Consider the following 72,089-nt stretch of genomic DNA (forward strand, 5'->3'; position numbering starts at 1 on the left):
CAACCTATTCTCCCCATACAAGTACACATTTGCAAATAAAAATTTATTCAATTTTAGAGAGAAGCTCACTTCAAGTGAGGAAGTTGTCATTCCATAGTTATAGCAAATATCATCAAGTTGAGATCGGTTGCATAAAGATTATTAGGAAATAATCTAGTTGTTTGGCATGACGCCTAGACTCGTGGGAGCTTGATACGGATCCTACTACTTTAGGATTTTTGCACTCATGAAAAGATTGGAACAAGAAGCTTGTTTATCAAGCATCTATTCAATGCTTCAGATAAGTGAGAGGGGGGGTGAATCAGTTATCTGTATATTGATAAAATTCATCATAATTTAGAATTAAAGGGAAATCACGAATCCCTATCTAATTAAAGAATCCTAACAAATATTTATGAAATAGATGCATAATTGAATCTAGTGATCATGAATTTATAGATTTTTGGAGAAGATTTATTAAGAGATGGAATAGAATGATTAAGAAGTGGAACTCAGGTGAGCTCACATATTGATTGATAGTTGAACTATTGATTTGGAGATGGAACATAATAGATTGAATAGATAAATGAGTTAATTGATTGAGAAAAAAACTAATTGAAAGATGAAAAAGAATTATTGGAGGAGAATTAAAGGATGATGTAATTAATCAATTAATTGAATTGAAGATTGAAATAGATTGAATAGTTAACTGAAGAGGACTGATTGAAAGCTTTTTGGAAAAAAAAAACAAAGTGGAAGATAGAGATAGAGATTGAAAAGATAATTGATTTAATTAACCAATTAATTGAATTGATAAATTTAGCATGTGCTTGAGCTTTGATTTTGATTTTCAATTTAATCTTTGCATGAGAATTGATTCAAATATTGCATTTTATTTTAAATTCAATTTGTTATTTGAATATATTTAGAATTTGACTTTGGAATTCGATTTGATTTTTGAAATCATGCACATGTATTTGAAATTAGACGAAATTAGAAGAAAATGAATTTTAATTTTAATTTAGAGAAATATTGAAATTAGAAGAAATTAGAATATAGGGATTTGGAATTAGAATTAGAAGAATTAATTAGCTAATTAAATAATTTTAAGAAACTATTTAATTATTTAGAAACTGAATTGAATTAAATAATAAAGATTATTTAAATTAAAGGATTAAAATCACAATTAATTAAATAATAAATATTTAATTAATATTAAGAAAAGGTTTAATGATTAATTGACTAGAAATAGAAATAGAATAATTACTAAGATGATGAAGAAATATGAATTTAGAAGAATAAGATTAATTAACTTAATTAAATAATAAAATAATTATTTAACTAATTGAAGGAATAATTAGTACATGATCAATGAGACATTTTTAGTTATCTACATTTGCCCCTCTTTAAGACAATGTCAGAACGACGTTGTTTCAAAGAAAACAAAAAAAAATTATGCCCCAGTGACGCTTAGGGTGTAAATATGCCCCCTCAGAAAATTGGTCAAAAAATTATGAAACTGAGACCGATTTTAATGATACCATGTTAGTGAGTAATAGAAGAAATGTTAGTAAGAATTGAAAAATTAGAGAGAATGAATGAAAGAACATGATAGATAATTGATAGAATTGATTTGAAAAGAGGTGTTTTATGAGAGAATGATCTTGAGACAAAATCAGCATGATGAGATAAGAAAATGAAATGAAAATATTGATGATGGATACACGAACTTGTGTGCTTTATGTATAGTGCAATCTATATTCATCATTGAGCCTTATTATGTAACAATGGAGCTTTGCATATCAAGGTATAAGGAACCAAGATGTAAAGATATCTCATTGAAGAAACAAACATGTAGCAAACAAGGAGTGAACCCTCCATTTTGGGAATAATGCTAGGAGTTGAGGTATGTGTGGTGTTTCAAAATAAGAAAGCTCTTATCACATAGACCCATAACACCTATCCCAAAACTTTTTTTGGTTCACACCACAAACAGCAAACAAAGAAAAAGATAATGCCCATCATGACTCCTCTAGTCACTTGTGGACATCCTTGAGTAGCATAGGAACATAATCTGTCGCCAAATGATAAAAGATAGAGACTAACTAGGACTAGATTCAGTAGCTATATTGATATGTGCCTTTGTTCTCAATTGCTTGATGTGATAGTTGATAATGTTTGTTCTCAAAAATTTTGGACCCCGTTTAAGACTGACCTGTTTGATTTCGAGTGTATCCATCTTTGTTTAAGACAAGATAATGATCACTTTATATGGATATTGTTACGATTGATAAGATAGTTTGATCAATTGATTGCAGATGTTTGATTAGATAGTCGTATCCTTTGTTAACTTCATGCAAAGCATTTGTTGGATATCTGCTAGGGTGCTTGATTCTTGCGAGACATTTTATTGCAAGTTTTGTATTGATTTTTTTAGTTATTTTCCAAGATCTTTTTCAATGTTTTTTGGATTTTGTGGATTGATATTTGAATGTTTTTGATTGATTTTTTGAGGACGTTATATGATTTTTTAGGGTTTTTTTTCAATTGTTTTTGGATTTTTTTAGGACTTTATATGATTTTTAGGGTTTTCATGTTTTTCAATGTTTTTGGATTTTTTGAGCTATGCCCCCAACATGTAGACCTGTCATGATATGATGATCAACAGAATGCATGTGGAGACATTGAATTTTGACATGACCTATGTTGATGAATATGCATGATGAAGATGCATTTTCTATTTGAATAAGGATGATTGTGTTTGTTTTGCATTTTGTAGTACACCAATTGAATTGGAGGTGAGAAAAATTTCATAGATAAGCGGTCAATCAATCCTCAAGATCCCTTGGAACATAGAAATTAACATACTTAGTGACTAGGATTTACAAATCGAGACAGAAAAATTTCCCATTGATTCTTGAAACTTTGATCTTCTTTTGCCCATGTGTGTGCAAATGAGTTAATTCTCGCTCTTGTGTTCACTAAAGATCCTTGGCATCCTATATGACTAGCTATGTGGATTATTCTAACTTCAAAAGCATCCTGGATAGAGCCTCACTACCAGCAAGATTTTAGAGCTCCAATAAGGTTATACACTGTAATCTCTTAAATATTGCCTGATTTCCAACATGCGTCCATAGCCCTGATGGAGTTATTTGCATGTTCCCATAGTCAAGCTTTTTGTCACACTTGTATGCATGATATTTCAGTTATATATCATTGCTCTTTTGCCTTGAGATGGATATTGGCATAGCACTTTTTCTTTTTATTTTCTTGCCTTGACTTATAAGTAATGAAACCCACTTGGGTATGATAATTACAGTGGTGCTGAAGTAGAATATTAGATTTTTCACTAGTCATATGATCAACTAGGTGTCTAGAATGAATTAGAGATTTTGTTAATGTGTGAGATATAGAAATTGATAGATTCAAGGTTAACAAATCTCAAATAGTGAAATCTCTACCCAACCAAAGGTAAATCATTGTCACGGGGTGATGTTGAAAATGAATGACCTTAGGATCTCAAAGACTTCATATCTGAATATCTAAGAAGGAGATGACCCTTGTTTCTCTTGAATGAAAATGGATGATAAATTTGGATAGTTGCCTTGTTTTATTGATGTTGCTATATGTCAATATAGAAACTTTATAAATGCAATGCATTTGAAAAATAACTATATGCAATGCAGTGATTTTAAAAATATGATATGCAATGTAGAAAGTAAAACCTAAACTAACCTATCCCTTAGATGTAGTATCACTTAAGGTGCATGTTGTTCATAGGGTCAAGAAGTGGATCTCCCTCCATAGTAGCCAAGTTATATGCTTTGTTTCCTATGACCCTTGTTATGAAGAAAGGACCTAGCCAGTTATGTTCAAACTTTCCTGGCTTTTCACACTCTGCTACATTTCTTTGGTTCTCCTACTTCAAAATTCCTTGGTCTTACTCATTTATTGTAACTCCTTAATCTATTCTAGTAGACTTGCAAGTGATTTAATGTAGTTTGTCAATTTTCATCAAGCATTTGAATCTCTTGCAATCTTGCAACTCGATATTCTTCCTCTGATATGATGTGTTTTAAGGACACTCTTAAAGAAGGTAGTTTTATTTCAATAGGTAAAATTGCATCTGTACCATAGACCAATGAATAAGGTGTTTCTCTTGTAGGTGTGCGTACCCCTATTTTGTAAGCCCAAACAATGGGATTTAACTAGAGATGTCAGTCTCGTCCTACGTCAGTGACAACTTTCTCCAGGATCTTCAATATTGTTTTGTTTGTTGCCTCTGCTTGTCCATTACTTTGCAGATAATATGGTGTTTTAAATCTCCGTTGTATATGAAATTATTCACACAATTCTCTCATTTCTTGATTCTTAAACAGACGTCCATTGTCGGTCACTATACACATTGGAATCCCATACCGGTAAATGATGTAGTTAAGCATGAATTTTGCTATCTTCTTACCAGTGGTGTATGTTAGAGGGATTGCCTCGACCCATTTGGTAAAATATTCAATAGTCGTTAAGATGAATTTGTGCCCATTGGATGAAGTAGGATTGACTTTACCAACAAGATCTAACCCCCACTGTGAAAATGGCCATGGTAATGTGATAGGTTGGAGATCCTGCGTTGGTGCATGAATGAGGTCCCCATGCCCTTGACATTGTCTACATTTTTGTACATATCTGTAGGAACCCTTTTCCATAGTAGGCCAATAGTATCTAGTTCTTAGTAACTTCTTTGCTAGTGCAAGGCTACTTGAATGTGCATCACAAATTTCATCGTGTACCTATTTTAAGGCAAGTTGCACTTCTTCAAAATTAAGACGTTGAAGAAGTGTCCCATCAAGGTTCTTTCTATACAATATGTCGACAATAATGGTATGTTTGGATGCTTGATAAATGAGAGTCTTCTTTTGATTTCTGGTTAGATCAGGAGGCATATATTGATTAAGTATGTGTATATCTCGTTATACCATGGGGATTCAAGACCCACAATTACACACACATTCTAAGGAGGGAATCTCATATGCCGGTACCATTAATTGTTCTACAATGAACTCAAACTGAGTTTCATTATTAGGCATGTCTAGGAGAGATCCTACTATAGCCATGGCATCTGTTGCCTTGTTATGTATTCTTGGAATTTACTCAAAAGTGATGTTGCCAAAATGTTGTTTGCAATATTCTAACATTTGCTTATAAGGCATCAGTTTATCAACTTTTCTGAAATAGTCATCATTTACTTGATTGACAATCAGTTGTGAGTCACCATACACTTGTAGCTCTTTTATCCTCCATTGTATAGCGGTACGAATTCCTATGATGAGAGCTTCATATTTAGCTATATTGTTTGTACTAGGGAAAATTGATTTTGAATGACTCTGGGATAGAATCACCTTGAGGGGTGACGAAAATAATCATGGCTCCTGCTCCATGGTTTGTGTAAAAACTATCAAAGTACAATTTCCAAGTGGTGGATGTTGTCAATGTAAATACAGATTCATTAGGAAAATCCACTAGTGGTGGGTGACTGTCTTGCAAGGGAGCTTCTGCTAATTGATCTGCTATAATATGCCCTCTGATTGCCTTTCTATTCATGTATTCTATGTCAAACTCACTTAAAATCATGATGCACTTGGCCAATCTTCCAATTAATGTTACTAAGCTCAACAGATACTTGAGAGGATCAAAGCATGCTATGAGTTGAACTATGTGACTCATCATATAGTGTATAATCTTTTGAGATGTGAAGACACTGCTAGACATGTTCATTCTATGGGAGTATAATTAAGCTCGTATCCAATACAGGTTTTACTTATATAGTAGATTGCTCTTTCCTTTCCTTGATCATCATGTTGTGCCAAAAGAGCTCCCAAAGATGACTTTGTTGCTGATATATATAGTAATAAATACTTGCTAGGAGTGGGTGGAACTAATATTGGAGTAGTCAGAAGATAATCCTTTAAAGCTTGAAAAGCTTCTTGGCACTGCTCTATCCATTTGAAGGTGACTCCTTTCCTAAGTAAATGCTGAAATGGGTGACATTTATCTACTAGCTATGCTATGATCCTTCTTATAGACTACAATATTCCTTGTAATCCCCTTAACTGCTTGAGTGTTGATGGTGGTTGCATATCAATGAATGCTTTTAGCTTTACTGGATCTACCTCAATTCTTTTATTATAAACAATAACACCTAGAATTTTGTCGACTGTGACACCAAACATGCACTTCTTTGGATTTAATATGACATAGTATTGTTCTAATTGATCAAATACTTAGCCAAGACTTCCAGGTGACCTTCTCTTGTTTTTGATTTAGCTAGTAGATCATCAACATAATCTTCTATGATATTATAGATCATATCATGGAATAATGTTGTCATAGACCTTTGATATGTTGCTCCAGCATTCTTAAGACTAAACGGCATGATGTTCCAGTAGTATGTTCCCCATGGACAAGTAAATGCAGTCTTGTGTTGATCTTCTAATGCAATCTTGATCTAGTTGTATCTTGAGAAACCATCCATTAGTGAAGGCATTTCATTCCCAATAGTTAGATCAACTATCATGTCTATTTTAGGTAATGGGATATCATCCTTAGGACATGCCTTGTTTAAATCTCAGAAATTTTTGCAGATTCTTATGCCCCCAGTGGGTTTAGTCACAGGTACTAAATTGGATATCTACTCTACATAGTCAATAGGTCTAATGAAGTCCAGATCCAGAAGTTTTTGTAGTTCCATGTTTTCTAGTAATGTGATCTGTGGATGCATCTTTCTAATTTTTTTCTTGTATGATTTGATTCCTGGTAACAACATTAAGTGATGCAATACCAACTCTGGGTCTAGACCTGGCATATATGCATATGACCAAGCAAAATTGATCAGACGTTGTTTTAAGAACTGTATGAACTTGTTCTTTTCCTCATGATTTAATGATTCAGTTAAGTGGATATTGTGTATAACCTCTCCTTCTTCTATATTGATTTCTTCAATCTTTTCCACAAGCAATGCATAATTTTCCTGTTCAATAGGGAGATTGTCTAACTTGCTTTTACCATTGTTATCACTTTCATCTGCATATTTTGACATAGTGTAACTTGCCTCCCCAAAGTATGATGTTCTATCCAAGTCTATAGTAAACCCTACCTTATGATCACCATAGGGGAGCCCTTCTCTGACACCAAGGAATTCTGCAATAGCTTCATCATTTTTCAAACCAGTCCATATTTGGTGACTCTTCTTGCCCCCAGTCAATTAAATGTGAATGTATAAGGGGTAAATATTTGCTTTCCTCTGCTAGAGAAGTTTCTGACACCATGCACATGTGGTTATTCTGAACATATTTTATTGATATTGGGTGAATTAGTATATCCTTGTAGGCAATGCCATCATCAATGAGTGGTTGGTTGTCATATGTCGTGTCTATTGTTCGTGGGCTATTGTTGTGAATAGATAGAAATTCATAGTCGTGAGAATCTGTCATACTTTCTATATGTGTTCTACTGTCTGTTTCGGTGTCACTTATCTCATCTTGATCCTCAATGGGTGGTAGGGAAACTTCAGTTATAGTAATACATAATGGGATTTGTTCATGTCTTGTGGATCCTCTTTGTGTGGTGGAGACTTCTCTCAATCCTGGTATAAGACGTTCCAGTCTTTCTTCATCTGACTCATTTGGTAGAGCTAGGTTTGTTTCTCTTGGTAGAATTATGGTATCCCTTGGTAGAATCCAAGCTTTAGACTCATTTGCAGGTGCTAATCCAGTTTCTATTATCACATTTGTAGATGCTAACCCAATCTTTGTTACCACATTTGCTTGTGAATATCTTTCAAGTACCATACTTTTGGATGATGCCACATTAGTTTCTTGTAAAAGGTGCTTGATATCTTCACCATCTGATTCCATACTAGGGTATGTTGCTTCTTTTTTGCTTCTATGAGATGAAGGAGGAAATACCCGCATTTATAACTGATTCTAAGGTATATACTTTGATGCTAGTCTAGGCTTATTCAATATGTCAAGTGTTTGTTGTCTTTCCTTTGTTACCTTTGTGACATGTTTATATCCTAACCATTGACTCTTTGGGATCTCTTAAGGTAAAATAGGTTCTATTCTTCCTTGTTTTTGTGGTCCCAAGCCTATGGTACCATCATACCCATGTTTCTGTAGCATTTTGAAACCATTGCCATACTGATCTAAAGGTAACTTGGTTATTGTCATGTCGTCTTCTTCTTTATATAACCATTGATTGAAATCTTTCTCTAAGGATTCTTCCTATAAGTCTTCCCGTCTAATTAATGAGCATGAATCTAAGTATTTGACTATCTCTTTTTCTTTATCTTGTTTTATTAAAGTAGTCTGAGGTTTTCCAAAAGATCTAGGACAAAGAGATAATTGTCTGACATTTGATGTACCTGTAATGGAATATTCCCCACAACCGACATCCTTAATCTATAAAAAAGTTATCGTAGGTGTAGCTTTCTATGTTTCTATGATTGTCAATGAGTCCATTTGTGTGGTGAGTGGGGATACTTGATTGAAAGGTACTTGGCTATCCACACTTTCCTTTTAGTGATTACATTGTTGAAATAGGTTTGGATCACCATGGATGGTGATTTCAATGACATTATATGGAAATTTAACACATTGGTGGAATGTCGAAGGTACGACCTGCATGGGATGAATCCATGGGTGACCTAATAGCATGTTATATCCTATCTCTTTATCCAAGACATGAAAGGTAACATCTGTTGTGATAGGTCCTGTGTCAACTTGAATTTCATCCTCAGATTGTTACCTGCAACAAGTTAGTTTCACAAAATACCAATGGAAATGCTACAGGAAATCCAAATTCAACCAATGAAACTACATGAAGTACATATAAAATAAAATACTAATATTACCTTCATGGCTTATGTCTCATTGTGTCCTAACTCCACTGTTCCTAGTTGTAGATGGTGTGCTCTCAGACAATGCACTGATGGCTTCCAAGATGGCATATGAAGAATGGACTGATAACTTGTAGTTAACTGCTACTATGATATGCAATACTACATGATTATGCTAAAATGATTATGCTAAATGATATTATATGATAATTGATATTTGCTATTTGTTATTTGCTATTTTCTATTTGTTATTTGCTTCAAAGACTCACAAATGCATATGATTAATTTGAAGACTAACTCTCTCTTAACTCAAGCTCTTGATTTTATAGACCTTGAGAGGATTAGATGATGTGGCTTAGATTAACGGTACTGATCAGATCTGCAGATTTGAATGGTTGTGAGCAAAGGTGAAGGTTGAGAGAAAGGGGGAAGGAGAAGACAAGTGTCACTCATCTTACCTTGACTAGGTTGTTGACTGAGGGAATCTAGGGATGGTTGGAGGAAATTTAGGCATGATAGGACAAGTGGACTCAAGTCCTTCCTAAGATGTAGAGGGTGTTGGAGAGAATATAGGAAATGGTTATGAAATATGTGTATGTACACAATATTCATTAAGTTTGGAAATTGAAGATAAATGATGAATTAATATTTAAGAAATATTAATTTCCTTAGCCACATGCTTGATGAGTTGGCAAAGGGAAGATGAAGTGGAGATGGAAGGTGAGTCGGAAAAGGGATTAAATAATTTTGAGAATTATTTAATATTTTCGACTATAGGATAGGAGAATAACCATTAAATATTGGATATTTAATTGATTGGAGGAGATAATTAAATATTAGATATTTAATTAACTTGGTTAAAAGAATGATTAAATATTAGATATTTAATTAATTAGAAGAATAGGATAGATGAATTAATTAATAAAATTATAGTCTAACAGTAACCCGCTTGAGTTATCTTCGTCGCATCAAAGGGGGGATAAGGTAAGGGAATCTTCGACATCAGGAAAAGACAATAAGGTAAGTGAAAATCAAACCAGCTCTGATTTAGGAAGTGGGTCTTCACAGGTATGGGCTCCTGTTCCATGCATTGATTTACTTGATTCTGTTGTGGATTTGAAAGCTCGTTGTTTGCATACACATGCTATTTCTGGGGAAATATGGGGGGATGCAGCTAGTTTATCTAAATTTCAACATAAATTGCAGAAAAAGTGGTCTGATATGCGTTATTTTCAATTACTCTCTGCAAATGCATTTATTATTGTTTTCAACTCTTCTTCTGTTAGGGATGAAGTTTTAAAATCTTCACATTATTGGTTTGGTAAAAATCTAGTGTTTATTTCGGCTTGGAAACCATTTTATGTCCCTGCTTGGTCAAGCTTTAAATTAGTTCCTTTCTGGTTTGGCTTGCCCAAATTACCATTTGAATTTATGGACCCAGAGGTTTTGGAACAAATTGGTAATACTTGTGGTTCTTTCTTATCATCAAGATTTGATTTTGTGGAGGGGGAGGTTTTGGTAAAAATTTGTGTCCTGACTAACCCTAATAATGTTTGCCCTTGGACTGTATCATTAAATCTCATGAGGGGATCTAGAAACAACCAATTAATAAGTTGGAGAAAGACTTTGGTAAAACTTCCTTGCAATTGGATGCTCCTTTTCTTATGGATGTTTTGAAATCATCTATTCTGGATAAGGCAAGTAACGATAATCCATTTCTAGATAAACTATTAGTTAATGGTTCCACTGGGAAACATCCCGCTACTTTTGAGCTTAACCAGGCTATGAGGGATGTTGGGAAGTGAGAGGTTTATGTTGTGTCTCACGATCCAGAGTCTGTAGGGTTATTTTCAAGTAAGGATAAGCCAGTAGCTCACCAGAATATTATGGTTTCAAGGGACAACAATGTGAATGATCTGCTTCCAAATCTCACTACCTTGAATTCCTTGGATAAGTCACTAAATGATGGTGGTGGGAATCCTGTCTGTCCTGTGAAGTCAAAAGAATACTTAGAAAGTTGTCAGGGGATTGGTCAGATTTTTGTGAAGAATGATGGGGTTGTCTCGGAGTCTAATGTTGGGGTTTCTTCTCTAGGGTTTCCTGATGATGCTATCCTTGCTCAACAAGTCAAAGAATTGGTGTCTAATTCTTCGCAGCATGTTGATGTGGATGTGGATAATAATGCTGCCTTAGGAAATAATATTCAGTTGGGAGACATTCCTATTATTGTGCCAGATGAAAATCTGGTTCACCAAGTAAATGATCTTTTTAAAGATCATGAGCATCAGATGGATGAGGACATTACGAATAGGGTTATCTGTTGCATTGAGAATGACTTGGGGGGAATTAAATCGACCCTTCCTATTTCTGCATCTACTAACCCTTTTGAGGTTTTTGCCTCATCAGAAGTGGGCATCATAGATAATTTAGTCATGACTTCTCCTAAGTCAAGTAAGAGTTTGCCAATTGTTTAAACTACTCTAATTAGGGCTTCATCTGTGGTTTCTCCTGGTAGGGGTAGGCCTCCAAAGAATCAAAAGACTCAATTGGAAATTGATGTTGGGATTCAACAGACTTTGTCTCTTTCTCCTGGTGTTGGGAAAGGGAAGCATTTGGTTTCTCTTGATGATGCTATGAAAGGAAGTGGTACTCCTAAGGGTAAGAGGAGTAAGAGGTCTATTATCAGTCCTTTTGTGACTAGGTCGGGGGCTGTGAAGCGTAATCTTCAAAGTAGTTTTGGAGAAGGGAAGTCTTCTCCGTCTAAAGGAAAGAGGGGAGCCTCGGTCTCCCCTCGAGAGCAATGAGAATTATATCTTGGAATGTTAGGGGCTTAAATGCCCCTAACAAGAGGTGCTTAATTATGTCCCAGATGGACTTAGTTAAGTGTGATATTTTCATGTTGCAAGAGACAAAATTGTCAAAGGAGTCTGTTGATTTGGTTTTTTCTTCTTGGAGAAAGTGGGAATTCCTCTCCTCTCCAGCTTGTGGTGTGTCAGGGGGTGTGGCATTGCTTTGGAATAACTATAACATTGAGGTTGAGCTAGTTGCTTCTACTATAAACTAGATGTTGGCCTTAGTTAAAAGCAAGCTTTCGAAGGTTAAGTTTTGTCTTTTTAACATTTATGCTCCTTCTGGTATTCAAAGGAAGACTAAATTATGGGGAGATCTTAAGAAAATTTCCTACCCTTTAAGGCATGGTCCCTTTATAATCTTTGGGGGGGATTTTAATGCTATCACTAACTTGGGAGAAAAGAAAGGAGGTATTCTTCCTAATAAAAAAATTATGGAAGACTTTGGGATGTTCATTAAGGACATGGGTCTTTTTGATTGCCAGTTTCAGATTGGGATTTTCACATGGACAAATATGCGAAGAGATTTTTCTTACATTGCGGAAAGGTTAGACCGGTTTTTGTTATCAGATGTTTGGATTAATTTAGAGTTTGAATTTTTTTCCTCTATTCTTCCAGTATCGGGGTCAGATCATTTTCCAATTTCCCTATCAATTCTGGAAGATAAAGCTCCTTTTAAGTCACCCTTTAAATTTGAACCTATGTGGTTTAGAGATTCTTCCTTTTTGCCTTTGCTCAAAAAATTGTGGAGTTCTGCTCCTTATTGCTTTGGATCCCGAATGTTTTAGATTGCTAAGAAGTTAAGATTTTTGAAATTTAATATTAGAGAATGGAATATCTTGCATTTTAAGAACATCTTTCAGGAAAAATAGAGGATTCAAGATATGATTGAATGTCTTAATTCACATGTGATTCAACATGGTATGGTGCCTCTTGTTTTTGATGAACTAAAATTGCTAAAAGTAGAGCTTGAAGAAGTTTTGTCCAGAGAAGAAATCTATTGGAGACAAAAATCAAGAGAGATCTGGCTTTCAGATGGTGATAGAAATACAAAAAAAATTCACTCTTCAACAAAAATTAAGAGAAGTAAAAATAGGATATCTTGTATTGAGTGTCCAAATGGCAGACTTTTAATAGAACAGGAGGATATTGCTTCAGAGGCAGTTAGGTTTTTTAAGTCACTATTGTCTTCAGAGCTTGGAGATCTTCATAATAATATTTCTTCTAATATTCCTTCTTTGGTATCTTCGGAAGATAATAAAACATTGATGTCTCCTTTTTCTTTGGATGAAGTTAAGAATGTTGTTTTTTCAATGAACCCTGATAAGGCTCCAGGACCGGATGGCTTTACTCCTTTATTTTTTCAGAAATGCTGGGATTTTGTGGGAAATGATGTCTTATTGGCCCTTGAGGAAGCTAGAAGGAATAGGTCTGTTTTGAAAGAGCTTAATAATACAATGATTGCAATTATTCCTAAAAAAGAGGTTACCAAGACATTTGTTGATTTTTGCCCTATTGCTTTATGTAATACTTTGTACAAGATTTTTACCAAGGCTATTTCTTTAAGGTTGGCTAAAATTTTACCTAAGATCATTTCTTTAGAACAAGGTGGTTTTGTTCCAGGAAGGGAGACGGAAGAGGGAGCTATAGTGGCACATGAGGTTTTGCATTCTATTTCTACTCAAAGAATCCTTGCCATGATCCTCAAATTAGATATGATGAAAGCATATGATAGAGTAGAATGGGGGGCGTTGTGTGTTGTTCTACTTAAATTGGGTTTTTCCAAGGCATGGGTCAAATGGATTCGTGCTTGTATTTCTTCTGCAAGGTTCTCAGTTCTAATTAATGGCTCCCCTTGTGGTTTTTTCTCCTCTTCTAGGGGTTTGAGGCAGGGGGGTCCCCTGTCTCCTTTCTTGTTCATTCTTCTAGCTGAAATGTTCAGTTGGGCTATAAGAGCCACTAAGCTGGGAGGGCTTTGGAAGGGAATTAGGATTCAGAATGTTCCACAAAGCATTTCGCATTGCTTGTTTGCAAATGATACCTTGTTATTTGGGTAGACCTCTTTGGGTGAGGCAAGAGTGATAAAGGGGATAATACAAAATTAGGCATCATTTTCTAGTCAAAGAATCAATGTTGATAAGTCAAAGATTTTGTTCCTTAATGCTTCACAATTGGTTCAGGATAGATTGAATATTTTTGGGGGATTTGCATCTGGAAATCTTCCTTGTTCTTATCTTGGTATACCTTTCTTCATTAAGCAGGATAGAGTTGAGTTTTGGGATAAGATCATTTCAGTTATCTCTAGAAGGATCCTATCCTGGAATCATAGATGGTTATCTTTGGCTAGTAAGATTGTTCTTATTAAGTCTGTCCTAAATGATGTTCCTATTTATCTCATGTTTGTTTTGTAGTCTCTGAAAGTGGTTGTTGTTAGTTTGCAAGATACTCTGAGGTCCTTCCTTTGGAGTAATAATAAAGATGGTAAGAAGAAACTCCCTCTAGTGGCATGGGATAAAGTTTGTTTGCCTAAATACCTTGGGGGCATAGGCATTAGGAGTCTGAAAAGTCAGAATTTAGCCTTAGGTGCTAAGTTGGTTTGGAAATTGTATGAGAGATCATTCTCCTTCTGGGCACAAATTATGTTTGCTAAATATTTAAATAACAGACCAAGAGAATATGTTTTTCAAGTTTCTAATTTACCATCTGGTTCAGCTATTTTGAACTTTCTATGTAAATGTAGATCAGTGATTTTGCCTCATCTCTCATGGATTATTCATAATGGTAGAAAAGTCAGGTTTTGGGAGGAAGTTTGGAATGGACATCCCCCTCTGGTGAACTCGAGGGATTGGTCTCCTTTAATTTCCACTCTTTCTTCCCTTTGGGGTGTCTTTGTGGCTGATTATTTTGAAATTGAGTATAGTGGGAATATTAAGGTGGCAAAATGGAAATCAATTGAGTTTTTAGATATTGATCAAAATGTGAAATTGGAAAATGAAAAGATGTTGGTAGAGAGAGTAATAATTATTTCTGATGCTGATGATGAGCTTATCTGGACAATGAATATCTCTGGTAAGTACACAGTTAAGGATGGCTATAATTCTCTCTTAGTTGCTAAAGATTTATCTACTTGGCCATACAAACTGTTTTGGCATATGGCTTGCCTCCCAAAGGCTGGTGCTTTTGCTTGGTTAGGAGTGCAGAATAGGGTCCTTACAGGAATGAGGTTGGCCAGGTTGGGTATTCATGCAGTATTTTCTTGTGTCTTTTGTAATAAAAATTTAGAATCCTCTGCACACTTGTTTCTTCATTGTGATTTTGCCTATGCTTGCTGGCAGTGGTTGTTTGAAAAGCTTAATCTTTCCTTTGTTATTGGTAAGGATCTCCTTTCCCACTTTAGAGCCTGGCCTCTCATGTTTGCCTCATCTTTCTATGCATGTCTTTGGATTATTTCTCCATCTATTGTGATTTGGAATATTTGGTTAGAACGTAATAATAAGATTTTTAAACAAACAAGTTCTTCCTTGGCTGAGGTTTTATTGAGGATTGAATCTTCCATCTCTGAAGTTGCTTTGTCTTTTATCTATAATAATTTGGAAACCCTTACCTCTTTTTCTCATTGGGATGGTAGGGTAACTCGAGTTTGGAGAATGTTATCAGTCTTACCTTCTCATGGATCTATTTTAAATAAAACTAATGCTAAAAGTAAGAGAAATTTTGCTTGCTGGAAACCTCCTCCACATGGGCACTTTAAATTGAATTTTGATGGTGCTTCTCATGGGAACCCTGGCCTAGCAGAGGCATGTATGGTAATTTATGATCATCAGGTAAGATTTATTCAGGCTCGTTGTCATGCGATTGGTTTCAAGTCTAACAATTGTGCAGAATTCTTTGCTTTGTCCTTTGGTTTGGATATGGCTATATCTTTGGGAATTAAGGACTTGATAATTGAGGGTGATTCTATGGTTATTATTCAAACTATCATGAAAAAGAAGTCGAATTGTTGGCAATTACAATATATACTTGATCATATTTTGCAAAAATTAGACTTTTTTGGTTCCTTCTTGATTTCCCACTATTATAGGGAAGTGAATAAGATTGCAGATTTCTTGGCTAATTTAGCCATTGACAGTGATGCTAATATGCGGGAGGTAAGTGTGGATGAGATCCCTTCCTCGGTTTTAGAATTTTTGAAGTAAAGAAGGGCATAGTTGTTGTCTTCATCTACCTCCTTATTTGGTGTGGCTTTTCTTTGGTGTGGGTTCTGTTATGCTAGATCACAACGTTTATTTTGATAGGGTGTCTGTTTATGGTTTCATTTCTGCTATGTGGTATCATTCTAACTAGTGGTTGGAGAATTGTGTTTCATAGACAGGGGTGGTTCAGACTGGTGTTTTTTGGCAGCAATGGATATGCATCCTTCAGTGATCATACTTTAATCTTCCTTCTATATGCTTCTATTGGAGGCTTCCTTTATGTCTAATGCGGCTTATGTAATTGGGATGGGTTTTTTGATGTACTATGCCAATGGGCATTTGGTATTGGGTAGAATAGGCTTGTGTTACTTAAGTAATACTAAAGGGTTTTCTTACTGGTTCTTTCCCTTCAGTGCTTTTTGAACCAAACACTGTAAAAAAAAAAACTTTTAAAATTTAATATAGTTCAGTGGTTCTATCCACTTTTATCAAAAAAAAAAAAATTAATTAATAGAAAGACATGAAAATGAATTAAATAATTAATCTTTTCAATTTTAACTATTTAATAGAAGAATAATTACTAAATAAATATAAAATATTTATTTAATTGCTCATAGCCAATTTTTATGTGTATACATTTTGCCCCTCTTTGAAATGGTGTGAAGACAACATTGTTTCAAAGATTAAATCAAGTCTTGATAATGCGCCTGATAGAGATAAAAATCCTGATTGTGTGCCCCCTCAGGAGATTGATCGTGAAATTGTCAAAAAATCTTGTTTGAATGATTGATCTCATGATAATTGATAAAAAAATTAGTCAATTAAATTCATTTGGAAAAAACAAATTAAATTGCCCCATTGAAATTAATTACTCTTCAAATAGTAAATATAAAATTAACCAAGGCTAATTTTAATTTCATTATTATCCTTGTCAGCTTGTGGAGAAAATATTCTTGCTGAGGCGGCGAAATGGTGATTCCTGTGGAGAACCATCAATTTGAATGTGTGCAACGATATCAGCGACCTGTCGAGTATGAGTATCTGGTATGTATCTTATCCTGAGCTTTGTTTTCAAGTTTTCATGCAACTTTTCATGGTTTTCACGCATTTTTTGAATTTTCAATTTTTTTGTGATTTTTTCGGCATTAGGTTAGCACTTTTGCAATTTGTTTTAGCCCAAATGCAATTAGGATTAGTGCAAATGCATAGATTAGCGCATATGCTCTTTTTGTTAGTGCATATGTTAAGGATGTTAGCGCTTATGAATAGGATAGTGCATATGTTTCATTTGTTAGCGCCAATGCTTATTAAGGTAGCGTTTTTGCATGGGTTTTCGCATATGCTTCGGTTGTTAGCGCATTTGTTCAAAATGATAGCGCATATGCACTAGTTTAGCGCAAATGCCTTTAGATTTAGTGCATTTGTTATGGTTTAGCGCAAATGCTCAATAGGATAGCGCTTTTTCTCAGATTTGATGTTTTTGATAAGTGCAAAGGCTAAAAATCACTTTGATGATTAGATTTAACATGTTTAATACGCATTGATGATGAAATAGAGACTTGATTGAGAGATTTGTGATTGATAGATTGATAGATAGCTTTGATTGTTGGATTGATTGATAGGATTGTTGTGATTGTGTGATTGATTGATTTGATTGATTAATATATTTGATTGATTGTTGATCAATAGATTTGATAGATTGATAGAGTAGCTATAAGAAACCGATTTAGTTTTTGATGCAAGAACTTAGCAGAGTTTTGTTTGAACTCAGTGATTGATAGAAAACCATGATTTATAGGTTTTAAAATGATTTGATAGCGTAAGTTGCTTCACTTTGATTTGATAGATAGATAGCATAGATTGCTTCAGTTTGATTTGATAGATAGATAGCATAGATTGCTTCAGTTTGATTTGATAGATAGATAATGATTTGATGATTGATTGATTTCTCTTGATAAAATAAGAGAAACTTGATGTTCTCTAGTGTCGAGAGAAATTACTGGCAGTGTGTCATTTAGTTCCAAAGTTGACACAGGTTGAGATTAGAAATATAGATGCCTATGGTTTACGCCATTTGTTATATATGCCTGAGATTACGCATAATAGAGGATTGTTGATGGTGTTAGTCAAGAGATGGCACAGTGAGCATAACGCTTTCCACCTGCCTATGGGTGAGATTAGTGTGACTCTTGAGGATGTCTACATAATTTTGCACATCCCTATGACTGGCGAGCTAGTGCAGTATGATTTTCAAGATCAGGTTGGGACAGAGGCTTGCAGAGTCATGTTTGCTGATGAGAGCATTGGTAGAGGAGAGATATGATGGGTTGATATGGTGATTTATTACGAAGCTCTTCCTGTTATTCTTGCTGGTCTGATTGGAGGATTTCTATGTCTTGATAGGAGATCACGAGGTTTTTTTGTTGGCCGGGGAGAGGTTCTCATGAGTATGATGCAGCATCATACTCGATATGCTTGGGGTGTTTGTATGTTGGCACATTTATATCATGATCTTCATTAGGTAGTGTATGATGAGAGTGCGATTTTGTCTACAGGATACACTTTATTACAAATCTGGTGCTGGGGGCACATTGCTATTACACAGCCTATCCATCACAGAGTTCATGGAGAGAGGCAGCCATATGTGTATTTTTATGTAGGTATCCTTACTCAGCATAAGTTGGGTAAGATGGAGTATTGGCGTTGGGTTCTTGATTCATTGGATAGCATTACTTGGAGATCATATGTTGATTGTGAGCCATGGATGGATGATGCACAAATATGACCATTTATCATGCAAAGTAGATATCTCATTGGTCAGACTCCTTACATTATTGAGCGACAGTTGATTAGTCACATTCTTAGACAGTTTGGGATGATCCATCCTATGCCTACTGGTGTGATGATATATGCTCGGCGGTATAGAGATAGACGAGATTGGGGACCTTTGCTATCATTTGAGATTGCTCATGCAGAGTTTGTTGCTACTCCGAGAGTGGCCTATGATATGAGATTGCACATTCTTGATCCTGGGGTTACTACAGATTATGCTCAGTACATATTGGCTCATCCATTTCCTCGCATTACTAATCTAGCAGATCCTCCTCCCAGCTCAGGAGATGAGGATGATGATTCAAATGATCCAGTTGTTAGGAGACGGAGACGAAGATGAGAGCTCAGAGTTTCTCATGAGGCTGGGGGAGGTGGAGATGATGGTGGGGATGGAGGTGGTGGTGGTAGGAGACCTGGAGGGAGGGGAGGTCGACTGAGAGTTCGTGGAGGACCATTTGGACCAGCTAGCAGGATTGAGAGAGCATGTCCCATGGGTGGGAGAGATGTTGGACAAATTGGGATGGAGCGTGGCAAGGCAAGAATGAGATCACCGAGAGGGTTTCCATTGACAGGAGGCAAGGTGGGTGGACTTGATGGGGGTTGCGGGAGAGGTATTGATTTTGGTTAGATTTAGCCAGACCCTAGGGTTATTGCAGCGCATGGTGGAGATGATGAGGATCCTGAGGATCATGTTCCCTTGATTAGACGATGGGTTTGGAGAGTTACTCAGACCAAGATTCCAATAGTTGGATAGGTTGGAGGTGAGGGGATTGGGGTTCATGCACCACAGCAGGATTTGCCAGAGCAAGATGCACCAGAGCATGATATGCCAGAGCAAGATGCAGCAGAGCATGATGCGCTAGGGTAGGATACCATTGTTAGTCTAAGAGCATAGATTGATCAGCTTTGAGCACAAGTGCAGACTCTTATGACTGAGAGGGATAGAGCTATTAGGAGACAACGGGATACTCAGGGCATTCTTAATCACATTCAGCAGGTTGGATCAGGTACTCTCTCGGCTAACACTGTTAGAGCATTATTTCGGGCTAGGAATGAGACTTCCTACTGGTGACGACGATATGAGGAGGCAGTTACAGAGAGCCAGAGAGAAGGTAGTTATCATACCACCATGTTGATGGATACTAGCAGTGGTGGGGTCATGGGACCTCCTCAGAGGAGTGGTGAGCATGGGAGATAGACATTTGGAGGATCTTCTCACCCACAACCACAGAAATGGATAGAGTTAGGTGGTAGTGGTATAGGACAGCCCTGACTTGATTTGTATTTGATGAGGCATTTGTATTGTTTATCTGATATCATTGTATACTTGGACTTTTATTTTTCGATGATGATCTATATGCAGACATGGACTCTATATGATGATGATGATTTATATGCATGTTATTCTATTTGATGATGATATGGATGCAATGATTATGATCACTATCTTAAATGATGCAAATGCAATGATCTATATGGAATATTTTTGTATTTTTATATATGTAATGTTATAATTATTATGAATCTAAGTGCAAAGATGCAACTAAATGATCTTAAATGAAATGATAATGCAAACTATAATGATGATATACTATATGATGAATGCAATACACTTATTTGAATGCAAACTAATGCAATTTTTGAAATGCAACTAAATGAAATGGATAATATTTTTAAAATAATTCTAAAATGAATGCACCTATAATGATTAAATGCAAATTGATTTTGTTTGTCCAAGTATACTCAATCTTTATTTATGACCATTGATCTGTTAATGAAATGATATACTTATAATGCAATTGACAATGAATGCTTATAATGCAGATGAAAAAAATGAGCTAATGAAATGATCTAACTAAAAATTGTACTGCCATTCTTCATATGATATCTTGTAACAGTGCTTTGATTTCATCATTGAGCTTTAAAATGTTGTAAGAAAGTACAAGCAACTTGACATAATGATTCAAGATGACCTGAGTATTCCTTTTATGGATTTTGATATAGCAAGTTAATACAAGCAACTTGATATAATGGATCAAGTTGACCTGAGTATTGCTTGCAGAATGGACAAGGAGTATCTCCTTTCATGCATGACTTGGAACGTCCTCCTTGATCTTTTGTTGATCATATCCTAAGACAAGTTCATACCATAGTAAGAGATAAACCACAGATAGCAATCAAAGAAAATAATCATGCCCCATCATAGCTTCTCTAGTCATGGACATCCTTGAGTTGCATAGAGTACATGATTAGAATAAAATCAAGATATAAACACTGAATCTTGCATGTCATTCACATGTTCTTATGGTCATTAACTGATATAATCATCTTTGATGAATGATCTTTAATAATCCCGTATTACTTGTTGATTGATTCTTTGGTTTCTGAGTTGCATGATTCAGTTGTTGATGAAAATGCCTTGATTGGTGTTGCTTTGTTTGCTCGTTATCTGTTTCAAAATCCTAGGTGTTTTTTGTTTTTCTAAGTTTTCCAAATGTTTTGGATTTTCAAAGATTCAAGAGATCACCTTAGCAATAGAATTTAGGATTTTGCCCCCAGTGGAAACAAAAATTTATTATGGATGTATGAATTGATTAAGATCCAAACAATGGAGGGATACAAATGCAGATATGATTGATTTTGATAAAATCTAGGATAGTGACTACGACAAGTATGTCAAAGATTTATAACTGTTGGTAAGCTGCATATTTCTTGCTAAATGGTTCAGAGCAATGGATGCGAAAGATGGAATGAATAAACTAAAATATATGGAAGCGATAGATGTGATAGGATGGAGTAGATAGGTGCGCAAAGCGATCTCATAGATGGAGGAACCTACTTCTTAGATAGTGCATGTTTACTAGGTTTTCACCATCTAAATTTATTGCATTTTTTTTTTTTGGATTTTATACGCTTTTTTTTTATTTTTTAAGGACTGTATATGCTTTTTATTGATTTTTTTAGGACTGTATATGTTTTTTATTGATTTTTTTAGGACTGTATATCTCAAGCATATAATTTCTTGAGATGGATAGAATTGATTGGTTCATCAAAACAATCACCTTCAAGGGTAGATAACTTGTATTCTCTTGATCCATATGTTCCTACTATGACAAAAGGTCCTAGCCAATTCGGTTCAAATTTTCCCTTCTTTTCTCGGTCTTGCTAATTTCTTGGATTCTCCCTTAGAACTATATCTCCAATCTGGAAAATATGTGGCTTGACTTTGTGGTTATAGCTTCTTGCCATTCTTTGTTGGTATACTTTCAAATGTTTTGTTGTAGTTTGGCGACATTCCTGAATCAGTTCTAGTTCCTGGAGTCGAGAGACTTGTTGTTCTTCTTCTGGTATAAGACCGTGCAAGGATACTCGTAGAGAAGGTATCTCTACTTCTATAGGTAATATAGCTTCTGATCCATAGACCAAACAATATGGAGTTGCCCCTATTGGAGTGTGGACGCTAGTTCGGTATGCCCAAAGAGAAGGATTTAGCTGAATGTGTGAATCTTTTCCAGCTTCATTGACTATTTTCTTCAAGATTTTCAAGATAGTTTTGTTTGATGCCTCATCTTGACCATTACCTTGTGGATAATATGGAGTAGATAACCTATGTTGGATATGAAACTGTTCACATATCTCTTTCACATCTTGATTTTTGAATGGTCTTCCATTATTAGTTATAATGGTCATAGGAACTCCATAGCAACAAATTATGTAATTTAAAATGAATGATGATATTTGTTTTCCTATCACTGTTGTTAGAGGTACTGCTTCAATCCACTTAGTGAAATATTCAGTAGCAATCAGAATGAATTTATGTCCACTAGAAGATGAGGGATTTATCTTTCCTACCAAATCAATGCCCCACTGTGAAAATGGCCATGATCATGTCATAGGATATAACTCTTGTGTTGGCGCATGAATGAGATTTCCATGGATCTGACATTGTTTACATTTTCTAGCATAGGGGAATGAATCTCTTTCCATAGTAGGCCAAAAGTAACCCATACGAAGAAGTTTCTTAGCCAATGTTAAACCACTTGAGTGTTTACCACAAATACTTGCATGAATGTCATTAAGAACTCTCTCAGATTCATCTTTTTCAAGACATCTCAACAAAGTACCATCTAGACCACGCCTATATAGGATATCAGAAATTAAAGTATAGCGAGAGGACTGACGGATAAAGTTTCTTCTCTGATTATGAGATAATTCAAGAGGAAGGATATGATCTTTCAAATATTGGTAGGTTTGACCATATAAGGATTGACTGGTTCTTGATATATGGCAAATTTGATAGGTATGTTGGGATTGGATGGTAGGGGTTAAGATATCTTCAACGAGAAATTCGTAACGATGTTGATTCTCCTTATTTTGCAAGAGAGATGCTATTGTAGCCATTGCATTTGTTGCTTTACTCTCATTTCTAGGAATCTGGGTAAATGTGATTTCTTTAAAGTGTTCTTTAAATTCCTCCACCAGCTGTTTGTATGGCATAAGCTTATCATCCTTTGTTTGATATTCATCATTTACTTGATTGATGATAAGTTGTGAATCACCATAGACATGTAGTACTTTGACATTCCACTCAATGGCCATTTTAAGCCCTATAGCTAACACTTCATACTCTGCAATGTTATTGGTGCATGGAAATCGCAGTCTATACGATTTTGGAATTGTGTGTCCATGAGGTGTGATGAAAAAGATTCTTGCACCTGATCCATATTGGGTATAAGAACCATCAAAGTGCAATTACCAAAAGTTTGTACTTACTATCAAGATATCTGCATCAGGAAATTCGATGTTCAAAGGCATGTCATTTTGTAAAGGTGCATCAGCCGATTGATCAGCGATGACTTGTCCCTTGATAGCTTTCCAGTCAATATATTCTATGTCAAATTCACTCAGCATCATAACCCATTTGGCTAGTCTCCCTGTCAATGTTGACTTGCTCAATAAATATTTGAGAGGATGTATCTTTTCTATTAGTTTCACAGAATGAATCAACATATAATGTCGTAGCTTCTGAGTTGCAAATACAACTACTAGACATATCTTTTCAATTGAGCAATAATTTAATTCATAGCCAACAAGCGTTCTACTGATATAGTAAACTACTCTTTCTTTTCCTTCATCATCATGTTGAGCTAGGAGAGCGCCTAACGATACACTTGTTGTGGAGATATAGAGTAAAAATGGTTTCCCTTTGGTTGGCGATATCAGTACTGGAGGACACATAAGATATTCTTTTATTTGCAAGAAAGCTTCTTCACATTTTAGATCCTATTTGAATGGAACATTTTTATGTAGAAGATGGGTAAATGGAAGACATCTATTGACCAACTAAGAAACAAATCTCCTGACTGATTGCAACCTTCCTTGTAAAGATTGCAATTGACTTATGTTCTTGGGTGACTCCATCTCCATGATAGCTTTGACTTTTTCAGGATCTACTTCAATGCCACGAGCTGATATAATGTACCCAAGGAGCTTTCTAGAGGTTACCCCAAATGCACATTTCTTTGGATTTAATCTCAATTGATACCTTTCCATTCTGTCAAAAATCTTGCTTAAAATGTTCAAATGTTCTTTTCTTGTGTGAGAATTTTCAAGTATGTCATCAACATAATCTTCCATAAATGTGTGCATCATATCATGGAAAATTGTCATCATAGCCCTTTGATAAGTTGCTCCCGCATTCTCTAGCCCAAATGGCATAACATTCCAGCAATATGTTCCCCATGCACAGGTGAAAGTTGTTTTCTCTTGATCTTCAGGTGCTATTCTTATTTGATTATATCATGAGAAGCCATCCATTAATGAAATCATCTCGTGTCTTGCTGATAAGTCCACTATGATATTAATGTTTGGTAGTGGGAAATCATCTTTTGGACATGCTTTATTCAGGTCTTTGAAATCTATACAAACTCTTATGCTCTTATCTGGTTTTGATACTAGTACAATACTTGAAACCCATTCTGGATAAGCAACTGGTCTTATGAAACCCACTTCTAATAGTTTCTTCAGCTCGGTCTTTACAAGAAGAGAAATGTGTGGATGCATCTTTCTTAGCTTCTGCTTAACGGGTTTTGCTTTTAAATCCACATTAAGATGATGCATGATAAGATCAGGATTAAGTCTTGGCATATTGGCATAAGACCAAGCAAAATTTATTTGTCTTTTCTTAAAGAATTTCATGTATTCTTTCCTCTTTTTTTTTGATAATGAGGCAGCAAAATGAAGTATTTTAGGATCCTTTGATGTATCAATGTTTACTGCTTCTGTTGGTTCTATCAGGATAGCAGATCTCTCTTGAAAATATGTAGGAAGAGTGTCAAACTTTCCATCCTCTGGCACCTCAAGGAGGTTTTCACCATCAGATATGTCCTTTGTTTTCTCTTTTGATTGATCTAATGTTGTCATAAAATGGTTTTCAACAATAGGTCTCTTTCCTTGTTTTATTTCCCTTTTGTGACTGGAAATTTTGGCATTCTCCTGACTATGAGAAACATCACTTGAATCTACAATGGAAGATATCTTAGTTGGGATGGGTTCAATAGCATTAAGGTACATGGCTAAGTCATGATCATTGGAAAAGACATTCAGTTCGGGGTTGTCTAAATTATCCCAATCAATTAATTCAGGATGAAAAAGGGGTAAATCATAATCACTATCATCATTAGGTGTTTCAAAATTCATGACATAATGATCATATCTTGGCATAGAATAGGTACTGTCAGAGATTAAATGTTTTTGAGAATTGTCTTTCCCAAGCATCTCTGAATTAGTCTTAACAAAATTAATATCAACATTGTGTAGTTCACACTCAAGTGGTTCTTCAACTGACATTTATCCCTTAAATGAATGGATTAGGTCCACACGCACATCTTTAACACTACAAACTCCTTCTTGATTGACCTCATTTGCATTTATAAGTTGACATATTTGTGCACATGATAAAGAGGATTCTTTTGCTAGATTTTGTCTTCTTTCAAATTCAACTTCTTCTGGACTAATAGTCAATCCAAGTTGACTATCTCTTAATTCTTCTATGGTTCTTCCATATCTGATCTTTGTTTGTGCTTCTTGTGGCATTGCTTCTTTGTCTTTGTCATTCCCTTTTCTTTTTGCATGCGTCTCTTTTCTTTGAAATCTGAGTTTCTCTTGTCTTCCTTTTAACTTCATCTTTTGTTCTGCAATAGAATAGTCTTCTTTTGTGATAGTTGCTTGATCTTCATTGTGTTCCTTACTTGATGTAGTAGATAAGACATCTTGACCCCATTCATATTCATTAGAATCTGTCTCTGAATCTTGATCTAAGATTATTCCACTATACCATACTGGAATGTTGTATGGTGCAAAAAGTTCTCTGATTTCTGCTATCTCTATTTTTACTGCTTCTGGAATATCTTGTTCAGATTTTGCCTTTGTTCGACAAGATTTTTCTTCACCTTCGATGATAATCTCCTCTTCTTTCTTTTCATGTTCTTCTTGCTCTTTTTGTTTATTGGTTACTATTTCGGTCGCTTGATGTAGCTTTTCTTGCCAATTTTCTTCTCTAGAAACTAGTTTCTTTCTCCACTTTTGTTGTTGATGATTATGTTGCTTTTGATTAGACTTTAGATATCCCAGCCCAGATTTATCTTTTGTGGATTGTGAGTGCAGACAAATAGGTTCTGAAATACCTTGATGTTGCTTACCAATTGGTCCTTTTCCTTCATAGCCCATCTTTTGCATGATTTCATATCCTTTGCCATATTGTTTTATGGGAATATTGACTTCTATTGTTGTTGCTATAGTTTTGTCTTCATCCTTGTACAACAAACCAAGAATGTCTTTGTCTTCATTTTCTTCTTCAAGAGTTCCAGCACTAACAAATGTTCCTTTAAACATATGTTTTGATCTTTCTAATGGTTTTTATTGAATATATGTAGGCTTACCATATGACTTAGGGGAAAGTGGAAAATTATGCAAAGAGTATTTCTCGTTCCTTCATCATTTTACTTGAGTTTTTCTTCAAAAGTTTCCCATAACTTTGCTTGAATTTCTTTGGTAGGATATACTGATTCTTTGTTATGTGGAACTCTTGTATCTTGTGTTGGCTTCAAATTATTGCAATATTGACTGGAATCTGCAATTATAGTGATCTCTTTTCCTTCATGAGGAAATTTCACACATTGATGATATGTAGAAGGAACTACTTGCATCTTGTGAATCCATGGTCTTCCTAGAAGAATGTTGTAAGAGAGGTTCAAATCTAAAACTTGACACAATGTATCCCTTTCCACAGGTCCTATCCTTATTGGTAGCACAATAGTTCCTTTAGAAGAATGTTTCACTTCATCATAACCCTTGATGGTTATTTTCTTTTTTGGGTCTACTGCATTCTCTGAATATCCCAAAGTTTTTATCAAACTTAATGCACAAATGTTTAAGCCAGCTCCTCCATCTATGAGCACATGTTTGACACAAGTTTTATTAATGGAGACTTCAACATGTAAGGGAGCATTGTGAGGATGTTGTAAGGATGCATCATCATTTTCAGAAAATGATAAGCAATAAGGAGCTATAAGGTGTCCTACCATGTTTTGAAATTGATCTACATCCAAGTCTTTTGAAACTGTTGTTTCTACTAAAGCTTTCTCTAAAATTTCCTTATGCATAGGTGAAACCTTGAGAAGTTCCAGAATCGATATTTGAGTGGGTATTCTTTGTAATTTCTCTACTAAATTGTATTATTGTGATGCGGATGTTGAATCTTTTTCTATACCTAGAAAGGTAACCTTTTCTTTGCTTCTCATGATAACATTGATTGGTTCTGAAGATGGATTTTTGTTAACAATGATCACATTTACTACATCATCGTATGTATAAGTGTAAGTCACTTTGGCTTTTCCTTTGTCATCTTTTAATTGGGATGATTCACCTTTGTCATAATTCAGAAGTTGAGTTTTGAAAGCCAAGTGTGATTCGTTTGTCTTATGGCTATCAACTGTGATGGTTCCATTATCAATTAGATCTTGGATAAGGTATTTCAATCTCTGACAATCATTTGTTAGGTGTCCTTTATTCCGATGATAATTGCAAAAATGATTGTCATTCCACCAATTGGGCTTGACTGGTGGTTCATAACTTCTTGCTTCTGGTAAAACAATCAATTTGTTGGCAAGCAAAGTTTTTAGAGCTGATTCCAAGGATTCTCCAATGTTTGTGAATTTCCTCTGAGGATTGGAGAAAAAGGACTTGGCTTTATTGTTTTCTGGATTGTCATTGCTTGGAATTTGACTTGATAGATTAAAAATTGGTTGTTGTTGTTTTGTAGTACTATTATCGTCATTCCCTTTATTGCTAACATTCCTATTCTTTGACCAGAACTTGGGTTGTCATTGTTGTTGTTGTTGTTGTTGTTGTTGTTGTTTTATGAATTATTGTAAAGTTTTAGTTCTCCTTTCTTTACCATTGTGTTCTCTATTTTCAGACCATTCTCAATCATTTTGGCAAAAGAGGGAGGACATTGCATCCTGAGTCGATAACTCATTTCACTGATAAGATTATCAATGAATATGTCCATTTTTTCTTGATCAGGTACATCTCGGGGATACCTATTAAACATGTGTTTCCATAATTGTAAGAAAACCATAAAGGATTTGCCATTTTTTTGTTTAACATTGCAGAGATCCAGCATTGTTATTTCATTCCTTATATTGTAGGAGTATTGTGAAATAAACCTATTCACAAGTTCTTCAAAGGATTTGATTCTGGATAGTAATCTTGAAAACCACTCCATTGATTGTCCATTTAAACTCCTAGGAAAAAGATGCATAAGGTAAGTTTCATCATGAGAAAATTCCATGCTCATAGTACAAAACTCCCTAATGTGATCCTGAGGATCACATTTTCCATCGTATTTGTCATATTTAGGAATCTCGCAATGTTGCGGAAATGGTATCATATTCAGATTTTTATCGAATGGATATGGGCATATATCTTCTAGTGAATACATCTTGGAGCTTGTCCCATTTTGCATGTCTTGAATCTATTGTTGTAGAGTTTGTATTTGTTGAGTAAGATTTGACAATGGATTATCCACATAGTTTCTCCTTGTTTCTTCGTGAGTTCTCTTATCACTATGCTCTTTTCTTGTGTCATCCCTTTCTTTCCTTGTTTCTTCATGACTTTATTTGTTCACGTCCTCGTTATTTGGATCATCTATGTTTTGGGTGTGACTTGTCTCCGCATCTTGTTTCAAGATTTCTATGTTAAAGTCTTGTGGTAGTTTAGCTCCAGATTTTACCAACATCAAGAGATATTTTTCTTTTTGTTTTGCTAACAATTTTTCCATTAGCCTATCAAATTTTAAATCTTTCTCAAGGTATCTAATGGTGCTATTGAATGCTTTTTTGTCAACAGCAGTAAATCCAAAAGTGTGGAATAGAGGAGTATTTTCTTCCTCCATTTGTTGTTGTTTTCTAAGTTGTTCGTGTTGGGCTCTAGTCCAAACTGGCATGTGATTATTTCAAAGTTGTTGAAAGTTCCAAAGGACAAAGTCAATAGGTGATTATTGGTTTAGGAAGAAATGCCTTGTTAATTTTACCACTATTGTTTGTTCATTGGGATAAAGCATCTCTTTGTTGAAAAGCACATCTTTGCAAAATTTCACCATCAAATTCTGTACCGCAACCACGTAGGTAGTGACGAAAAATGGTGTAGGAATGTCCTATGTTTCAATAAGATCTTGTGATTGATATACAAGAATATTATCCTTTTCTGAGTAGCTTTATAACTGGGTTTTCTTTTCTCAAGGTGATACTTAAAAGTCATATAAGCATTTGGCAATTCACAAGTTTGTTTGATTCCAATGTTGGTGTGATTCTGGTTTTGATATAACCTAGGTTCAAAATAGGAAAGATATATCCAAGATTAGGAACCTAGTATAGATTGATCAAGCTTCGTGATAGAGGATTTGATTATCCTAATGAGAAACTTGACAAGGATGTTGAATTTTGCACTTAAGATGTTTGAATCAATAGCTTGTTGAATGTTGATGTTTATAGAACCTTTTGGGTATAACCTATTGGATTAGTGACCTAGTTGTTTGAGCTAGTTTGAAAATACGTGATGGTTTAGAGACAAATCTACTTCAAGAATTATTTTGATATTCATGTTTTGATATTTTGATTTTGATCTAGCGTTTCAAGTGATGGGAAGCTTTTGTATTACCCTTTTGATCACACTTTTACAGTAATTTGTTGGATTTTTGCTTTCTTGTAGATGATAATTTTCTTCAATTTTTGACCATTCGGAACATGTTATAGACATAGAAGACACAATGGTTAATAAACAAAATGCACAAGCAAGTACAATCCCTATGGCAGGCTGAGACAATAGTTGTTAAATCTCACGTGGGGTTTCCCCTGAGGCTACGCTATTCAAAGTGGATATTTAGATGCTTGACCCCACTAGCTCCACCCTTGGCACTCACTTCTTTGGGCAGCCAAGCACCAGTTTTATTTTCTTCCATGAAAACTCCCCATGGCAAACTTTATATCTCTACTAGGAACCGTATGTATGTGAGTCGCTTCAAAGGTCCGACCTCCTGCGCCAACAACTAGAAGGATTTTGGCAACTAGTATAAGTGGTTTTTAGTAAAGGCTTCCGGTCATGTGGCCATACATGCGTCACTTTCATCTCTGTAAATACAGAAGGTTGCCAACCTATAGAGGTTACGCTCCATAGGGTTTATGGGGAAACATAGTGTCGGTATGAACTTATTAGCACATGTTGTTTGGAACCTTCGTCACAAACATGATTTATTTATAGTGGATTGGAAGGACTCGATATTAGCCCGTTTCCACTTTATGTCGTTCCCCTCTCACTGGCCCCCTCAAGGCAGCTCGAGAAGATAGGCCCTCTAAAGGATTTAATTGATTGAAAGTAAAGAAAGCTTAAAAGAGTGGGTTTAGCTTTTTGGTCACCCAATTAAGGGGAGAGCATATACCTACCACTTTCGAGACATGGAATACAAGTGTTCTTTTTAACCTTTTCAAAGCAATTCTTGGCTAAGTCCTATTTGGAGATGTTGCTCCAACAAGCATGGTGTTCATTTTAGCCCTTTTAAAAGTCTATGTGCAGCTATTTTAGAGAAAACACTAAAAATGCAAGTTGCATGATGTCAATTCATCCTCTTAGTTAAACTAGATGAACAAGATATGATATATTACTTCCCAAATAAAGACTTTAAGTTAACTAGATGAGGAAATGCATAAAATTTGCCTTAAACACCATCCTGCACATGCATGTTAGTAGTCTGAAAAATCTGATTTCTTGGACATTCGGACCTCCAAGAAATTTTTGTCAATTTGTAAATAGAAGCACTAATCTAACACATGCGCTATCTTTTTGCTCAAAAGCGCTAACCTATACTGCAAAAGCGTTGCTCTGTGGATTCAAAAGCATTATTTCTTTGCGAAATGCGCTAACCTAGGACACAAATGCGCTAACCTTCGGAACAAAAGCACTATCAGAATTCACACGTGTGAATCTGCATTACAAATGCATTAATTTAACTTTTTGCGAGATTTTTAAAGGTATATGCGAGGTCATTGAGCCCCATGGTGGGTGCCAAAATGTGTCAACTTGAATTTCATCCTCAGAATGTTACCTGCAACAAGTTAGTCTCATAAAATACCAACGGAAATGCTATAGGAAATCCAAATTCAACCAATGAAACTACATGAAGTACATAGAAAATAAAATACTAATATTAGCTTCATGGCTTATGTCTCATTGTGTCCTAACTCCACTATTCCTGGTTGCAGATGGGGTGCTCTCAGATAATGCACTGATGGCTTCCAAGATGGCATATGAAGAATGGACTGATAACTTGTAGTTAACTGATACTATGATATGCAATACTACATGATTATGCTAAAATGATTATGCTAAATGATATTATATGATAATTGCTACTTGCTATTTGCTATTTGCTATTTTCTTCAAAGACTCATAGATGCATGTGATTAATTTGAATACTAACTCTCTCTCAACTGAAGCTCTTGATTTTATAGAACTTGAGAGGATTAGATGATGTGGCTTAGATCAACGGTCCTGACCAGATCTGCAGATTTGAATGGTTGTGAGCAAAGGTGAAGGTTGAGAGAAAGGGGGAAGGAGAAGACAAGTGTCACTCATCTCACCTTGACTGGGTTGTTGACTGATGGAATCTAGGGATGGTTGGAGGAAATTTAGGCATGATAGGACAAGTGGACTCAAGTCCTTCCTAAGATGTAGAGGGTGTTGGAGAGAATATAGGAAATGGTTATGAAATATGTGTACGTACACAATATTCATTAAGTTTGGAAATTAAATATAAATGATGAATTAATATTTAAGAAATATTAATTTCCTTAGCCACATGTTTGATGAGTTGGCAAAGGGAAGATGAAGTGGAGATGGAAGGTGAGTTGGAAAAGGGATTAAATAATTTTGAGAATTATTTAATATTTTCGACTATAGGATAGGAGAATAACCATTAAATATTGGATATTTAATTGATTGGAGGAGATAATTAAATATTAGATATTTAATTAACTTGGTTAAAAGAATAATTAAATATTAGATATTTAATTAATTAGAAGAATAGGATAGATGAATTAATTAATAAAATATTAATTAATAGAAAGACACGAAAATGAATTAAATAATTAATCTTTTCAAATTAACTATTTAATAGAAGAAGAATTATTAAATAAATATAAAATATTTATTTAATTGCTCATAGCCAATTTTTATGTGTATACAGGTCCTACTTGTACTAGTAGTGTAACTACACCTTTTGAAGGGAGTTCTTCATCATCATAGGTCTTGATGTTTATTCTCTTTGTGGGATCAATGTGAAGTTTAGAATAGCCCAATTCCTTAACCAATTTTAGTGTGCAAATGTTAAGGCCAGCTCCTCCATCTATGAGTACTCTCTAACTTTCTTCTTATGTATGTAAACCTCTAGATGTAGTGGATCATTGTGAAAAGGTCTATCATTAGGAACATCTAATTCTATGGAAGCAATAGGGGTAGAAGCAGATAGATTCCCTACCATGGATTGAAAATTATTTTCATCTATGTCCTTGGAAACCATTGAGTCTTGAAGTGCTTTATCTAGGATAGCCTTGTGATTCAGTAATATGCGTAACAACTCAAAAAGGGATATTTGTGTTGGTGTTTTCTTCAGTTGCTCAACCATATTATGTTTCCTACTGTTGGTGAATTATTTTATGGTACTCCTTGTAAGGTCACTTTTGATCGATGATCGATGCGCGATTACTTCATAATGTTTGTCTCTTGGATTTATTGTGATAGTAGCCACTATATTGTTCTTATCAGGGATTTCACTCCTTCAAAATATGTGGTGCTATCAAGCTTTATTTCATATCCCATCTTATAATCATCATGCAAAATTCTGACATCCATGAATTTTTCTATAACCTCATCTTGTTCAAACCATCCTGAATATGGTGGTTCTTCTTGCCCCCAGTCTATAAGATAGAGATTCTCATCTTTATCGTACCTTGGTGTCTCTAAGATCATGCAAACCTTGTTATCACAATTATCGGTCCATTAACTTTGCTCATCATCATCAAATTCTTCTTTTGGGTCAATATTTATTGTATCTCCTGAGCTGATAGCATGAATGGTACAGTTATATGAGACCTGTGTATAGTTAATAGTGTTTTCTTGTGTTGTTGATGTTGATGCCTTACCTTTATCATGTTTGACAAAAGGGTCTTTAAAGATGGTGTGATTTGTGTTTGTCAAAGCTTCACTTGTGTCCACTGTGATATCACCTTGGTCTATCAAATCCTAAATTAGGTTCTTTAGCTTATAGCAACTTGCAGTCTTATGACCCTTTGTGCGATGATAGTCACAGAAATCATTACCATTCCACCAGCATGGTTTGAAAGGACCTGGTTCATACACTCTAATCTCTGGCAAAGTGATCACATTTGTTTGTATTAATTTCTTTAACACTGATTCAATGGGCTCTCCCAAGGGTGTGTAATTCCTTCTTGGAGCATTCATTATTGGGAATCTTGTGTTTGTAGCTTATGTAGCATTTGCATTTGTTGACACTATATTGTTTTCTAGATATGGACCTTTATTCTGAAAGGATGAATGAACCGGTCCTTGTGAAGATATAGTTGATTGAGCCTTGGTCATTGTACAGGCATCCACAATCTCGTCATTAGTCACATTCATATTTCTTTAGGTTTATCATTGTTTGTGTTGTTTGTAGAACCTCCATATTTTATAATATCTTACTCTATAAGCTCTTTCTCGCATGTTAAGGCCTTTTTAATGATTTGTTTGAATGAGGACAAACATTGCATTTGTATTGAATATTTAATCTTTGGAATTAAGTTCTCTAAAAAAATGTCAACTTCCTTCATTTCTAGAGAGATCTACATCTTTGTAAGAAGGATGTGAAGGTTTCATTTTCATTTTGTTGTGTATCACATAGATCCATGAATGTAACTGGGGTATCAATGTTATGTGAAAAAATTATAATGAATTGTTCATCTAGTTCACCCCATGATGTGATCTTTGGTGGAGGGTGTGAAAACCATTCCAAAGCGAAACCTTCGAGACTCTTAGGGAACAATCTCATCAGATAGGTGTCCTCATGTGCAAACTCTATACACACAGTAAAAAATTCTTTGATGTGAGCCCTAGGATCACCTTTCCCTCGGTATCTATCGAATTTTGATGTTTCAAAATGTGGAGGGAAATCAAGTGTGTTTAGTGTATGATCAAAGGGATAAGGACGTAAGTCCTGCATTGTATAACTCTTTTTGTCATTACCAATTTGCATAGTTGTCACTTGTTGTTGGAGATTCAGTACTTGTTGGGTTATAATTTCCATTTGAGTCAATGGTACATTTTGTGCTTGTATGATTCCTACAAAAGGATTTGTAGTAGTGTAAATAGGAGCTTGTTGAAATGTACCATAACTATAATTTTGTGTGTTGTGGCTTCTGCTAGGCGTTGTGAAATAAGCAAATTGTGAACCCATGTTTGGTTGGGTTGTACTCATTGTATCAGCAGAACGTGGATTTATGTTTTGATGATTGTATATGGAACCTATTGAGTGAGATACTAAAGGTTGTGTTGCACTTGTCATATGGGAAACATGTGAGGCTTGTGTTTGACTTGTTGTCAAAGCACTTGATATTGCTAGTGTGGTTTGAGAAGTTATGGTAGTCTGCGTTTGTGTCCTAATATTCATACTTGAGGATGATGTGCTTGCTTGAGAGCTTGTGTTTGATACCAAAGTTGCTTGAGTTGATGATGTTGATATACTTTGGGAGGAATTTGAAGTCATAGACTATGTTTGTGTTACATTTTGTACTTGACTGCTATTTTGACCTAAGGTAATTCCTTGTGGTAAGATCATTGTGAAATCAAAACCCTAAGGTAATTTGGAACCATTTTGTAATAACAAAGAAGATATCTATCTCTATCATTATTTATAAGGGCATCTAGAATCATGAGGATGTGTGGGTCTTGTTGAGCGGCCTCAATTTCTTCGTGTGTCAAGTTTTGTTGTAGCTCTTGTATTATTGGCATGACATAAGGATTTTGATAGTTTTGGTTGTTTGGCATATCCATGTTCCAAGTAGGGTTAATTGACTAGTCATTGTTTAGATCCATTTTACCCTTTGATTTTTATGACCTTGTGACAGGCATTTAAGACTTCTATATGACAACACTAAGACATAATGAAAGATGACGATAGACCTTGTGTATGAATGCAAGACTCTAGACCAAAGAAAAATGATGTACGCAAAAGTAGACCTAACTCTCTATTGGGGATTAGAACACGGAACTTGTTGAGGACTTTGTTGAGGTGTTTGTAATGCAAGTCTCTCAAGTTCTTGTTGAAGGAGTTTCGCCACAATTTATCTATCAATTTTGTAGGCAATCTTATACTCTCAATCTAGTTCAAAATCAACTCCTATGTATTGAGGTACACTTGTCTTTAATTCCCAAGCCAAGTTATCTAAGTCATCAAGGATTTCTTGTTGACCATTGTTCGACACTAGATTAGGTTGCTCCAAGGGGGGCAAACCATCACCTGGTAGACCCATTATGACACATGCTATGACCTTCTAAGATGATTATGCAAATGATGATGAACTGTGACAGACGTATATGGAGTCTAAACAAGGAATAAAATTATGACATTACTAGAATGAATACCTATGTAAAAGATCTATGAGGATGTTAAGGGACACAAATAAGGACTTTCTAAGGACTATGTAAAACTTATGCAAGGACTTATGTGAAGATTACAATGACATATATGGGAACTTTATGAGGATGTTGATGAAGAGAATGCAAGGATTATAATACAAGTGTTGATGTAAAGCAAGGATGTAGATGAGGACTATAATGAGGACTTATACAAGGATTTATGCAAATTAAGGACGTAAATGAGGACTATAATGAAAACAATAATGAGGACTGTGTAAGGACTTATGCAAGGTAAGGATGTAAATGAGAACTATAATGAGGACGATGTAAACCCTAAGGACTCTAAGAAAACCTATGGTCACAAGTATGTAAGATGTCTTTGTTGTGAAAATTTTGGACTTTGTTGGACTGTTTGACGTTTCAAGATAGACTTTGTTTCAAGTAACTATGTTTGTGGGACAAGTATTTTTTTCAATTTTGAGAACACTGTTTGAAGATAATTATATCTGGATGAATTGTGTTCTGACAAAATCTCAGAATTCAAAGCTACGCAAGGTAGGGCCTAAAATAGCCCAAATACTGACTCAAAACTGGTTTAACACAATGATACATACAAGAACACAAAAGACAATCTTAGGCTGGATATTGGAAACCATTCAAAGAGGCCCTTACCAAATACTAAAATAAGATGAACAACTAGAGAGTTTGGCAACACCGGCTCCACTCCATGGCACACACTACTTGGGAATGCCAGTCGCTCTTACCCCGAAGATACAGGGATCTTACCACTGAGGGATTTTTGTCTCATAATGAAAAGTATATGAAGGGTATCTATGGGGTACGATCCGCACTCCTGGAATCAATGAATGTGGGATTTGGGCTACTAAATTGGTTCTTATTGTAAATTTCAAGGGGTCTCCATCCAATGACGGATTCTTAGAGAAATCCACTTAAGGCTTTAGTTAAGCTTATGTAGTACCCCTACCCTAATCAGATTTTTTAAAACCTGGTTTGACCTTGGTTGAATTTTTAAGTGGCCTTCTTGGATGGTTGATTTACCATGTTGTGATGTTATAGTCAGGTATTATGCTTAATGTGTGTACCAATAAATGTTGATTTTGCATCGATTTTTATGTATGATTAGTTTTTCTTTTGATTCGTGTTATTAACCCTGAGATAACACTTTCATTGAATATATATGTATGCATGTGTGATTCACTGTTGCAGGAGATTGCAAGTATAGTATTGTGTAGGTACGGGGTATCGTCTCCACCTGGCTTCGTAGTTCTTAGCGTGCTTTATTGGTCCATTGGAAGTGGATGAGGTAGTCATAAGACCCTACGTTTTATCCTAGTCATGCTCAAGTGAGCGTCGTCAGTCATCCGTCAGTTTCCCGTTTGGTTGGGTAGGTGGGTCATGTAATTCTTTGGTTTTATTGAGTCGCGTGTTGTGCGTTTGGTAAAAAAAGATTATTAAATATTAAATATTTAATTAGATTAAATGTGTTTTTACGAATTCCTAAATTAAAGGGACTAAATTAAATAGGACCCTTTTGTGTGATTAATCAATAATTAGACTGCTTAATTCATATTTGTAACAAGTTTGGTTGAATAGTTTTTTTTTTTTAAATGGTAAATTAAATGATTTATATGCATGGTTGCAAGAAAGGTTAAAATAGAATAGGAAAATTAATATCTTACCCTCATTGACATTTTGGAAACAGAAATGTTAGTTTTAATTTATTTGAGAAAATCAATTTTGGGAAGTGTTAGCGTCCCCCCCCCACAATTTTTCATTTAGAATGTTCAAGCTTGCAGGTTGCCTTATGGTATCTTTATTTCTTTCAGGTCTTTTGTACCTCTTCGTTTTGAACCTAAACCGTTGAACTTTAAAAATAGTTCAATGGGTTTAGGGTTCAAAGTGCGTTTTTGGAAAATGTCTTTAGTGGCCTTTATCTCCACTAAAGCAAGTGTGTTATCATTGTGCGTTTTGAACTTACAACACGTGAACCTTTTTGGTTCAAGGTTCAAAACATCTTTTTGTGAGTCGTGACTATGTAATGTTGCTTAACGAGTGGGTGTTAATATGTTTTAAGTCTATTTTGAACTTGAACCTTGAACCAATTGTCTCTTCGGTTCAACATTTTGACGATTCAAGGTTCAAAGTTCTTGCTTGTTAGTCATGGTTATTGCTCATTCTCGGTATTGTTTTGAGCCGCTAGTTCATTGTTGTTCTTCTCGGATGAACTTGAACCATTGAACTCTTTGTAAGATGGTTCAAGGTTCATAAGGTTCACTTCAAGCTGATTCCAATATTTTGTTAACACTAAAAGAGGCATGGCAAGAAGGAATATTCCTGGCATCTAACAGTTTAAAATTCTAAATTTGGAAAGTAATCATGAGAACATTAACTATTTGTGCGGAAGTGATGGGCAATTAAGAAGGTGTCCGATTTTAGGTCATTTCACTGTTACTTCACACGCTTAAGTGAATCATTATGAAGTGTGTGTCATTTTCTCAATTTTTTTCACGTCTATTTAAAAGGATATATGAATTCATCTCCATATTTGTAAGGGTTGCAGCTACTATAATTGAGCAAATTGGAGGTGTCGAAGGTAAATTCAGCTCTACTTTCTTGAGAAGGTTTCCAGATTCATGGTGGCAACAGGTAAGTTCAGAGGATTCCCCTATGCTGTATTTCTTTAGTTCAAAAGATTTATTAGTGTAGGAAGAAAATATTTAGCTTGTTGGAGTAGAATTCTACCTTGTTTTAGAATTACTTGATTAAAAGTATAGATAGGCAGTATGAGGTGGGTATTGTTGAAGCTTGGTCGTATGTCATGTTTAGTGAGCATATTACCATAACTAGATGATACTTCCTTGGCTCACGCCAATCTAGGGGATTTCTTAGAAAGAACCAAGAACCCTCAAATTGGTTCAATAATAGAGAAAATAGTGAGAAGTGATCTCGTTGAAGCCGCTGCATTTCCACTTGTTGTACCATGTCCAGATTTCATGATAGCTTGCATGAATAGGTATGATGCAGAGAATAGATGCATATGAACCAGTAATGGTGAGCTGCTAGTTGGTATCAACAGGGAAACAGTAATGATGGTGATGGGAATCCCACACCAGGAATCAAATGAGGTTTTCTCTATTGGGACCTCATACGCCTTCTTCTCAGAGAAAAAAAGTATGTATAGAAGTGTAATTGCAAGGAACTAGATCCTTAGAGCTCAAAAAGGAGGGTCACGGCTACCAAAGCCTTTGACTAGAGAGCACTTCATCACAGAAGTGTGACACATTGTTATACTATTGAATAGGCTAAAAGGGAACTCACACTCCTTTTACTGGGAAGATTGGATGTATTTTTACATTCTGGTGTTGTTACCCAGTGACCAATATCTTGATTGGGCCCAGGTAATTGCAGAGAGACTCCATGAAGGTTTGAGTTACTTTGTGGGTATGTCTAGTTTTTATATGTCCTCTAATCTTTTCTACATACTAGCTTGTACCAGAGATTGGCTTGGTTTTCTCAATGAACCATGGGTGGATGGCATGAAGGTTTATGATTACTACCCTTTGTTACAGTTGCAGAAACATGTAGAACATATTGCAAGATGGAATAGTGTCTTCACAGGGAGACTTGCTTTTGAACTACAGGGCGATGTGAACAAGAAATGTCAGTTGAAGCAATGGAGTTAATAAGTATATACGGCAGCTTCTTCATTCAATTTTCCAAGTTCACTATCTTTGGGTAGGTGCTTTCAAAGGTGAACCATTCAAGCTACCAAGGTATGTCTTCGATAGCTATGTACTTATAGAGGTGAGCATGCAACTAGCTCATATTGATAAAAGGTTGGGGGAAAAAGGTGAATCTGGAGTTGCCTTTCCTATTGAACTTGGCTACTATAGCTATAAGTCTGTATCTGATCCTTTAAATTTGGAATTGGAATTTAAGACGATGAACCTGTAGCCCTATGTTGCTAGACGTAGGTTTGATAGCAGAGGTTATGTCGTGGAAAATCAAAATGTGGACGACCACTTCCATCATGAACCCCAGTTGGAAGATTACTGGGAGAATTGCAGTGATGAATATGAGGTAAGAAGGAGACTGTGGTCAAGATTTACTCTACAGTAGATAATCACCATGAAACTTCCTATCAATGTATCTGGAGTTCAGGAGTAAACATGGGAAGATATTCTAGATCTTGAATTCAACGAGGACATTCAAGGAAAGCCAATCCTTGAGATTGACTGGAATAAACAGGAAGATGATAATGTTCAAGCTAAAACTTTTAATGTTGTAAGGAGAACTGAGAAGTGGTTGAGAGACCAAAATTTTAAGAAAGGATCGCTCATATCCTCTCATGAACTAAGAGTTGATTTACATATTGTGACTCAACTTCCTATTTCTTCCACTAATGAAATTGTTGATGTTGCAGGTGGTTCAAAGCCAATTGTTGAAAAATCCAACTCAGGAGATCAAAAAGGTCACCATTAGGTTCTATAGCAGCCCGAGTAACTCAGTTAAGGAGCCAGAAAAAGAGTAAAAAGCCAACATTGAGCCAGATTGTTGTGGACATGGATCCTAGTGAAGAGGTAGATGTAATAATGGATCAATAGGATTTAGGTGATCCTGCAGTGTAGGAAATGGACATAGGTAAAGAAATAGAGAGTGAATTAGACCCCATGAACAATCTGGTTATTGTCAATTCACCAGATACTCAAACAACTCCTCCACCCAAAGATCCTACAAACACACCGCGATGGTTGCAAGCTACTGTTGGGAACAAACAAAGTGTGGTTCCGATTACAATCCCTATAGAAGATATGGTCAGCAAGTGTCTTGGAAAGGTATCTAAGCCGAAAAGACTCAAAACGAAGACAATGCTTGAGGTAGATGAAGCAACAGTTCATTGGATGGTCAAGATAGCCAAGCCTATTCCAGATAGAGACACAGACAAATCTACAAAGGATGACTTCACAGTGGAAAAGATTGATATGGGGGTTGCTTCGCGAGCTGTTGATGTTAAACATTTGGAGTCTTCCATGAAGAGAATGATTTCTAGATCATGGAAGGATGAGAAGGATAAAAGGGAGCTGAAGCAATTCATCACTCAAATGGCTGAGTACATCAATGCCATTCATCAGCCAAATCCTCAACCCTTGTCGCAGGTGGCAGTATCATTTGATCCCAAATCTCCAACAAATCAAAAGATGTTGGATCAAGTCCAAAGAAACAAAATGGTCACGAAGGTGTTCAATAAATGGTTGGATCTTATAATATAGCAAGGTTCAAACTATATTTTCAGTTTGGTGAAAGTATATGAGGATGCTATGACTGTGAGCAAGGAATTCGAATTAGAGGTTGTTGCTTGGGAGAAAGAAAGGTCCAAATGGGTGGCAGTTCTTGCATAGATGAATGATATAAAAAATTTGGTGTAATGAAGTTCCTAGCTGAAAAACCTGTAGAAAGCCTAGATGACAATGTATTATATGTATCAAGGAAAAATGTGGAGTGGCGTAACTCAATTATCAAACAGGGCCACAAAGAATCCACTAAACTGCTAAAAGGATTGACAGATTTAATTGATACAATGCAAAAGGATCTTAAATGCATTGACATCCATCTTATGAAAGATGATGCCAAGACAATCAAAGCTGCCACAGAGATGACAAAAATCTTCCAAGAAAGGATACAGTTCATTCGAAAGACAAAATCCTTAACTACGGATGATTTCTCGAAAGTAGCCAGGATTGAGTCAATGATCGAGGTTTGTTCTGACCATCTGGAAGCGCACAAGGCAAGGGTGACACAAGTGAATATGGACAAGGAGGTTTGGAAGCAACAAATCTAGTATATTGTACTCCCCTACTTTCAAGTCATCCTGAACTTCTCAGCGGCACATTTAGAGTGGCATGGCGTGCGCAGTTTTACGGCAAAGCAAGATAGACCAGTGGCTTCCTCTGCCATAGTGGAGTCATGATCAATGAGGGGATGAGTTGTCAGCCTTTCTATGGCTGTTATTTTAGTATCTCTTGTTTTTATCAAATGGTTTCTTTAACCTCTAGTTAAAGTAAAGTTTTAATGATTATGTAACAAACTATGAGCCTGGAGACTATTTAAGCTAGGAAGTAAGTTTATGTTAAGGTCTGAAAAATTGTGATTTTTCAAGGAACAAACAATATATGTTTTCTATGAATTTCTTAAAAGTGGAATGATTGGTTTAGCAATGAGATGTTATGGTGTGCAGTCTTTGAATCTGTGTGTTTAAGGATTGGCGATCTTTCTTGAGAATTCAGCTAATGTGCATGATATCATTTTGTTATCAGTTATTCTTATATTTTCTGAATTCATTGTTACCATTATTTGCAAGTAAATTCATTGTGGATTGAGTTGTGTTGATCCCCCTTGTCTTGTGAGGCATGAGAGAGAATCAATCAGAATTCATACTGCTATGCATTTGCTTTGGCTCTAAATTTATGAAATGAACATGTGTGAAAATCGGAGTCTGTGAGCTCTTATTTGATCTTCAAAATATTCTTTCTATTTTATTTTAAAAGCATTCATTTGTGTTGATAGATGAATGCTAAAGCCTTTCCACACTTTCTAGTTAAAAGTGTCTTCATTTCAAATTTTTCTATATAAAATTCATTGCAAATCATATGAGGAGTTGCCCTCTAATGCAGAGGTTGGATTTTTAATTGGTTCATCCAAATATTGGTTTATTTGTTTCCTTTCATAAAGGGGTGTACAAGAGTCATATTATTATTCAAAGAAAGCAAACATTATAATCTGAAGAAAGGGACAAATATGTTAACCAACAGATTTTTGGCAACTATGTTGGGGAGTCGAATCACAAGACCGGTTGCCTAGTTGCAAGACTGGAGTCAAGAAGATATACTAGGTCCCAAAGACGGGAGGGGAGTTGATTCTGTTTTTCAAGAGTTGCAGAACCTAAATTTTCAACCCACTTTTTCACCTCAAAGACGAGCAAGAAGTAGGCCTCCTTCCCCGTCCCCTTCGATTCATGTATCCTCAGTCTGTCAAGCTCTAACCTTGCATGGTATTGCTTTACCAAATATAATCAACCCGTCTCCGCTCAATATCATCTTTGCAATGGCAATAAATAACCCTTGGGGAGCCATGGTAGGTCCACTAAACTTAGGTTTAAATTTGAATCCCCTACCCAAAGGTGCGAATGATCACTTGCCAAAATTTAATGGCAATGGGAAAACCACTGTTGATGAACACTTGAAAGCGTTCAATGTTGCTTATGGGATAATAGTTGTTCAACATGAGGATGTTGTCATGAGACTATTCGTGCAAACACTGACTGGAGTAGCGGCAGATTGGTTTTATCACCTGCCAAATAGTGTGATAACAAATTGGCAGGATTTAAAAATGAGGTTTGAGGCAAGATTCAAAGTGGTTGAAGATGAACACTCTCTTTTGGCTCATTTGGCCCAGTTAAAGAAAGAGATTTTGGAGTCTATGAGGGATTTTGTAGAAAAATTTGATAAGATTGTACATTAAATTCCAGTCAATTAAAAACCCTCAGATGACATTCTGAAATGTTTTTTTAATAAATTCCATGCCTTCAGAAATAGGTTTCCTGATCCGCAAGCAAAGAGTTGCAAACCTAAGTGTTGCCAAAACACTTGTTGTTGAGTTGGAAGATGATCTAATCACTACAGGGAAATGGAAAAGAGAAGTACAGATACCTAGTGCTCAACCCTCTACTTCTTCAGACCCTGTGATTTAGAGACTGATGAATGATGTAATAACTCTTAAAAGACAATTACCTAAGGCCAGTACACCATACTCATCCCCTTATCAATGCATACCTAGGAGAAATACAAATCAGTCTTTGGGCATTGGAAACAAATATTTGCAATTACCCCCTACCCAACAAAGATTGGCAATTGAGGCACCACCACCTAAGGGGAGTATGTGTTTTTTTCATCTCATGGATGAACATGATGGCAGTTTCTATCCTGAGATGGTGTATTATGTGCAATTGGTGAATTCTAAAGAGATCTTAAATGAGTGGAGTGAAGAGGAATCTTTAAAGCAACCTAGTGACTCTGAAATCCACTTCTTGGAGTATGAGTCAGATTCAAAAAGAGGAGGTGATATTTTGGTTACTTTAGAAGATCCCCCATGGGTTGTGCTCACAAGAAATCAACAAAATGTAAAACCTCAGGGTGCTTCTTCATCTTCTGCGATGAATTTTAAAGGTAAGGAAATTGTTTCAAAATTTCATAACAATGATCAAAAACCTCAAGAGTCCCCATTGGTAAGGTCTATTGAAAAGGAAAGTTCATTTTATATTGTAGAATTTTGTAAATCCTCCCAAATTCAAACTACACCTATCGAGTATCTTAAGTTAAATCCTAAAGAACTGGATAGACTCGTTCAGTTTGTAAAAGGAAATAATGTATTACAAGCTCATGGAACACAACAGTCAGTAAATGTCACATTGTCTTCCCACAGTGATGTATCAACTTACCCTGTTGCTCATGAAAGGACCCCTGAAATAACTAGCCTCCAAAAAGATGATACTTTGTCTTCCCTTGAGTCAAAACCTACGCCCTTTTATATTTCATTATTTATAAATGGTCATAAATTAAACAATTGTATCATAGATTCAGGTGCATCAGATAATATAATGCCCTCTACAATAGCTAAAGCCTTGGGGTTGACCTTGACGAAAACTTTTGGCAGATGTTATTCAATGGACTCTAAACAAATTCCCCTATTGGGACAAATTAAGGATGTTCAAGTAGTTCTTGTCGCCCACCCAAATAAAAGAATCAAGCTAACTATTCTCATAGCTGACATCCCAGCCAGTTATGGCATGTTTCTAATTTGTACATTTTGAAGAGACTTAGGAGGTGAGATTAAAATGGATTGGTCTCAAGCCACAATTCCTGTAGGAAAACAGCGAGTCATTTTGCAGCCTGAACCAAAGTCTAAATTCACTGTTTTTCCCTCTAATGATCCAAGGGCCCAAATTTTGTATCATGAGCATCAATTTGGAAATTACATGATTTTGTCTGATAATGAGGTAGTGGGAGGCCTATCACAGCCAAAGGGAGATGAAAGTTTGTGGTTAATGGAGTTTGATGGAAGTTGTGCAGCGTCAGGTTCAGGCGTAGGGGTAGTGTTAATTCCGCCTTCTGGTACTCATATCCCTTTTTCTTTTAAATTGGAGTTTAAGAACACCAACAATATGGCTGAGTATGACACTTTGTTATTGGGTTTAGCTGAAGCCGAGAAACTAGGAGTAAAACTTCTGCACATCAAAGGAGATGTTGATTTGATTGTAAAATAGGTCAAAGGGTTGTTTAATGTAAAAATGAAAGGCTGAAACATTACCGAAATAGAGTTTGGGATGAAATCGAAGATTTTGATGCATTTTCTATTGAGGCTATTCCTAGAGAACAAAATTCAAAAGGAGATTCATTAGTCGTGTCAGCTTCCTTATTGATTCCTCATTCTAAATTTGTTGATGATACTTACCGAGTAGAGTTAATATATCGGCCTAGTGTTCCTGATAACTCTGAATTCTGCCAAGTATTTGAAAATGATAAACAAATTAGTAATTTTATGCAATGTGTAGAAACATTTGTTGCTACATATTTTGAAGGTACAGATGCAGAGTGTAAGGAGTTTTCACCAGAACAAGCCAAGGAGTTGACTAATGGAGTTATGCAATTAAAACGGAACAAGATTCCTAAAGGGTTAGTTTCATTAGAATGTCTATTTGATCATCATGATGCCTACAAGAAAAGCAAAGGTGATAAGTCTCCTGAGGTTCAAGATATTGGAGGTTATGAAAGGATTAACATTGGCACTAAAGATGATCCAAAATATGTCAATCTGGGAAAATGTTGCATACCCGCGGAGAAAGAGAGACCTTCATTAATCTCCTGCTGGAGTTCAAAGATGTATTTGCTTGGTGTTATGATGATCTAAAGAATTTCAAAGACAAAAAATTTCAGCATCAAATTCCCCTGAAACCTGGAGTAAGTCCTTTTCGACAAAAGCTTAGAAGTTTCAATCTCAAAGTAGCTGAAGCCATATTTCACGAGGTAGATAAAATGTTCAAGGCTAGGATTATATACCCCATCCACCATTCTGCATGGATAGCCAACATTGTTCCTGTTAGGAAGAAAAATGGAGAAATAAGGATCTGTGCAGATTTTAGAAATCTGAATCAAGCTAGCCTAAAAGGCAATTACCCATTGCCTGCTATGGACCATATTTTGCAAACAGTTTCAGGTTCTGAAATGATGTCCATGCTTGATGGCTTTTCAGGTTATAATCAGATCAATGTTCTAGAAAGTGATCAACATAAGACTATCTTTATTACTCCTTGGGGTACTTTTGCTTATAACAGAATGTCATTTGGTTTAATCAATGCAGGGGTGACATTTCAGTGAGCTATGGATCTATCCTTTGGTCATTTGAAAGATAAGATAATTGTTGTGCATCTCAATGATTTAACCATCTTTTCCAAGAGAAGAAAACATCACCTGAGGGATTTGAGACAAGTGTTACAGAGGTGTCATGAGCATGGGGTGTCCATAAATCCAAAAAAGTCAATGTTTGGGGTGACAGAGGGTAAGTTGCTTGGCCATATTGTCTCTAAAGAAGGAGTAAGAGTATATCCTAAAAGAGTAAAGGCAATTCAACAACTAAGTCTACCATCAAATAGAAATGCAGTTAGATCCTTCTTTGGACAAGTAAATTTTTTAAGGGAATTCATTCTGGATTTTGCAGAGACTACTAGGTATATTATAAGTTTGATGAGTGAAAAGCAAGCTTTTAAATGGAATGAGGAAGGAAAAAAGTGTTTGAATCAATAAAGAAGTCTATTGGTCATGCACCTATTCAAGTTAATCCATATTTTAAGAAGGACTTTGTTATCTATTGTTATGCCTCGGAGCATACTATGTTAGGGATTCTATTGCAGAAGAATGAGGATAATAAAGAAGTCCCAATATCTTTTATGAGTGTTCCCTTGAAGAAACATGAATTGAAATATTCCTTGATTGAAAAAATATCATATGCGGTTGTGAAAGTCGTAAAATAGTTCAAGTACTATATTCTCAATTCTCATGCAATTGTTTATGTGCCTAACTCTGCAGTCAAGAGCATATTGACACAATAGGATATAAGAATGAATAATAGAGCCTCATGGGTGTCAAAGATTCAAGAGTTCAATTTGGATATTAAACCCACAAAATTGGTGAGAGGACGGAGTCTGTGCAAATTGATTGTTGAAAGTAAGGAGGAAATGACAGAGGAATTGCCTTTAGTCTTGTTTGTCGGACTTCAGGATTCCTAGTTTGTAGATGTTGCATACTATTTGCCCTATGGAGATTGTCCAATACATCTTTCTTCAAAAGAAAAATAGAACTTGAGGTTAAAGGTTGCCAAATATGTCATTTTTAATGGCATGTTATGTAAAAGGGCATTGGATAGAACTTTCTTACGTTGTGTAGATAAATCATTTCAGGAGTCACTGTTGAAGACCTTTCATGATGAAGCTTGTGGTGGTCATTTCTCATCTACAGTAATTGCTTACAAAAATTTTAGAAATTGCTATTATTGGCCAGGAATGTTCAAAGATGCGTATGCATGGGTGACCAAGTGTGAGAAATGTAAATTGTTCACAGGTAAGCCGCAGCTCACAGCATTACCACTTCGACCTGTGATTGTGGATGAACCATTCAAACAGTGGGGTTTGGATTTCATAGGTCCTTTGACACCTACTTCAAGTGTAGGGCATACACATTACTGACAACCACAGACTATTTTACCAAATGGGTTGAAGCCATTCTGGTACGGAAAACGTCTTCAGAGGTTGTTTGCAACTTTCTCAAAGAGAATATCTTGGTTCGATTTGGAGTTCCACTAAAAATTGTGGTTGATAATGCCACTATTTTCTCTCCTGCTGAGATTTCATTATTCCACTATGATCATGGGATATCCCTCGCTCATTCTTCAAATTATTATCCTCAGGGGAACGATCAGGCGGAATCCAGCAATAAAAATCTTATAAATATTATGAAGAAATTGGTGAGCTAAAATTTCAAAGATTGGCATAAAAAAATTGTATGAAGCTCTTTGGGTTTATCGTACATCACCAAAAAGAGATATTGGGATGTCACCATTTGAATTGGTCTATGGTATAGGGGCTCAAGTAGCACTTCCTCTGGAACTTGCAGCTACCAAGTTACAGACTGTCATTGAGCATGCCTAATTTCAAGATTCTTTGGAAAAATGGATTATGCATTTGATGAGGATTGGTGAGGAAAGAGACAAGTTCATAGATCGGATAATAGAGCATCAGATGAGGGTAAAGAATATATTTGACAAGCAAGCCAGGCCATGGAAATTCATGCTAGGTGATCAGGTCTTGCTCTGGGATAGAAGAAGGGAACCAAAAGGAGCACATATGAAGTTCGAATCGCTATGGAAGGGACCATTCATGATTCAGGAGGTAAAAGGTCTTAACTCTTTCAAAATTGCATATCAAGATGGTTCTTCTCTTCCCCTAACCTATAATAGCTAGGATTTAAAATTATATCAATTGTAAACGAGAGTCCCTCGTGGTTTTGTACATAAATTTTGGCTTGTTTAGTTTGTAGTATCTTTTCTGTTGTTGAGTTGGTTTTGGTCTTTAAATAAAGTTTGTTTGTGAAACCAGAGATCTTGGAGTTCATGTCTAGTTCCCTTATATTCCTAGTCCCTAATCAGAGCCGATGTGAGCACCCCCCCCCCCGACAATTTTTCATTTATAATGTTCAAGCTTGCGAGTTGCCTTATGGTGTCTTTATTTCTTTCGAGTCTTTTGTACCTCTTCATTTTGAACCTAAACCATTGAACTTTAAAAACAGTTCAATAGGTTCAAGGTTCAAGGTGTGTTTTAGGAAAATTTCTTTAGCGACCTTTATCTCCACTAAAGCAAGTGCATTATCATTATGCGTTTTGAACTTTGAACCCGTGAACCTTTTTGGTTCAAGGTTCAAAACGTCTTTTTGTGATTCATGGCTATGTAATGTTGCTTAACGAGTGGGTGTCAATATGTTTTAAGTCTATTTTGAACTTGAACCTTTAACTAATTTTCTCTTTGGTTCAACAGTTCAACGGTTCAAGGTTCAAAGTTCTTGCTTGTTAGTCATGGTTATTGCTCTTTCTCGGTATTGTTTTGAGCCGCTAGTTCATTGTTGTTCTTCTCGGATGAAATTGAACCATTGAACTCTTTGTAAGATGGTTCAAGGTTCATAAGGTTCACTTCAAGCTAATTCTAAGACTTTGTTAACACTAAAAGCGGTGCGGCAAGAAGGAATATTCCAGGGATCTAACAGTTTAAAATTCTAAATTTGGAAAGTAATCATGAGAACATTAACTATTTGTGTGGAAGTGATGGGAAATTAGGAAGGTGTCAAATTTTTAGTCATTTCACTGTTACTTCACATGCTTAAGTGAATCATTATGAAGCATGTGTGGTTTTCTTGATTTTTTTCCCATCTATTTAAAAGGATATCTGAATTCATATCCATATTTGTAAGGGTTGCAGCTACTATAATTGAGCAAATTGGAGGCACCGAAGGTAAATTCAGCTCTACTTTCCTAAGAAGGTTTCCAGATTCATGGTGGTAATGAGTAAGTTCAGACGATTCCCCTATGTTGTATTTCTTTAGTTCTGAGGATTTATTAGTGTAGGAAGAAAATATTTAGCTTGTTGGAGTAGAATTATAGCCTGTTTTAGAGTTGCTTGATTAAAAGTATAGATAGGTAGTATGAGATTGGTATTGCCGAATCTTGGTCGGACGTCATGTTTAGTGAGCATATTACCATAACTAGATGATACTTCATTGGCTCACGCCAATCTAGGGGATTTCTTAGAAAGAACCAAGAACCCTCAAGTTGGTTCAATAATGGAGAAAATAGTGAGAAGTGGTCTCGTTGAAGCCGTTGCATTTCCACTTGCTACACCATGTCCAGATTTGGTGATAGCTTGCATGAATAGGTATGATGCATAAAACAGATGCATAAGAACCAATAATGGTGAGCTGCTAGTTGGTATCAATAGGGAAACAATAATGGCGGCAATGGGAATCCCACACAAGGAATCATATGAGGATTGGTCTATTGTGACCTCATATGCCTTCTTCGCAAAGAAAAAAAGTATGTATAGAAGTGTAATTGCAAGGAACTGGCTACTTAGAGTTCAAAAAGGAGGGTCATGCCTACCATAGCCCCTGACTAGAGAGCACTTCATCACAGAAGTGTGAGACATTATTATACTATTGAATAGGCTAAAAGGGAACTCACACTCCTTTTACTAGGAAGATTGGATGTATTTTTACATTTAGGTGCTATTATCCAGTGACAAATATCTCGATTGGGCCCAGGTAATTGCAGAGAGACTCCATGAAGATTTGAGTAACTTTGTGGGTATGTCTAGTTTTTATATGTCCTCTTATCTTTTCTACATACTAGCTTGTACCAGAGATTGACCTAGTTTTCTCAATGAACCATGGGTGGATGGCATGAAGGTTTATGATTACTACCCTTTTTTACAGCAGCAAAAACATGTAGAACATATTTCCAGATGGAATGGTGTCTTTCTAGGGAGACTTGCTTTTGAACTATAGGGCGATGTGAACAAGAGAATGTCAGTTGAATCAATGGAGTTAATAAGTATATATGGTAGCTTCTTCATTTGATTTCCGAGGTTCACCTATCTTCAAGTAGGTGGTTTCGAAGTTGAACCATTCAAGCTACCAAGGTACGCCTTCAATAGCTATGTACATATAGAGGTGAGCACGCAACTAGCTCATATTGATAAAAGGTTGGGGGCAAAAGGCAAATCTGGAATTACCTTTCCTATTGAACTTGGATACTACAGCTATAATTCTATATCTGATGGTTTAAATTTGGAATTAGAATTTAAGAGGATGAACTTGCAGCCCTATGTTGCTAGACGTAGGTTTGATGGCAGAGGTTATGCCATGGAAAATCTAAATGTGGACGACCATTTCCATCATGAACCCCATTTGGAAGATTACTGGGAGAAATGTAGTGATGAATATGAGGTAAGAAGGAGACTATAGTCAAGATTTACTCTGCAATAGATAATCACCATGAAGCTTCCTATTAATGTATCCGGAGTTCAAGAGGAAACAGGGGAAGATATTTTGGATCCTGAATTCAACTAGGAAGTTCAAGGAAAGCCAATCCCTGAGATTGACTGGAATAAAAAGGAAGATGATAATGTTCAAGCTAAAACTTTTAATGTTGTAAGGAGAACTGAGAAATGGTTGAGAGACCAAAAATTTAAGAAAGGATCGCTCATATCCTCTCATGAACTAAGAGTCAATTCACATACTGTGACTCAACTTCCTATTTCTTCCACTAATGAAATTGTTGATGTTGCAGGTGGTTCAAAGCCAATTTTTGAAAAAATCCAACCCAGGAGATCAAAAAGGTCACCATTAGGTTCTACAGCAGCTCGAGTAACTCGATCAAGGAGCAAGAAAAAGAGTAAAAAGCCAACATTGAGCCAGATTGTTGTGGACCTAGATCCTAGTGAAGAGGTAGAAGTAGTAATGGATCAGCAGGATTTAGGTGAGCCTACGATGCAGGAAATGGACATAGGTAAAGAAACAGAGAGTGAATTGGACCCCATGAACACTCTGGTTATTGTCAATTCACTAGATACTCAGACAACTCCTCCACCCAAAGATCCTACAAACACACCGCGATGGTTAGAAGCTGTTGTTGGGAAGAAACAAAGTGTGGTTCCAATTACAATCCCTATAGAAGATACGGTCAACAAGTGTCTTGGAAAGGTATCTAAACCGAAAAGACTCAAAACGCAGACAATGCTTGAGGTAGATGAAGCAACAGGTAATTGGACGGTCGAGATATCCAAGCCTATTCTAGATAGAGACACAGACAAAGCTACCAAGGATGACTTCACAGTGGAAAAGATTGATCCGGGGGTTGCTTCACGAGTCGTTGATGTTAAACATTTGGAGTCTTCCATGAAGAGAATGATTTCTATATCATGGAAGGATGAGAAGGATAAAAGGGAGCTGAAGTAAATTATCACTCAAATGGCTGAGTACATCAATGCCATTCATCATCCAAATCCTCAACCCATGTCACAGGTGGCAGTATCATTTGATCCCGAATCTCCAACAAAACAAAAGATCTTGGATCAAGTCCAAAGAAACAAAATGGTCACGAAGGTGTTCAATAAATGGTTGGATCTTATAATACAGAAAGGTTTAGACTATATTGTCAGTCTGGTGAAAGTATATGAGTATGCTATGACTGTGAGCAAGGAATTGGAATTAGAGGTCGTTGCTTGGGAGAAAGAAAGGTCCAAATGGGTGGCAGTTCTTGCATAGATGAATGATATACAAAAATTTGGTGTGATGAACTTCCTGGCTGAAAAACCTATAGAAAGCCTGGATGACAATGTATTATATGTATCAAGGAAAAATGTGGAGTGGCGTAGCTCAATTATCAAACAGGGCCAGGAAGAATTCACTAAACTGCTAAAAGGATTGACAGATTTAATTGATACAATGCAAAAGGATCTTAAATGCATTGACATCCATCTTATGAAAGATGATTCCAAGACAATCAAAGCTGCCACAGAGATGACAAAAATATTCCAAGAAAGGATACAATTCATTCAGAAGACAAAATCCTTAACTATGGATGATTTCTCAAAAGTAGCCAAGATTGAGTCAATGATCGCGGTCTGTTCCGATCATCTGGAAGCGCACAAGGCAAGGGTGACACAAGTGAATATGGACAAGGAGGTTTGGAAGCAACAAATCCAACATATTATACTCCCCTACTTTCAAGTCATCCTAAACTTCTCAACGGCACATTTAGAGTGGCGTGGTGTGTGCAATTTTGCGCCAAAGCAAGATAGACCAGTGGCTTCCTCTGCCATGGTGGAGTCATGATCAATGAGGGGATGAGTTGTCATCATTTTTGTGGTTGTTATTTTAGTTTCTCTTGTTTTTATCAAATGGTTTCTTTAACCTTTGGTTAAAGTAAAGTTTTAATGATTATGTAACAAACTATGAGCCTCGAGGCTATTTAAGCTAGGAAGTAAGTTTATGTTAAGGTCTGAAAAACTGTGATTTTTCAAGGAACAAACAATATCTGTTCTCTGTGAATTTCTTAAAACTGGAATGATTGGTTTAGCAATGAGATGTTATGCCATGTAGTCTTTGAATCTGTGTGTTTAAGGGTTGGCGATCTTTCTTGATAAATCAGCTAATGTGCATGATATCATTTTGTTATCAGTTATTCCTATGTTTTTTGAATTCATTGTTACCATTATTTGCAAGTAAATTCATTGTGGATTGATTTGTTGAGAGAGAATCGACCAGAATTCAAACTGCTATGCATTTGCTTTTACTCTAAATTTATGAAATGAACATGTGTGAAAATCGGTGTCTGTGAGCTCTTATTTGATCTTCAGAATATTCTTTATGTTTTATTTTAAAAGCATTCCTTTGTGTTGATAGATGAATGCTAAAGCCTTTCCACGCTTTCTAGTTAAAAGTGTCTTCATTTCAAAGTTTTATGCATAAAATTCATTGCAAATCATACGAGGAGATGCCCTCTAATGTAGAGGATGGATATTTAATTGGTTCATCCAACTATTGGTTTATTTGTTTCCTTTCATAAAAGGGTGTACAAGGGTTGTATTATTATTCAAAGAAAGCAAACATTATAATCTGAAGAAAAGGACAAATCTGTTAACCAACAGGAAGAAAAGCAATTTTTTGGATATTAAATTGTTTGGAAATGATTTTATTTTGTTGAAAATAATTTCAACCTAGAAATGGAGTTTTTCGTTAAAAAATTTCCTTTTAACCTAGGTTTTTAAAAATCATTGGGAGAGTTGATTTTGAATGGAAATTTTTGGGGCATCTTTGGTTGGAAGAAATTCTTGAGCTTGCAGGTTGGGCTCTTCATCAAGTCACTACCAGGATTGCATATGGAGGTAGGATTCTGGTTAATTTTCTTTGTGTTAAAGAAAATTATTGATTTGTTTTGGAAGAAATTTGTGTTTGTTTGTTGAAAAATCTCCTAGATTTGTGAAATAAGGAAGAGTAGCAATGAGTTTTTGAGTTTATCCCTCCCTGATTTCATTTCCATTTCCAAATCAACTTCTGGTTTGCTCAAATTGATTTCTTAATTGAAATTGGGTATGGGTTTTAAACTGGGAAATTTGTTTGTGTTTGGTTTAATGGGAGTGGAAAATGTTTGAAATTTGCTGGTGAAATTTTGCCAATTTGGGTATTTTGGAATGCTGGTAATTTGTAAAACAAAAAAATGCTTTCCCTAGTTTTTTCTAAGTTTATCTTGTTGGTTTGGGGGTTTGTCTTCTCTTTAAAAAAAAAAAAATTTATAGAAACCATTATGTTTCTAGTAAATCTTTTTCTTTTTTCTCAAAATTTTCTCAAAAAATTCTGAGTCTGAGATAGCAAGAAATGGGGGTTTTTCCTTTTATATATAAAAAAAAAAAAAAAAATAATATATATATATAATTGCAGAGGGGGCTGATTGGGGGACCATGGCCCTCGACCCATGGTTGGGGAGAGTCGTGGCTTCCCCAAACCATGGGGAGAGGCCATGGCTGTGGAGACCATGGCGTGGTCTCCACACATAGCCCAGGTTGTTGGGAGACCATGCCATGGTCCCCACAGCAGCCATTCCTTTGGAAGGGAAGCCCACGTGGGTGGCTATGTTTTCAAGCAATAAAAATATATATAAACGCAGTTTATAAATTATATTTTATTTTTAAAAAATTAATATTATTTTATATTAAAAAGTTTTTAAATGGTAATTTATAATTATTAATTAATATATATATATTTAATTAGTAATTAATATTTAATTTGTATTTTTTTTAATATATGCAAGGAAATATATTCTGGTTTAAAAAAATAAAAATAGATTAGATATTTTAATTTTGAAAAAGGAAAAATATTAATTTATTTGGAAAAATAATTATCAATTTTAGTTTTTAATTTATATTTTCATATATTGGAAAGTATATAGTTGATTTTGGAAAAGATGAGTTTGGATAAATTAGAATAGATAAGTTACGTTAAAAAAAATGGAAATTGATTATTTTATTTTGAAAAATAAATATCAATTTTAGTTAAGTAATATATAAATTAAATTATATATTTATATGTATAATATATAAATATAATTGTATAAATGAGTTTTTGGTTTAAATTTATTGTGAAGTATGGATATTTATTTTATAATGTAAATGGAATTATAGTTGAATCAGAAAACCGTGGGCGACATGTATCTTAACGAGGTAGACAAATTGTAATCAATTTAGATCAATTAGAAAACTTTGATCGATTTGTATTTTTAGCAATATGGAAAAATGATTGTCATTATAGATTAATGTTAATGCGTGTTTAATTTTTTGTATTCGCATTTGATTTCAAAAATGGAAAGTCCTTGATTGCGAGTTTTGGATATTGTCATGTGGTTAATTTGTAACTGGTTATGTCCTTGATCTTGAGTATTGATTGTTTTCATGTGATTGAGTTGTAACTGGTCATGTCCTTAAATGCAAGTGTTGGATGTTGTTATGTGGTTGACTGTAGCGGGTCATGCCTCTAGTGAGAGAATCGTTAGTTAGTACACCTCATATGAGGCCTTGTTTGGCCAAGTGGGTTTTCCTACTGTATTGAACTCTGTGTGCTAGTCCTTGTGTATACCTTGGTTTCGGGAGTTCATTTTTTTGTGGTCAAGTGTCATACGAGAGAGTGGCTTTCGAGTGGGGGTTGCACCCAAAGTGGTAGCAGGGTAACCCATTGAAGGTGTGTCTAAATAAGTGATAACTTAATAGTATATTAGGGAGTTCAGTAGATCAAAACACTAAGTAATATAATTGTGCCTCACGGATGGGATGAGTGCTAATACAGACTCGAAATGCAATGAGAAGGCCTGAAATGGCAAACCAACAACCTTGTCTTCACGAAAGGATGTGTTGGGTCCACATGAGACTTGGATGGGTCGGAGGTTCGGGAAAGGTTGCAAGGGTAACCCAATGGATGGGGTCGAGACCTATGGAGACCTGTCAGGGTAACCATACCAAGCTATGTGATGACACTCGTCCCTTATGTTCACTAGTGTGCAGGTTGTGTTGTTTTTTCTAGGAGCACTACTCTAGAGTCATACCTAATTGTTTATGCCCTTGAGAGTACCTGATATTCATGTTAGACCATGGGATGCTTATGATAGGTTGTGAGGACTTAGTTTCGTTGGTGCTCCAGTTGTTCTTTTTGTATTGTGCTCCATATCATGTTTCAGATGGATCTTCTTTCTTCTTCTTGGATCATTCATGCATCTTTTGGACCGATGTGGTCATATGTTCTATTTGTTTCTGTACGCCTTATTGGCTGGATGTAATTGATGTGAACCTTATGTGTTCTTCACCCTATTATTTATTAGAGGGGTCTTGCAGTTGAGCAGACTCGGAGATGTAGCCCATTAGGGGTGAACTCCGATATCAATTTGGTGTTATGTGGTGTTTGTGTTCATCTAGTTCCTTTTTATTTTGGATGTATGAATGGCATTAGGGTTAAAATGTATAGTGTAGATTAGATGATATTATTTTTAAATGCATGTATGAAGTTTTTTTAAATACATTAATATGGATCATGAAGAATGTAGGTTTAGTATAATGCAAAGTATTCATCATCTTTTAATGCAAATAAAGTATAGATGGAAATTAAAAGTATGGCATATGTTTTAATTTAAGGTTGGATGTAATGTATGGTTAAATTGCAATGAATGAACTTAATCATGTTATCTATATTTTTAACCTATCGAATAAATTTAACCATTGTTTAAGTATAATCATGTCATTAAGTTAATCAACTTAATTGGATTAATTAGCATGAGTTGAGTTAGTGTTGAATCAAGTAATCACATTGGGAAACCCTTTAGGTGTTAGTTAAGTCTTTTGTTGTGTAATCTGAACTTAAGGTTAACTCAATGTATCATTATACTGTTTTAACTTTTAAAAAAAAAAATTGCACTCTATTCTTGTGTTTTAGTTTTATCCCTTTAGGGTTTCCTGGTGGGGCATTACAGCTTATCAGTGCAAGGAAGGCCCCCACATACGTCGAATTCACTCAACACTCTAGCCGCCTGATCAATATGTTTATATAGCGGCTCAAAAAACCCATTGGAGAGTACGCTGGGAGAGATGATATCCCCAACGCATCCCAATTCAAAATACCTTTGTGGAGTGATGAAATCCCCAGTCAAAGATATCCCTTACTACTAAAAAGAAAAAGTGGGTGTCGTTATCACCTTTCCCTCTCTCCCAAGACCCCGAAGGCGGGTGAAAAGGTACTTAATGTAACAATGGGTCCATCCAAGACACAAAAAAGTTATTTTTCCCTTATATATTGTCATGTGTGATTTATTCAATTGATAAGGCAAATTCATGTCAATTTTAAAGCCCAAAATGAGGTGTGAAATACGCATGTGCATGTCTAGTTTAAACACCAAAGTGAAGTGTGAGATCATGCATGTCAATTTTAATCCCAAGATTTATTTTAAACACCAACATGAAGTGTGAGATCATGCATTTCAATTTTAATCCCAAAATCCAAAAGTGAGTTAACCCTAAAGGATACTGCAATCAAATTATCAGTAGTCTCAAAATAGTTTGGGATGATCAAGCCTTCTCTATAATTTTGCCACACACTACAAACAAGGAATCAGTAACCAAAAAACACAAAGCCAATTATTTACCAAACGAATGCGGCATATTAAACCTATGAATGTGTAAACCTTACAAGACCAATGCGGAATAGTGACAGGATGAATGTGTGATTCTAATAGGATGATTGTGTGATATTGTTAGCATGAATGCATGATAGAGATAGAACAAATGCATGGCAGAAAAAACAAAGGATAAAAAAATGTAAAATAAAATAAACACAAACCAGAAACCTACAAAACTAATCCCTAGTCAGATCTCTCATCAACCAGTCTATGTTAATCAAGTCATATTTCACTGTGTATGATAGAACAAGGTTGTCAAATATAGAAATAGCCTCTAGGTCTTCTAAGTCTTGTATTCTCTTTTCTGCCTTCAGGATTCGCAGCTAATGTCTGGCTTGCCTTCTTTGTTCAATTGTTCTTCAAGCACTTGAAATCTTAAACTTCACTTTGTGTGCCATGAGATGTTATATTTAAAGCATCATACAAAGATAAAATTTTTAGATTTACAGAATTGAATGGGGAATTAGACATAACAGAGAACAAGAAATCGGGAAAATACAATTAACAGAATGCAAAACTAATAACTATGAATGTGTAAAGATATCTAGACAAATGCAGTATGAGATCTGCACAAACGTGTGACAGTATTTGCACGAATGCGTCTAACTATCTATATGATTGTGGTATCATGTCTGAATGAATGTATGATAGTTAGGTTTGCTTACGAAATTCGTACAAAACCTGCAAAAAAAATCTGAAAATCCGTACAATCTTGCAAAAACACAAAAGAAACATAGAGGGTTAGTTAGTTGTTGTTCACGTCGGGTTCACCAAATGCATATCAATAAAATTCATCATAATTAACTATAATTAAAGGGAAATCATGAATCCCTATCTAATTAAAAAATCCTAACAAATATCAATGAAATAGATGCATAATTGAATCAATTAAACAATATAAAACTCCATATTTTTCATCATAGCTTCCATTGTTTTTCTCTTCTTTTTGGTATGGTGGCTCTCAAATATTGCGCTGGTAACCTACAAATGACACAAAGATTCAAAGTTCATGATTGTTGAAAATGGAGAATTGATCCTGAATTTATAGATTTTTGGAGAAGATTGATTAAGAGGTAGAGCAAAATGATTAAGAGGTGGAACTCAGGTGAGCTCACATGTTGATTTATAGTTGAATTGCTAATTTGGAGATGGAACAAAATAGATTGAATGGATAAATGAGTTAATTGATTGAGAAAAAAGTTGATTGAAAGATGAAAAAGAATGATTGGAGGAGAATTAAAGAATGATGTAATTAATCAATTAATTGAATTGAAGATTGAAATAGATTGAATAGTTAACTAAAGAGGACTGATTGAAAGCTTCTGAAAGAAAAAAACAAAGTGGAAGATAGAAATAGAGATTGAAAAGATAATTGATTCAATTAGTCGATTAATTGAATTGATTAATTTAGCATGTGCTTGAACTTTGATTTTCATTTTCAATTTAATCTTTGCATGAGAATTGATTCAAATATTGAATTTTATTTTAAATTCAATTTGTTATTTGAATACTGACTTTGGAATTCGATTTGATTTTTGAAATCATGCACATGTATTTGAAATTAGACAAAATTAGAAGAATATGAATTTTAATTTTAATTTAGAGAATTATTGAAATTAGATGAAATTAGAAGAAATTAGAATTTGGAATTAGAATTAGAAGAATTAATTAGCTAATTAAATAATTTAAACAAACTCTTTAATTATTTAGAAATGAATTTAATTAAATAATAAAGATTATTTAAATTAAAGGATTAAAATCACAATTAATTAAATAATAAATATTTAATTAATATTAACAAAAAGGTTAATGGTTAATTGATTAGAAATAGAAATAGAATAATTAGTACATGATCAATGAGACATTTTTAGGTGTCTACACTATCCATTAAAACTTATTTAAATTTTCATGAAAAAAGATCTGGCAAATATAGATTTCAGATTGCATAACCATGAACAAATGATATCATGAAAAGAACACACACAAGATACACCAAATATGGCATGGAAAACCCAAGAAGGGGAAAACCACGGAGAATGTTAGTTCTTAGAAGAAAAACACTTGTCAAGGTGACACCGGTTAAGGTGATTTTTAAAAGATGGTTCACTGTTAGAATTGCTCACTGCAGGTGGGCTCACTACTTGGCTAAAACCGCAAGAAAAAGGAGGGCTCACTGCCTGGAGGAAGAAAGAAACAATCCACTGCAAGAGGAAAAATTGCCACTCTACTGCAATGCCAAAAGAAACCTTAGGCTCATTGCCACCAATACCAAACAACATTAGCAAATAACCACACTGATCAACCACTTCACATTGCCAGAGATAGATCTTCCTTTTACAATCAACTTCCATACACTAAACCTGTTTGATAATTTTTCACTACAAGTGATCTTTACATATACCGATCTCCAAAATATATTATTCAAGTCGGCCAAGGAGATGAATAAATATAATTCAAAATAGGTCTCCACTAAGCATACCCATAATGGTAAGGAATGAAAAGTAGGCCACACCACAACGCACCAACACGCTAACCAAATATCGCAATCTTGAGATCAAAAGATAGAACATCCAAGGATAATTTAGACTAAGAAACATCATGACCAAAAACACAATTCTGGATCACAACAACATGTGCCAAGACAGAAAAACATAGATACATACATGAATATTATAATCCCAAATGCACAACAAGAGAACATGAAATGTGGAGCAATTCTAACCTTGGCAAACCTCAAACATTCTAATTATTGCATAGACTTTCGGAGCACAAAACTCTCATACTACCAATACATAATTTCAGAGGAATAGACATGTCAGAAACACAACAATTTGCACCTTCAGCATCATACATACCTATCTTCCAATGTCTGCAACACAACATACATAATCTTCCACATCAATCCAGACCACCAAATTGACATAAATGATAACATAGACATGTAATTCTAACAGCATCCAGAGAAATGAAAGTAGCTCAAGTTGAAAGGAAATGTAGGGGCTGATAACAAGTCATTATAATTGTAGCGTCCTAAAACTGCACCCCTTTCAATTTTGACCGCATTAGGGGCCCTCGCCTTAGTTGTCTCATCCCCATGCTTGATCGGGACCTGTTTATGTCTCCCCCATGCAACCAAGCTTCATATTTTCACTTTACACCTTGAAAAAACCCTTGTTCCTAGCTCAAATTGGGGTAGGACCAAGGCGCCACACCTTGGTCCTCCCTAATTGGGATCCATTTTGGCCCCTAGGTCCTATCCCAAATTTGAGCGGGAAAACAATTCCTCATGTCAGCCCATGTCGTAAAATAATGTTTGACGATGAACAAGTATATAGGGAGGTCTTCCCCTCTCATTTGGTATAGCATGATATCCAATCATAAGGCAAAATAGGAGGAGAAGACAAGGAGACTACATTCCAGCAATCAAGCATTCAAGCATCATTCCTTAAGGCTGCTATTCTTCATCTATCCATTATGGACCATCATTACATCATTCATTTGCAAGCATGTGTGTGTTATATTTTTGTCATGTGTGCAAGAAACAGGTGTGCCGCTGTACCTTTTCTCCTTCTTTATGTGTGCAAGAAACAGGTGTGCAGTTGTACCTTTCGAAATAAGCTTTAGACACAGAAATGAGAAAACCCTTTTCGGCGATCGGAAAATTTGGAGGACCAAGAGAGTGGGCGTCCTGGTCTGAACACATTGTCCTTGCTAGTTTTGGCCACTTTCATAGAGCAGCTTTGAATCATCTCATACTTCACATATCCAGGTGCACAACGAGATTTTGAATCTGTAGCTCATTATTTCTTCTTATTTTGTCTTCAATTTCAACATTTTACTTATTCAACTTACAAAAGAGGGTCAAATACATTTCAAACATAATCAATTTACTTAGTATTCAGTCCTTGTCTAATTTGGGATTGGATCTAGTAAATTCATCCCCTCTTTTGAATGTAAAGTCCTCCAAGTGAAAATCGGCCTAGTGATTTCTCCCTTCCATGTGGTGAATTTGCTAAGCCCAAAATTTTCCACTTTACATTCTGGTGAACCCGACTCCTTACACCATTAATTCTATTTTTTCTTTCAAGATCTGAGTCTATGCAATTTAAAATTCAAACTGTCATTTACAAGTTTGATTTCCTTCCAAACTTTAAATATTTAGAGGTTAATTTCATTAAAACCCTAATTTTTAATTTCCAAATTAAGCTTGTGAATTGCTTAATTTGGGTTAATTATTTCAAATTTGAATACTTTTTCAATTTCAAAATTCAAAATTTTATCTACAAGACAAATTTCACAATTGAATTTTAATTTTAAGTGGTTAGTTTTTTAAAAAACCCTTATTTTTTTATTTTTTCTTTAAATTTAAAATTGAGCTTGTGGGTTGTTTAAATTTTGAATTTCCCTCTTCAAATTTGTTGTTAATTCCAATTCAAATTCAAAATTGCAATCTTGGATCAAATTTCAATTTTTAATTTAAATTTTAAAATAAAGTGATTAAATAAAAGAGCCCTAATTTTTAAATTTAAATTAATTCTTTCAATTCAAAATTTCAACATTTCAAATTTTAAAATTAAGAGGTTATCTTTACAAGGCCCTAATTTTAAAATTCAATCTCTTTTGGATAATTTTAAATTAAGAAGTTATTTTACATAATCCTACTTTTAAATTTCAATTTCCTAGGAGGTTGCATTATTGCTCTTTATTCTTTCAATCAATTTGTTCATTTGATTGAGTAATCACTTTTCCTTGAATTTCACATTATTCAATTATTTTGCAAGTTTCAAATTTCAAATTTCAAATTCAAATTCTATTTTCTCTCCTTTATTCAATTTTCCATGCATGAATGGGGTGGACATTATTATGATTAAATGACATGAATTTCTTGTTTGATCATAAGTGAATATGGAGTTCTTATCTTATTTCTCTAATTCAATTTTGACTTACATTAAAGATGTTCATGATGTTCCCTTTCATGCATATGATGATAATTTAGTTCTCCCTTTCATTCATAGCTATGATTTACCCTCTCCCAAAATTGATCTCATTAATGAGGGCACATTGGTGCAAAAGGGGAATATGGACATTTCTTTCAAAGATCTCCCTCCTAAAGATGAATCTTTGGAGAATTGTGTTCCTTCTTCTCCTAAAAAGTACCTCCCTCATAAGGATTATTTGGTGCAAGAGGATGATATTATGGCTACTTATCCTAGTGATACCATACCTTCTTTTCATGATACCCCCCAAGAATGAAGCATTAATTACATACGATAGTCTCTTTCCTAATATTTTTCTTAATCGCCAAGATGTATTGGAGAAAGAAGATGAAATTATTAGAAGTTTACTTGATGCTCTCGCTTTTCAAGAGATATCCTTAGAAAAAAAAGAACCTAGTCAAGTCAATACCATTCATGCTTCTAGTTATGAGAGGCCTAAACCTAAAAAATCCCTTAATATCCTACAAGCTGCAAAATAGATATGTGAAAGAAGTAATATGGAAAGGCAACTAGAACAAATATGGTTCTAAAGTGCATCACTCATATAATGTTGGCGTCAAAAATAAAGATCCCAATGTTCTTTTCACTTCTCTTCCTTCCCCCCCTCATTCTAAGAAACAAGTTGATAGGGAACCTAATCTTGTTGAAAAGCTTCATGATATCTTAAGTTGATCCAAGAAGTTGTACAAAGGGTGGTTCCTCATCCTTCTTCTAAACCAAATGATATCACATTCTCACAAGATGAGTTACCTTCTATAGAGGTTAAAAATAGAGATGACCCCCTTATGATTACTCCTTGCATTTATGAACAAAAGATAAGAGGTACTTTAATTGATAATGGATCAGCTCTTAACATTTATTGTGTTGACTTAATGGATAAGATAAATTGCGATTATTCTTCTATTCAACCTGATCATCTTTGTGTGTGTGGCTTTGATAATGTTCCTAGAGAGTCACTTGGTATAGTCGTATTACCTATTAAATTAGGATACGTGACTTTGCCTACTCCTATTCATGTCATGCCCAACCATATTAATTATAACCTTCTTCTAGGTAGACCATGGATTCATTCTATGAAAGCAGTCCCTTCTACCCTTCATCGCACAATCAAATTCATATATAACATTGAACTTCACACAATAAAGGCTGATTATAATCCTTATAATTTCACTTATAATGAAGTGGGATATATTTCCCCCTTTAGTACTATGATTCCTTCAGCAACACCATCTCCTATCAATGATGCTTCTCGAAAAAGGAATTTGGGTACAATAGACTTTATAGCCTCCTCCAATGGGTATAAGAACCCTCAATCTAAGATTGAAGCTTAGAAAATCCTTTGTCTTTTATCCAAGCTTCTAAACCAATTCCCACTTCTTCTTCTAACAAATGTCTTGATAATGATAGGAGAGAATACAATGGACAAGTTCTAGGATGTGTGCAACAAAGTCTTGAAAGTCATGATAAATCACTCTTCTAATGAAAATCTAGGTTTCCAATCTCTTCCTTTGACAGCATCCTCTCCTCCATTGTTTAGTAAATCCACACCTTCCAATAGTGGATTACAACAAGAAAACATTTTGTCTGATCTTCTCCATGCCACCAATTTAATCTCTCTTCTTTGGCTAAAAAGAAGAAGAAAATGTAAACAACATCTTGAAAATTATTCTTTGTGCAAGTATCATCATATTGGTGGCCATTCTACTAATGAGTGTCAAGCTTTGAAAACAAAAATACAATATTATATTGATATAGGTATCATAAAAATAACAATTGACAATGAATTGTATATTTCTCATAATCATTTAAAATAATATTCAAGATCCTATTATGTTTCTCCTCTCTATGTGACATTGTTATCCTACCTATTGGGGGCTCATTCTCATTCATGGTAGTACAATTTCAGGTGCAATCATACTTAGTGAGCAACATAATATTATATTTATTCTTATCTATATGCTTGGGGGGCAAGAATATTATCTTTCCTCTTTCCAAGGTTTAACTATTTCCTTTATAGATTGCATTGTTCATAACGTGATGTCCTTTTTTGCATAAAATTATCCTTCATACGAGTACATGTGTGTCCCTTGTTAGGACTTATTCTTTGGTTGAAATGATATGTCTCTTATGAATAATCTCTCTTTGGAAGTTGTGTATTCTTCTCATTGTCCTTACACTTGGGGGGCAATGATTTATTTATCTCTCTCCTCTCTAAGGAATTATGTTTCCTTTGTGGAGTGGTGTTTGTTCATGAATTGGTGTCATTCCTTGTGTGAAGTTATTGTTTGTTCAAGGATTCTCGCTTATACTAGAGGTGTAAGTCCTTGGCTACAACCTCTTCTTAACTTGCCAATGTACATCTACCATGAATTTACCCTTTTACATTGGGTCAAAAGTGTGTCATACTTCATCAAGAATCTCTTTCACCTATAAATAGGAGGAAGGTTTGAATTCTTGTTCTCTTTTGGTAGAAGATGTAATGTTTGTTCAAGATAGATCCTCTTGGAGGTAGATGTCTTTTGAGAAAATATCTCTTCTCCTCCAAGGATCCCCTTTACACATGTTGCAAGATATCTCTTTTTCAACTATCTTATCCTTGCTTGAAGAGTATTCCTCTCTATCTTGGATTTATGACTTTATTTCTTAAATGATACCTCCTTGGTGTTGAAGGTAAGGTATCCTTGTCTCTTTCTTCCTTAAGACATCAACATCGGGTTATGTTGACATATTAAGGGGGTGGGAGGGGGGGGGCACCCATATCGCTCCCTTTGTACTATGTTGTACTCTTTCATATCATTTTGCATGTCTTAAATGGGGTGTTAATTATCGAAATAAAAGTAAAAACTCTTAGAGTGAGATTCTTCACACTCAAAACCAGACGCAACATTTGATATATGTCTTAGACGAGGTTACACATCACCAAAACCAGAGCAAAGACTCTTACACGAGATGGCCTTGAAACCAGACATGTATCTGTCATTAGCCACTTGGCATTTTCATTTACATTACATGTCTTAAACAAGTTAAAGCACACTCAAAAAAAAACCACAGACTCTTACATGGGGTGCTATACACTTGAAACTAGACATCACTTGCACACACGCATGAGGATGGGTGGAACTAGCTAAAAAATCTAGACTATTCTTACTCTCCTCCCTACATGGATCACCTAGATATAAAACATCTAGGGCAAGTTGTCCATGTCCTTTCCCACCATGGATCACCTAGATAAAAATATCTAGGGGCAAGTAGTCCATGCCCTCTCTCATCATTCTTCTCATGGATCAACTGGATAAACACATCTAGAGTGTATTCATGCTCTCTCTTCTTCCTCTCATGAATTCATAGCTTTGCTATTGATAGTTCATGGATGATGCTTTCTTTTCTCTTTTATGTGATCACTTTTGTTCATGAGATGGCATTTTTCAAGAATGATATTAGTTGTTGAGACATTTTGAAATCGAGGTATCTTTGGCTAGTTGACTTGAGATCTTGTTTTTGGTTCTAAGTTTTTGTTGTGTGTCTTTTTGTGTCTTTTTCCTTTTCTTGTCCTTTCTTCTTTGTTTACCTTTTTGTTTGTTTTCTTGTGTTGTGTTCCCTTGCATATGTTTGAGTGAGTTGAGATCCTAAGATTGGGGGCTTGGTTCCTCAAGACTAGCAATATCTTATACTCCTTGTAATTTTTCTCTGCATTCCTCATCTTCTTCGTCTCTCTTTCTTCTACTTTACCCATGAGTACTTGCATAAGCTCATACTCCCACTAAAGTGGGGGCTAAATGTAGTGTCCTAAAATTGCACCCCTTGCAATTTTGACCATATTTGGGGCCCTTACCTTAGCAATCTCATCCCCATGCTTGATCGAGACCTATTTGTGCCTCCCCCATGCAACCAAGCTTCATCTTTTCACTTTACACCTTTCATAGCCCCTTTTTATTGGCCAAAATTAGGGTAAGACCAGGGCGCCACACCCTGGTCCTCCCTAATTGGGACCCATTTTGGACCCTAGGCCATATCCCAAATATGAGCGAGAAAACAATTCCTCATGTTGGCCCATGTCAGAAAATAATGTTTGATGATATAAAAGTATATAAGGATGTCTTCCCTCTCATTTGGCATAGCATGATATCCAATCATAAGGTGAAATAGGAGGAGAAGGCAAGGAGACTACATTCAAGAATTCAATCATTCAAGCATCATTCCTTAAGGTTGCATATCCTTCATCTATCCATTGTGGAGCATCATTACATCATTCATTTGCAAGCATGTGTGTGTGTTAGGGTTTTATTATGTTCATGCCATTTCATACAACATATGCGATTACATTCAAGAAGAAAAGCATCATCATCATCTATTGTAGATCTAAAGGTATACCTTTCCATCATTTATTTCAATCATTCGCAATATTTCATTCAAGGTTGATTCCAAATCGGGGTTTGACTTAGGCAAACCCCTATTCCCAACACTTTTCTCCTTCTTTTTGTGTGCAAGAAACAGGTGTACATCTGTACCTCTGGAAATAAGCTTCAGACATAGAGACAAAAAAACCTTTTTAACGATCAAAAAATTCAGAGGACCAAGAGGGTGGGCGTCCCGGTCCGAACACATGGTCCCTGCTACTTTCGACCATTTTCGTAGAGCAGCTCCGAATCATCTCATACTTCTCAGATCCGGGTCCACGAGGAAATCCCGAATCTGTAGCTCACTATTTCCGCTTATTTTGTCTTCAATTTCAACATTTTTCTTATTCAACTTACAAAAGAGGGTCAAATACATTTCAAATATAATCAGTTTACTTAGTATTCAATCCTTGTCTCATTTGGGATTGGATCTAGTAAATTCATACCCACTTTTTAATGTAAATTCCTCCAAGTGAAAATTGACTTAGTGATTTCTCCCTTCCATGTGGTGAATTTGCTAAGCCCAAATTTTTCCACTTTACAATAACTATCTTCATCGTGTGATATTAGGGTTTGTAGCTAGCTTCCAAGAAATGGAGTCTGCTTTGCATTTTAAACCAGAAAAGGCAATATGGCAAATGGATTTTTTAGGAGAAATAACACATGAACGATGTTGCAATATTTTCTATGAAATGGATGATTTGGCAATTCGAGTAGTTAAGAAAATTATGGGTGAAGAATGTATTCACATGGACCACAAATTCAGGGTTAATAGTGATATTCATGTAGTGTTTATTTCTATTTTGTCGGTCATGGGCGAGCCAAAACTTGAGCTTCAACAATTATGTCAAGAAGTGTTTAAGCAGGTGAACCAAGGAAAACCTTGCGATGGAGATAATTGTTAGTATCAAATCAAACAAATACATAAAACATATAAATATGCATGAAAACAACCATTATACTTTCACATATATCCTCTTGCTCCTTGGATTGGACCTTTGATGAAGTGAAGACACACCCTTTCTCCACTTGTTTAGATTGGATGTGGAATACTCTCCACTACATAACAACAAGATAAATTGATGGATGGATAAATAATGGCTAAGTATGGAGGGGATTTGACAATAATATGGATGCTAAGGAGGATTTATAAGCTCACAGTGGTAGAATAAAATTGCATAAAAATGAGATACGGAAATGAGGGGAGGAGAATCCAATTTATGGATTGAAGGAGGCCAAAATGGAGGGCCAAGATCAATTTTAAATGAAGGGTGGAGATTGAAGGAAAGTGATGGGAAGGATTGAGAGGACATGGTATGGAGACCAAGAGATTTGCCATAAAGGCATTTCTTATCTCCACGCTCCTCAAGGTGCATAGGGAAGAGATCCCTAGGCACATTGGAAGAATAAAAGGAATTTAAAAATCCCTTGGGAAGGGACAAGGGAATTAAAAATTCCCAAATAGAAGATTGCATAGAAGTAATAAAGGATAAAAGGAATTAAAAATTCCTTGAGAAGAGAGGGTGCGAGAACGTGTAAAGGATTTGAAATCCTTTGACATGACCAAAGTAGGTGGATTTAAGGTTTGGAGGATGGAGGGGGACAAACCATTTATGGCAAATGGTTGACTTATTCGTAATCATGAGGATTAGGTTTGTGCAAATGATTAAGAGGGGTGGTTAGATGGGCTAATGAGATATTAGAGTGCAAGTGGGAAATTTAGGAGGATGTCAAATGAGGAGAGAGAATGAGTGGAGGAATATTAAATTAGAGAATAATGTTAATCATGATTATAGAGAGATTAATTAGGGTTATGAAGGTGATTTGTACGAATCACATGGTTAGCTTAGTTAATTGAAGATAATTAACTAATAGAGATTTAGAAGAAATAATGATTGAGATGACTTTAGAAAGATGGGGAATAATTAATTTTGATATATTAACTATAGTGATAAAATTAATTAAATTTCATTTAATTAAGTTTAAGAAGAATAGGAACAACACAATTAAATTAATTAATTATGTGGAAAGGGATAGCAAAAATGCAAACTGCAGATATTATTGCGAAAAGTAGAAACATTTCTACAAAACCCTCGAAACATCCTTGAAGACAGGGGAGGAATAATGGGATATGGCAGAGTGGAATTAATTTACAAAGGGTCCATAAAAATGTTGTGAGCACCTCAAACAGATTTGCAGCTCTGAATGCCTCTCAATCATGCGCCACAGGAGCAAATTTGACTAATTTACAGCTTAATGATATATGCAAAAGGGTTGTCAGGGTTCCAAAGGGTCCCCCATTCGGCCAGAGGAACACAGGTGATTCTCCCTCAATTATAACAAAGCCGGTTTGGAGATGGACACAATGGAACCCTAGGGCACCTTTAAAAAAATAAGCAAATCCTTTAACACAGTAGAAAGGGGAACTTCATACCATCTCAAAGGCTTCTCGGGATAAATGGTACCCTGACAATGGCAGGATTTCATATTTACCATACATCTACGCAGAGAGATTCTCTCAAGCCCAAAATGATGTTGCTTGAGGGGCTAACAGAATAAAATTAGGGTTAAGAAGACCCACCGCAACAAGCTCAAAGTCAATCGTCCAAACTAGGTGCATGGAGGGATACAACCCTAAACAATGCTCAAACAACACTCAGAAGCCATCGTGTAATAGCGCGGAAAACATAGTGATAATAAGCGACGAACACGCAGATGAATTGTGGGATCGTTACAATGAACTTGGGCTCTTTGGAAAATGGTTTGGATTTGGAGCATCAACCTCTGATGTCCTCCATTGGTTGAAGTCTACCACGAAAAACTAGATAAGTATTACTTGTTTGGAAAATGATTTTCTGTTTATTAAATGCAATTCATGTGAACTTAAAAATCATTTACTTAGGAATAATCACAGATTCTTTAAAGGTTATTGTTTCAAAAATTTTAATTGGAAACCTAATTTCTCACCCAAAAATTTTGATAAGCTTAGGGGGCACAAATGGATTCGGCTCCCTAAAATGTCGTTTGAATTAATCCACAATCATACCCTAAAAAAGTTAGGGGATTTTTTAGGAGGATTTGAGGGTATGGAGGAAAATTACACGGACTCCTCTGACATAAAAATATTAGCCAGTGTTGAGATAGACAAACTGATATTCGAACCAATCAAAATCATTACAAACCATTCAATATACCAGATTCATCCAAAGATCCTTATGGGTGATATCACAGCCAAGGAAGTTACCCCCCTATTCAGAATATTGAGAGAAAAAGTATTAAGACTAAAAATGATTCTGGAATAGATAAGGATATAAACATAAAATTCAACCCAAAAGGCGGATTTGTGTTCCATAAACATAACCCTAGGGCTAAGGAACTAGTAAACAATCAAAAAATGATAGAATATGAAAAAGATAAAACAGGGATTGAAAACGCACCTAAAGAACCAGTGATTCAACAAAGAAGGAATGATATTGAGAACAAAGAAAGCTATAAGCAAGAAGCAATACCATTAATAAACAATGACTCAAAGGAACAGAGCGAAGATATTGAAAAAGAATACAACTCCCTGATGAATGGAGTTAATATTGACAACCAGGAGGAAACAAAAGGAGACATCGAAAATAATGAGGATAACAATGAGTAATTAGGAAACCATCCCACACCACACTCAATAGAGAAGGCAAGATGCTCTACAAAAAAAGAAAAAGAACAAGAACAAAAAAAGGAAAAAAAATTAAAAAGGAAAAAAGAAAAAGAAAAAGAACTCCAGCAATAACAACAGTGAAAAGGATATTGAAAGGGATGAAAGGATGGAAAGAGAAAACAAATGTATCCTTGAACATGTTGGCAATGAAGTAACAAATGATCTCATTGAACTATTCATTAATGAAATAGTAGATGAGGAAGAACTAGAATTACAAAAAACACTGTTAGCAAGAAAATTATGCAAACTTAATGTAACGAAGGAAGAATTATAGGATCATAAATATGATGTAGTAATGGATAAGATGGACAACCTGGGGATAGCTAAAACCATAGAAACCTTCTCACCCTCGGATTATGCTACTAAACTAAAAAAGAGAGGGAGAAAATCAATTGCGGAATTATTAACCAAAGCAGGATGCGTTGTTGGCCAGATTAAAATCACAAACCTTTTTGAGGCAGGGAAGGGGAAGGACCTTCCCATGGTGTTATGAAACTCCTTACTTGGAATGTTAGGGGCCTAAATGCCCCTAACAATCAACGTATCTTTAAATTTTGCATAGCTAAATTCAATCCAAAGATATTCTTAATACAGGAAACTAAATTAAATAACACTAAGGTGACAAACCTTAACAAAAAATTAGGTATCAGAGAAATAGAAGGACAAACTGCTTGTGGAGCCTCAGGTGGATTGGCCATCATATAGGATCCTAGGATAATATCCTTTAAACTAATAAGCAAAATCCCAAACTGGATGTGTGGTTGGGCTATAAGCATCAAAAGCAACTTAAAATTTTTATAATTAATGTCTATGGACCTATCCAAACACAAGCAAAAAGACAAGTGTGGAATGAAATTGAGGATTTTCTTTCAAGTGATACAGATCAAACATACATAATAGGTGGGGATTTCAATGCCATCTTAGATCCCAAGGAAAAATGGGGAGGTAATAACAAAATGACCCAAACAAGTCAAGACTTCAAAGAATGGACACATAAGTGTAACTTGATGGAATTCAAGACAAAAAATGAAGCCTTTACTTGTAATAATAGAAGACAAGGTTTCTGCAACATTGCAGAAAAACTAGACAGATTCTTCCTTTGTGG

This window comes from Cryptomeria japonica, chromosome 9 (assembly GCF_030272615.1).
Source record: "Cryptomeria japonica chromosome 9, Sugi_1.0, whole genome shotgun sequence".
Classification (NCBI taxonomy): domain Eukaryota; kingdom Viridiplantae; phylum Streptophyta; class Pinopsida; order Cupressales; family Cupressaceae; genus Cryptomeria; species Cryptomeria japonica.